We start from the raw sequence: 72089 nt of genomic DNA on the forward strand, positions 1-72089 counted from the left end.
ATGACTACCTGAAGATGGTCGTTCTTCCACAGGTACGTTATGATTGGACTCATCTAAGGCTACAAGATTTTAAATCTATCAGTGAGTATAATTCTGCTATGTTCAGAATTATTTTCCAATTAAAACTATGTGGTGATAATATTACTGATCATGATATGTTGGTGAAAACTTTTATCACTTTTCATGCCTCGAATATACTCCTGCAGCAGTAATATCGAGAGATGAGATTCAAAAAGTATTCTGAACTTATCTCACATCTTCTTGTAGCCGAGCAATATAATGGGCTATTAATGAAAAACCATGAAAGCCGACCTACTAGTTCTTGTCCATTTCCTGAAGTGAATGAGACGAACTTCCACCAAGCTAAGCGTGGAAAAGAACATGGCCCCAGTCATGGTCATGACCGTAGTCGGGGAGGAAACTCTAATTGTGGTAATAACAATGCACCAAAGAACCCTCTTCACCACCAGCAGTGAAAAAGGAAGGAACAAAAGTATAAAGCAGTGCAAACAGCAAAGCTAGAAAATGCATACTATAGATGTGGAGGAAAAGGACACTGGTCACGTACATGTCGTACGCCAAAGTACCTGGTAGAGCTGTATCAAGCCTCCCTGAAGAAGACAGAGAAAAATGCTGAAGCAAATTTTATTTTTGAAGATAATTTAGACTTCATGCAATTGGATGTAGCTGATTATTTTGCACTCCCAGAAGGAGAAACAAGTCATGTGATCGGTAGTGAATCTGTAGAAATATAAATATTTTAATTTTTATTGTTTGTAGTAGATAGCATGGTTATGTAATTATTGTACATAAATAAAAGTTATTCTTTGAAAATGATGTTTACTATCATATTTATTTTGTTTATGTCATTTTGAAGAATATGGATAATCCTCAAATTATGTTTGGATCAAAGACCAATCATGAAGATATTTGTGTAATTGATAGTGGAACAACTCATGCCATATTCAAAGATCATAAATACTTTTCTTATTTGAATAAGAAAAAAGCAAATGTTTCTACAATTTCAGGTAATATAAGTTTGATTGAAGGCTCCGGAAGAGCTACTGTATTTCTTTCTAAGGGAACAAAACTTATTATCGACAATGCATTGTTCTCCTCCAAGTCCCGAAGAAACTTGTTGAGTTTTATAGATATTCGCCGAAATGGATATCATGTTGAGACAATAGATAAAATGAACGTGGAATATCTTTGTATTACAAAGAATATTTCTGGCCAGAAATACATTGTAGAAAAGTTACCAACTTTATCTTTTGGCTTATACTATTCAAAGATTAGTACAGTTGAAGCACACTCTATCGTAAACAGGAAGTTTACTGATTCAAATACTTTTATGCTTTGGCATGGCCGTTTGGGCCATCCTGGATCAATAATGATGAGACGAATTACTGAAAATTCGAGTGGGCATCCATTAAAGAACCTGAAGATTCTTACAAATAATGAATTTTCTTGTGATGCTTGTTATCAAGGCAAAATGATCACTTGACCATCACCAATAAAGGTTAGCATTGAATCCCCTACCTTTTTAGAACGTATACATGGAGATATATATAGAACTATTCACCCACCAAGTGGGCTGTTTAGATATTTTATGGTCCTAATAGATGCTTCTTCAAGATGGTCTCATGTGTGCCTACTACCATCTCGCAACCTGGCGTTTGCAAAGTTATTAGCCCAAATAATTCAATTAAGGGCACAATTCCCAGATTATCATATAAAGGCTATTCGCCTTGATAATGTTGGAGAATTCTCATCTCAAGCTTTTGATAATTACTGTCTATCAGTTGAGATAAAAGTTGAATATCCTGTAGCTTATGTTCATACTCAAAATGGCCTTGCAGAGTCATTTATTAAATGACTGCAATTGATAGCAAGACCACTACTTATGAAAATAAAATTGCCCATTACTGTTTGGGGCCATGCTATCTTGCACGCAACATCGCTTATCCGTCTCAGACCGATACATTATAATAAATATTCTCCGTCACAATTACTTTTTGGTCATGAACCAAATATTGCCCATCTACGAATTTTTAGATGTGCTGTATATGTGCCAGTAGCACCACCACAGCGCAATAAGATGGGCCCCCAAAGAAGGTTAGGAATATATATTGGGTTTGAATCACCCTCTATTATTCGCTATCTTGAATCATTGACGGGAGATTTATTTACTGCTCGATTTGCAGATTGTCGATTTGATGAAACAAATTTCCCACAATAAGGGGAAGAGAAAAAGGAAATCAAAAGAGAAATTGTGTGAAAAGTTTCATCATTATCTTACTTTGATCCACATACCCCTATATGTAATCAGGAGGTCCAGAAGATCATCCATTTACAAAATATAGCAAATCAAATGCCAGACACATTTACTGATTTGAAAAGGATAACTAAGTCACATATCCCCACAGAGAATGTTCCTATCTGAATTGATGTCCCAGCAGGACCATCTACTAGCATGAGAGCTAGTGAACCTAAAGCACGCCTGAAGCGTGGTCGGCCTTTTGGTTCTAAGGATCGAAATCCTAGAAAAAAAAATCGACAAATGATCAAAATGATATTATGAAGGGATCTCCTAAAGAGACTCAAGATCTGATTAGTTTTGAGATTCCCGAAAAAATCAATGAACCTGAAACTCAAGTGAGTGAGGAACTTTTAATAAGTTCTACTGGTGATAGGATTAATTTAAATCGATCTGAAATAGTGGTGGATAATATTTTTGCATATAATGTTGCACTTAACATTATGCAAGATAGTGAGAATCTTGATCCCCGATCTGTCGAAGAATGTCGACAAAGATCTGATTGGCCAAAATGGCAAGAGTCAATTCAATCGGAATTGAAGTCACTTGCTAAAAGAGAGGTCTTTGGACCAGTAGTCCAAACACCTGTTGGTATAAAACTAGTTGGTCATAAATGAGTTTTTGTGCGAAAAAGGAATGATAAAAATGAAGTTGAAAGATACAAGGCTCGCTTTGTTGCACAAAGATTCTCACAACGACCTGGAGTCGATTATGAAGAAACATATTTACCTGTTATGGATGCCATAACATTTCTATATCTCATCAGTTTAGCCTTACATGAAAGGGTTGAAATACATCTAATGGATGTGGTTACAGCTTATCTGTACAGGTCACTTGATAATAAAATTTACATGAAAATCCCTGAAGGATTTAAAATGCCTGAAGCATATTTAAAATCTCGGAAAATGTACTCAATCAGATTACAAAGATCTTTGTACGGTTTAAAACAATCTGGGCGCATGTGGTATAATCGCCTCGGTGAATATTTGTTGAAAGAGGGTTACATAAATGATGTTATTTGTCCATATATTTTTATAAAGAAAATTGCTTCAGAATTTGTTATACTTGCTATTTATGTTGATGACATAAATCTTGTTGGAACTCGAGAAGAGCTCCAAAAGACAATTGAATATCTTAAAAAAGAATTTGAGATGAAAGATCTTGGAAAGACAAAGCTTTGTCTTGGTCTTCAAATTGAATATTTAGCAGACAAGGTCTTTATCCATCAATCTGCCTATACAGAAAGGGTATTAAAATGCTTTTACATGGACAAAGCGCACCCATTGAGTACACCAATCGTTGTTCGATCACTTGAAATGAATAAAAATTTGTTCTGACCTCCAGAAGAGGATGGGGAACTCCTTGGTCCCGCAGTACCCTATCTCAGTGCAATTGGTGCACTAATGTATCTTGCTAATACTACAATGCCTGGCATAGCATTTTCTGTTAATTTACTTGCAAGATATAGTTATTCTCCTACACGGAGATATTGGAACGAGATTAAGCATATATTGCGATATTTAAAGGGAACTCTTGATATGAGTTTATTTTATTCTAACAAAGATAGTGTAGATCTTGTTGGTTATGCAGATGCAGGTTATTTATCTGATCCCCATAAAGCTAGATCTCAAATCGGGTACGTGTTTACATGTGGATGAACTATCATATCATGGCGCTCCACAAAGCAATCTATTATTGCTACTTCTTCAAATTATGCTGAAATAATAGCTATTCATGAAGCAAGTAGGGAATGCGTATGGTTGAGATCAATAATTCATTTTATTTGAGAAAAATATGGTATGGAATGTGAGAAAAGACCCACAATTTTATACGAAGACAATACTGCATGCATAGCCCAATTGAAGGGAGGATTTATAAAAGGAGATAGAACGAAATACATTTCACCAAAATTATTCTACACACACGATCTTAAGAAAAATGGTGACATTGATGTGCAACAAATCCGTTCAAGTGACAATCCGGCAGATTTATTCATTAAATCTTTACCAACTTCAACTTTTGAGAAGATGGTATACAAGATTGGAATGCAGAGACTCAAATATTTGAAACAAAGTTTTCATCAGGGGGAGTAAAATATGCGATCTACTCTTTTTTCCTTTCTAAGATTTTTTTTCACAGGGTTTTCCTTATAAGGTTTTTAATAAGGCAGCTAGCAATGCGTATTACTAAATATGTGTATTTTTTTTCCTTTACTAGAATTTTTTCCCACAGAATTTTTTCCTAGTAAGGTTTTAACGAGGAACAATACCTTTTAATGAACATCCAAGGGGGAGTGTTATGAAAATAATTATATTGTGGATGTCCATTTATTACTCCGCTATAGATAATCTTCCTGAAGAAGATTATCCATTTAGTACTCTGCTGAAGTTTATCTACAAGCAGCTGATGCAGGGCAGGTTGCAAGCAGCTCAATGAAATGATTTGCAGCAGCTTCTTATTAAACAGGCAGGTTGCAAGCAGCTCATGCAGACAGCTTACAAGCAGCTTCCTGAAAAGCCTCGCAGCTGCTTCCTTTCTTCTATAAATAGAGGAGTTTTCAGTTCATTATGTACATAAGTTTGAAGTTTGAATAATATATCAGTTTCTCTCTATACTTGTCTTTACTTTACAGTCTTTATTTTATAACAAAATAGAAGTAGACCATCATATTAGAAGTAAATTCAGCACAATATTACATAAATCTCTGGTTAGCGTGTTACAAAATTACATTGTATTTTTAAAAAAATAATAATTAACCTTTCCATTCAAATTTTGATGTTCCATATTTAAAAGTGGAAGCCGCATTTAAAGAGGTTTACTCTAGCACGTTTTTTTTTTAAAGTTCACAGATATATGAAAAATAATAATAACAATGAAAATGAAAATGTATATGCTAAACATGTCTATATATTTATGGATTTTTATCTTCCTATATTTTATATGAAACTTTATTACCCTCCATAATCAAGTTTTAATTTAATTATATGAGCATATACAATTTACCAATTATATACAAATTAGTTTTAAATGAATACCCCTTTATATTAGGAATTGAATATGGAATCTACATCCCTGCTCTCTCTCTCTCTCTCTCTCTCTCTCTCTCTCTCTCTCTCTCTCTCTCTCTCTCTCTCTCTCTCTCTCTCTCCTTCTGTGTTCTTTCCCTAATTTTTTTCCTTCGTTTTTCTCTGCTTTTCATCCTCTCTTTTTCCCCCCCAAGAATTCATCAATGAATTTCAATTGTTATAATATAGAATTTTAACTTAGCAATCTCCTTTCATATTGCACAATTGGTGTTTGAATTGAAATTGTCAATCAATAAATTTTGAAGGTATTTGATTCTTCACCATTGACAACCATTAAAAAGCTCTGAAAAAGCTTTAAATTCGAATTTAGATTTTTAAAAATTATTGTTTGTTTAAATTTAGTGTTGTTGCAAAGAATTGAAAATATTCTTTGGAATTTATATATCTCAATTTTGAGGGTGTTTGGTGAGGATTGGATTTCATTTTGGCTGAATTTCAGATTGAAACTCGAACAAGAAGAAGAAGACATGACGTACAATATACTTACGAAATTGTATTAAAGTTATATGTAAATTATATTTTATTGTAGTTGTATATTTTTTATTTGAATATTGTATGAAAGTTGAAAAATAGTTGTATAATGTATGAATTATTGTATGAAATTTGTATTTAAGTTATAAATACTATCTTTTTACATAAAATTGTTGATATGTATTAAAATTGTGTTAAGAAAGGAACTTTTGATTGAAATTTCTGAGAGGAAGAAGAACATACCACATACAAGATATATACAAATCATATACACAAAAGACATATTATATAAAATTTGTATGAAAATTATATTTAAGTTGTATGATGTTGTAGTTGTATTTAACCGGGTAAAAATAATGTATGAAAATTATAGATAAGTTATAAAAAAGTTGTGTACTATATAATTAGTCGTATAAAATCTGTTTTTAGTTTATATATTGTTATAGATATATCAAATTTGTATCAAAATTAAATATTTCGGCATCCAATTTGTCTGGTTTAGGTTCCAAATAAATCCATCGGTAACTCACTCAAAATTCCTTGTATAGTTTCGAAGGCATATATACCCTCCAATTACAAATACATAGACGATAATCGCAATGATTAGTGTGAGTGAAAATCATTACGACCATGAGTTATGATCACACACTTGAATTAATTCGAGGGAATAGTTTAGAATACAATAATATATTTGAGCATATAAAATAAATTCTTTCGACTTTTCCTCTGTTTCAAAAAAGCAAAACCTTATTTGTGATTCGTTCCTTTCATTATCGTCCATATATAGAGGAAGTGATTCTTAAATAATACTTTCTTCATTTTTATTTTATATAAATACTACAGTTAAGGTCCTATGGGAAATAGGAGAGGAGAAAAAAAAAATGATGTAACTGAATCTCCAAATTTAAGGCACTAATAATGGATTATATATGGAGAGAGACGACAAAGAATAGGGAAAGAGGAGAGGAGAGAAAAAAGAAAAAAAGTGTAACTAAATTCCCTAATTAAGGAACTAATAATAGATTGTATATAATTTGTAAGTAATCTTTATTCAAGGCGAATAATATACAAAACTAAAATAATTTTGATAAATAAATTTCAAATATTATATAAGGAGGAAAACATCTCTAGTAGTATTTACTTCGAACTTAAAGTTATTCGAATGTAGTGGATTAGAACAGTTCATCTTGCTATCTAGCGGCCCATTTGAGTCCCTTGGATTAGAACATCAACTTTCGGACGCATGAAAAGGTTTGACAAAAAAAATCATTGAAAGTTTGAATGAAGGGAATAGAAGCACTTCTCTTTTAATATGTGTTGGGCGATGCAAATCTGAATTATAGTGAAACCTCTATATAACAATATCGTTTGTTTCGATATTTTTTTATTTTCATAATGAATGGTTGCTATACACTTATAATAATATTTGATATTTAAATATATTTTGACTGTTATAAAGAAAATTTATCCAAAATTTTGTTTTTTTTCCTTATTTTAATGTTACATATAAAAAATAAAAAATATCCAAATGTAAAATATCAAAAAAAGATGCATGTTTCACTAATTAAATATTAAAGAAAGCTAATATATTATTAATAAATCCATAACTAAACGTACAAAGATTAAACTCTAAGTCACACATTTTAAAGTTACTAGAAAAATAAATTCTTTCAAGATTGATCGAAAAACTTTGCAATTGTAGTTTCTTTCTTAGATTCCATTCTCTTACTAGCGATATAATGCTTGAATTAGCGAATATTTATGTCCAAACTTTCAACGTAAGTGCATCCGATAGCTTTCCCTTTAAGGCAATCTAAGTGCTTAACAATTGAATCTTCTATCTTGGCATTTGTCCAATAGAAAAGATATCATGTGCAAATCTTCAAATCTTATGTATTATGCAAGATGAAAACTTCTATATGGCTGTTATAGATGTGTCATATTACAAAGAGCGTTCTGCTATGAATATGGTCGTTGCTATTATAGGTAAAAAGCTGTTATAGAGTGGTAAAATATAACTTTGTTTAACCTAAAAACGAATAACAATTGAATTTATACGCGATTTTAAGAATACGTGATATAACTTGACACAAATTAAGAGAATATATTAATATTGAATTTGACGATAAAAGAAATAAATTCAAACCGGACTAATCGAATAGCCTTGGTCCTCGAGTTCGATCACCCTTTAACCAAAAGAAGTTTTTACTGATATAAGAACAGAGTAACAAGATAATGAAAGCTAAAAAAAGACAGTATATTGCTTTATGTTGCGTAAATGTGATGCCGCTTTATAAATGGTCAGACCCCCTTTATATATTAGGGGAGTCCTACTCTTGATACAGTTCTAAATGAAGTTAAGAAATCTCATGATTGGCTAATTAGTTGGCCTATCCTTTGTAAGGCACCGTAAAATTTCGCAAAGGAAAAATAATATTTTGTGGTGCCGAATTGGGCTTACGTGGCTCGGACTTTTTGGGTTGAACAATGCACTGAAAAGTAAAGGAAAAAATTTGGGCAGAAGAAATGCACTTCTGCGGCCCACTATGCGGTCGCAGAATCACTCTGCGGACCGCATAATGGTCAGAGATGAGACAGTCTTTTAGGCCATTTTTGATGTTATTTTCGCGGCCCTTATACGACCGCAAAACCATTTCGCGGTCCGTACTCTGATCGCATATCCAGCTTTGAGATTTTTTGGAGGGAGGTTCTGCGGCGCATTATGCGACCGCAGAACAGGTCTGCGGGCTACATAATGACCGCAAATCGAGCCAGATTTGCCCAGTTCTGGAGGGCAATTATGCGGCCTATTCTGCGGACCGCTTAAGCATTATGCGGTGCATATGCGACCGCATACCCTGTTCGGAACTTCATTTTTAGGTTTTTATAACCCGACCCTACTTCGTTAAATAGACGATTTGTACCACTTTTGAGCTAAAATTTGATATTTTTTAGGGTGAGGGAATGCCCTAGAGTGGGAGAGTGATCTTTAATAATTTGTTCTTCAATTCTTGCTCGAATCTTTGAAGATTAACAAGGAAAACTCACTAGTTCTTCATCCTAGAGGTAAGATTCTACACCCTAACGCTTAATTTCGAAATTTATCTATGAATGGGTAATCAGCAAGATAATTCTTGGGTATGAGAGTTGTTATCTTGCATGCATGTGTTATCAAAGAATGTGGGAAGGTTGCGAGCTAAAAATGGTAGAGAATGGGTTGGGGAATGATGGAATCTTTCACAAAAGGGCCTTAAAAACATTAATGCACACCTAGTATTTGATAATGTGCTCAAATGAGCTAGAATCATGACCATCTTCCTAATTTTAGTCCAACTTGTTATATTTCTAAAATAGATCGAAATTGCTAAGAATTCTGGAACGTTTTAGAGTTTAAAGGAAGCTCAATTGAGGCATGTTGGCTAAACCCCCTTCTTCTTAGAATCGAATTTCACGGTGTTCATGTAATTGATGTAAGTCCCAAATTGATCATAATAGAATTAGCTATTCTGAATGTGCTTGTGTTGAAGGATATATGCTCAATATGTGTTGTAAATGCTTCATTATATCACCTTATCATTGAGAATGTGTTCAAAACATGGAATATGTGTTAAAAATGTTAAGACTTCAAGTCAGGTTCGAAATAAAGGTTGTTATGCCAAATTGTATGAAAAACCTCCATGTGCCTAAGATTCCCAAATTTCTCATATGTGAATTTAATGTCTTGAATGGGAAGCCTTTTTGTTTTTGATAATGATAATGATGTTTGAATGTGGAAAGGAGAACTGGAATTATGAAATACGACCAAGTACCAAGAATGACTTTATAATTGTGGCCAGTAGTGCCAATGAATTGAAAGGATATGAAAAAAGCATGATGTGAGATGATTGACTGAAAAAGGTAATGTCTCGGGTAAGACGGCTTAGCCGATCGGGCCGTGATCGGACACCATGCTGCACACATGGTGGTGACTGTGCTGGAAATTATAATAAAATTATGGTTATAGTTTATGTCTCAAATGAGATGACCTAGACGATCGGGTCGTGATCGGACTCCGTGTAAGAATACAGTGGTATTGTGAATTATGGTATATCGGCACTAAAGATCGCCCAACCTAATAATATGAAAATTGACTTGAAAACTTATGTGATCCTTAACTTGATGTTTTAGTATTATTTGAAGCTCTTATTGAATTCTTGACTTTTTCCCTTGTATTATTATTCATTCTATTGAGATGGTGTTTAGTTTTACATACTATTACTATTCGACAATGCTAACGTCCCTTTTGCCGGGGGCGTTGCATCTTTAAATTGATGCAGGTAGTTCCATAGCAGACAGTGTTGATCAGCGATAGTGGTACATCCTCTTCCCAGCAGACTTGGTGAGCCCCACTTCATCCCGGGGTCACGTATTATATCTTTTGTTTATATTATTATCACGTCTCGAGGTATAGCCGGGGCCTTGTTGCCGGAACTATCATAACACTTTTTTGTATCTTTTAGAGGCTCCGTAGATACTATGTCGGTTGTACATGGGTGCTAGAAAAGTCAAACAAGTTATGTTGTATTTTGATCACTTGTTACACTCAAACTATAAGAATATGTGTATTTTGAGACTTAAATGTGAAGTAACTAATGAAATGATTTAGTATTGTGTACATGATCTCCCTACTTTCTAGTTAATGAAATTATGTCTTCTCTTGATCATGGGTGCGTTGGGTAGAAAACGTCTAACATGCTTGCTTGACCGGGTTCACTCGGTTGGGCGCCGGTCGCGCTTTTTGAGTTTGGGGCGTGACATCCTTGATACATGCCGATATATCCGCCGTGATCTACACTCGATCGCGGATATTTCGTCTTTCTGTTATCCAACTCAGTAAGTTTTCCCCGATCTCGCATGATCTCGATTTTGTTCGGTCCTTAGGTCTCGAGCTTGGCGATATAACTTCACACCTTGGTTCGATATGACTCAAGGTCGAACCTTAATCTATCATATTATAGTCTCGATTATTCAAGCAAGGGGCGAGCTCAATTTTATCCGTATACAGATAGTCCCCTTATTTCTCGGAGAGAGAATGACGTGAAACAATATGAATTTCTGAATCTCGTCTCGATGGGTCATGACATAAACGATGAACCCGACTATGACGTAAACGATAAATGGATATCGAAATGTCCCATCGGTCCAGTTATCAAGGCATTAAATTCCTGTCAGTCGCTGGTCGGCCACTACTGGTTTTGAACCGTCACCAGCAAGCTATAAGTATCCCAATGTTTCTTCACTCAAACTTTATGCTCAAAGCTCTTCCTATTCTTGTTTTTTCCTTCAAAAATCCCTTTGATTTGCAACTCTTGCACCCAAATTTCTTGAACTTTCATCAAACCGCATACCATATTAATTCTCCTATTTTTCAATGGCAAAAACTTCTAAAATCGTACCACAAAAGGAGGCTGCTTCTTCATCACGACCCACCGGCGGTGAGGCTACGGCGGAGCCGCACCCTGAGGAATTCGTTTCGGCAGGGTGCCCCACTATCACCGATTTTAAGGTTGAAAAGACCTCTTCGGTATCGGGCCGATGTGAGCTGGTCTTGAGATTCATATGCTCAATCACCGAGGATTTCCTCACCAAGGTTAAAGGGGACTGCAACTGGGTCAATAAGCACGTGGTGGTTCCTTCACCCGAGGAATCGATCACTACCCACGTGGAGGATTTTCTAAATATTTACACTTATCCCTTCACGTTGGGTCCCTTAGATCCTATCATCATTGCCTTTTGCAAGAGGTATGATGTGACTCTTGGCCAGATCCACCCCTCATTCTGGAGAATAGTGATTCTCCTCCATTTTTTTGTAAGCCAAATCGAGGGATGTCCCTTTATCCTCGACCACTTTATGTGCCTCTACAGTCCCCGACTCTATCGAGGGGGGCTGATTAAGCTTGCTCGTTGGGCTAGTAGGGCTCCGTTCTCGAGCATAGATGAAGCTCGGGATCGAGGTTGGATGGGCCGATTTGTTCGAGTAAAGACTTCGGACCTGATCCCTGCTGAAGACATGTCATTTCCCGAGAAATGGAATATGAAACGTAAGTAGTGTTTAGCTTCGAAGGTTCAATCCTATTGTTTTTCTTCTTATCTCTTTCTTCATTGATTTTTTTGGTGTCGCAGTTGTGGCCCAGATACCGGACGCAGTTCCATAACTTAAGGAATGGGTCGAGGGCCTTATGTCACAGAGGCCGTATTCTGAGCGGGCTTGGATGGAATTATCGAAAGGTCGATGGGAGGCCCGCAATCATGGTAAAAGATTTTCCCTGATACATCTGATATCATTTCTTTTTATCATCAGTCATTGATTTGTTATGTTTTTATTTCGCAGGTTTACCAAAGGACATCGAGATGAGGCCTTCATCAGCTGATGATGATATACACGCCAATCCCCCTGCTTTGAAACAGGTCAAAGAGAAGGGGAAAAGAAAATCCCCGATTCCCTCCGACTCCGAAAAGAAGAGACCGAGGAAGCGGCTGGCGCATAAGCTCAGAAAAGTTAGGGCCCGAGAATGCTCATCGGACTCTCTCTATCTGTTGAGGGACAAGTCTGAGGAAGAAAAAGATTCTGAGCTGGTGGCCCGAGTAAGATGCGGCTTCGAGATGCCTTGAACCATGGAGGTTGTAGTAGAGGCAATGGCTGAAGTCCCCGAGAGGGTCGAGACCGATTTGGCCTGAGCCAGTGAGGTCGAAAAAGAAAATATGACCGGTATGTCCCGGTCAGAAGATAGCTTACCCAAAGAGGTGCCTGGGGTGATTGTCATTTCTGGGTCGCCCTCATTTACGGATTATATGATTAATGAGGCTCAGGCATTGAAGGGTAAACTTGGTGAAGGGGCGCAAGGAGCAGCCGATCCTTTCAAAAACGTTTTTGATGGCCTCGACTCTACAGCTTCGAAAGGTGATATCGGTTTGGGCGACTTACCAATGCCAAATAAGATACCGTAATTGGGCGCTACTGGATCTTTATCGAGCCCAAAACTGGTGGATCAATTCCCTGCCCCAAGCCGACCGTAGGCGATCGATAACCTTTTCTGTCCTAGAGGATGCTCGAGTCTTCTCTCCCCCCGTGGGGGTTGCTAGCTACCTCAGATGCTTGGTGACCGAGGAAGACCAAGTCGTGATGAATGCGGTGGAGGCGCCTTGCCTATTTAACGAGGCCCAACATGCTTTGAATCGAGTAAGTTTGAGGGTCACTTCATTATTCATTTTAAACTTGAAGTTGTAAATAATTCTAACATCTTTCTTCGTAATTGCAGGCTTCATTGTTGCATCATGAGGCTTTCTTCAGAATCTGGGAGGAGCACGAGGCTGAGGTTCGGGAACTCACCGAGAAGGGGGATACTTACAGGCTTCTGAGTGAGAAGCTCCGGGCCAATTTGAAAGCGGCTCAGAGTGAGCATATCGAGATGGCCAAACAGGTATTTCGAGTGCTTCACGATAGTGAAGATAAATTGGAGATAGTAACTAATGATCCGATCTTGCAAGTCCGGCAAATGCTCGAACAGATAGATGTAATACAAGCCGAGGCTGAAGAATTCAAGAAGAATATGGACATCTTAGCCTCGAAAAAGGAAACCGTCCAGGCACAACTAGAATTGGCTGAGACCCAGCTCCAAGCTGTAAAAGAGAAAGCCTCGGTGCAGGTCAAGAAAATCGAGGAGCTTCAATATCAGCTGGACTTGGCTATTTCTTATAAGGCAAACTTGGCCAATGAATTTGAAGTGGCCAGATCTGAGATGGTCGTGGACAACGCTAAAGCCGATGCTAAAGTGGCGCAATTCAAGATCGATGCCGAGGCCATCCAGGCGAAGGCGAAGAGCATGGTGGATCATGCAAAATGGCAAGCTCGAAGGGAAGCCCTTGAGGGAGTTCATGCTCAAGGCTTCGATATTCTAGCCGAAATTGAGAATGACAAAACGGAGGAAGCCAGGGCCCGAAAGTTGGCCTTTCCCGAGGAAGATTCCGAGAGCTTAAGCGAGTCTGAAGACGGGGAAGATACTGAGGATGGAGATGCTACCTCCGATGAAGACCATGCCACTTAGGCCTTTATATTTTTGCTTTCTTTTGCATCTTTTTGAGGCCGTTTTGGCCATTGTATTTTTTTGTATTAGGCCATTCTGGCCTTTGTTTAAAAAGAATTATAATATATATATATATATGAGGCTTTCTTCCCCTTTCGACTCTCAAATCTTTCCCTTACTTTATTACTTGTATTCACAAAGGTCGGAATGCCTTAGCATCAAATAACTTAGGTTGTGTAAGTTAGGACAAACCCTTCCTTTATATCATTTTGTTTTGAGGCATCTCGGGGGGTTCATTGTTACTAGGAACTTTCTCCAGAAGTTAGTAACTCAAATTATAGTTTGCCGAGGGTAACCTTTAGAACCGGTTGTGAAAATTTTTCTTTTTCAAAGTCCTAGATTTTGTTACGAATTTCGGATGTCCGCGAGCCGTGTTAATTTGGTCGTAGACTTTTAGTTCGGGAGCTTCCCATTGGGCTTGTTCTTCCCGAGTTATCCCGGCTTGCCCGAGATAACAGTGCCCGAGTGGGGTGGCCGTGGCCTTTAGAAATCGGGGAGTTGCCTAATTGGTTTTTTGCCCCCAAGACCCAGTGACTTGGGCTGTTTGAGTCAGACGGCAGTCCCCGAGTGAGAGAGTGGTCGTTCACATTCCGGTTATGTATTGCCCTTGGGCTCGTTGTTTTTGGAAGTACGAAGATCTTTATGGGATGTAAAGAGGAAAATTTTTAAAACATAAGATGATTGAAAGGAAAGTACTTCTCTTTATTCTCGATCAAAACAGTCATTCATGCGTACATGTTTTATGCCAGGGCTCGAGCAATCTACGTGGGCACAGTTCATTTTGACCGTTTGGCTCTTACAATAAATCCTATCTATCGAGACCCTTTCTTTATGAAGTAGTTTCCTCGCTAGAGTTGATATTCGGAGATAATGCTTACCCGAGGGTAACTTCCTAGTATTCGAGGTTGATTGCAAAGGAACCTTGGATATTGTTGAATTAAACTTCGGTGCCAATTCGTAATCAGGCTTGATTCTAATTTAGTACGATTCATTGTTGTCTCATTAAAAAACTCGCCGAAAAACCCATTTGGGACAAAACTGGTCTAAGGGAAAAAGAGTACAACACGTGCTTTCAGACCTAAAGACTTCGTGCCGTTCGCCGAAAAATTCATTGTCGTTTCTCGTTGACCACCTGCAAGCGTTAGTTTGAAAAAAAAATGAAATGGGGTCGTACCTTAGCAGTAATACCATTTTAGGTGAGATATATTCCAATTGCTCGGTAGTTATTCTCCATTCATCGTTCCGAGCTTGTAGGACCCTTTTTTGGTGACTTCGAGAATCTGGTACGGTCCTTCCCAATTTGGACCCAATTTCCCTTTGTCCGAATTTCGGGTGTTGAGGGTGACTTTCCTTAGCACTAAGTCCCCGACATTAAAATATTGAAGATTGGCTCTTCGATTGTAGTATCTCTCAATCCGTTATTTTTGGGCGGCCAATCTGACGAGGGCAGCTTCATGCCTTTCATCCAATAGTTCCAGGCTCGTATTTATGACCTCGTCATTTGATTCCTTTATTGCATATCGGAACCTGATACTAGGCGCTCCGACTTCGACCGGTATTAGAGCTTCAGCGCCATAAACCAATGAGAATGGAGTAGACCGGTACTAGATTTCGAGGTTGTGCAGTATGCCCAAAGAACTTCGGACAGAATTTCCTTCCATTTTCCTTTGGTGTTGGTTAGCCTCTTCTTAATATTTTGGATGATGGTTTTGTTGGTCGATTCGGCTTGTTCGTTACCGCTAGGATGATAAGGAGTTGATAGGATTCTTTTGATCTTATGATCTTTGTGAAATTTGGTTACTTTACTGCAGATGAACTGTTTCCCATTGTCACACACAATTTCGGATGGCATCCTGAACCGACATATGATGTGGTCCCAAATGAAGTCGATGACTTCCTTCTCCCTAACCTTCTCGAAAGCCTATGATTCAACCCACTTAAAACAATAGTCAGTCATAAATAAAATAAATTGAGCTTTACCTGGTGCCCATGGAAGAGGGCCAACGATGTCCATTCCTCACTTCATGAATGGCCATGGTGACAAGACTTAATGGAGTAGTTCCCCAGGTTGGTGGATCATCGGTGCATGTCTTTGGCATTTGTCACATTTTCGAACAAACTCTTTCGCATCTTTTTCCATGTCAATCCAGTAATAGTCTACTCTGATTTCCTTTTGAACCAATGATTCGGCACCAGAATGATTTCCGCAAATGCCCTCATGAACTTCCCTCAGAACATACTCGGTATATCCCGGTCCCAGACATATCGCTAGTGGACCATCGAACGTTCTTCTGAACAAGGTTTCATCTTCGGATAAGGTGACTCATGTTGCCTTCGTGCGCAGGGCCCTCGATTCTTTTGGATCTGAGGGAAGTTTCCCAGTCTTCAAATACTCTATGTATTTATTTCTCCAATCCCAGGTCAAACTTATAGAGCTCGTTGAGCTCGTTGCACGACGGCCCCCGAATTGAGCTCGTTGTCCTCAACCGATAACCCTAAGTTTGCGAGGGCATCGACTTCACTATTTTTATCTCGAGGCACGTGTTGTAAAATCCATTCTTTAAATCGATGCAAAGTTACTTTTAACTTATCTAGGTATCTTTGCATTCGTTCTTCTCTCACTTCGAAGGTTCCATTAACCCGATTCACCACAAGGAGGGAGTCGTATTTGGCTTCGATCGCCTTCGCTCCCAAGCCTTTGGCTAGTTTGAGACCTGCAATCATGGCTTCATATTCGGCCTCGTTGTTAGTCAATTTCACAGTTCTAATAAATTGTTTAACCACGTTGCTTGTGGGCAGTTTTAGTACGATGTCGAGTCCGGACCCTTTTGCATTTGATGCACCGTCCGTAAAGAGGGTCCAGATTCGTGAGGACGTACCCGAGTTTACTAACAACTCTCTTTCGACCTCAAGAACTAGGGTCGGCGTGAAGTCAGCCAAAATTTGAGACTTAATGGTTGTTCGGGGTCGATATTCAATATCATACCCGCTGATTTCTACGGCCTATTTGTCCAACCGTCCTGAAAGCTCGGGTTTGTGCATAATATTTTGCAATGGATAAGTTGTTACAACACATATGGGGTGACATTGAAAGTACGGTTTTAGTTTCCTAGAGGCACTTATCAAAGCGAGCGCCAATATTTCTAGGTGGGGATATCTAGTTTCGGCCTCGCCCAAGGTCCGGCTAACATAATAAATTGGAAATTGCATACCTTGTTCTTCCCGGACTAGGACTCCACTTACCGCTATCTCCGATACTGCCAAATATAAGTACAGTTGTTCATCTGCTCTCGGCGTGTGAAGCAGCGGCGGGCTCGATAAGTATCGTTTAAGCTCTTCCAAGGCCCGCTGGCATTTCAGAGTCCATGTGAAGTTTTCTTTTTTCTTCAGAATCGAGAAATATCGATGGCTCTTATCTGAGGACCTCGAGATGAACCTCCCCAGGGTGGCTATGCGCCCGGTTAACCTCTGTACGACCTTTACGTTGTATAATACCGTGATGTCCTTGATATATTTGATCTTGTCGGGCTTGATCTCGATTCCTCGGTTGGATACCATGAATCCGAGAAATTTACCTGACCCGACCCCGAACGCGCATTTTTTCGGGTTCAACTTCATGTTGTATTTCCACAATATACTGAAGGTTTCCTGCAAATGCTTCAAATGGTCCTCTGCTCGCAGAGACTTAACCAAAATATCATCAATGTAAACTTTCATAGATTTCCCTATTTGTTCTTCGAACATCCGGTTTACTTGGCGTTGATAAGTGGCACCAACATTTTTTAATCCAGATGGCATTACGTTATAGAAGTAGATACCATATTTAGTGATTAACGAGGTCTTTTCCCAGTCATCCAGGTTTATTTGTATTTGGTTATACCCGGAATAGGCATCGAGAAAACTGAGGGTCTCGTGGCCGGCCATGACATCGATTATGCGATCGATATTAGGCAAAGAAAAAGAATCCTTGGGGCATGCTTTATTTGAATCTTTGTAATCTACACACATCCTAAGTTTGTTCCTTTTCTTAGGGACTATTACTACGTTTGCTAACAATGCGGGGTATTTTACTTCCCGGATAGACCCTATTTTAAGAAGCTTGGTTACCTCGTCCTTGATGAAGGCATGCTTGATCTCGGACTGGGTCTCCTTTTTTGCTTCACCGGATGGAACTTCGGGTCCAGGCTTAGTTTGTGAGTGGTGACCTCCGGTGGAATCCCTATCATATTGAGATGGGACCAAGAAAAACAATCCATATTAGCAATAAGAAATTGAATGAGTCTTTTCCTAAGCTCGAGAGTTAATCCCGTGCCCAGGTATACATTTCGGTTGGGCAGATGTTCGACCAGTATGACTTGCTCCAGCTCTTCGACCATCGATTTAGTAGAATCGGAATCATTAGGAGCTATAAAGGATCGAGGAACCCCGTAATCGTTGTCTTCGTCAATCCCTTGCTTGTCCGATTGGTTCGAGGCTGGCATTGATGATTACTATTTGGCTTCCTATTTCACTTTCGAACCTGAGTTCTTTGTCGATGAGAGTGTTGATATCGGAATTACTTCATCGACAGAAAATATCTCCTTTGCGGCGGGTTGCTCCTCGTAAACCGTCTTTATCCCTTCTGGTGTCGGAAATTTTAATACCTGGTGAAGGGTCGAGGGCACAACCCTCATATTGTGGATCCATGGCCTCCCGAATAGGGCATTGAACCTCATGTCCCCTTTGATCACATAAAACTTGGTCTCTTGTGTGGTACCGGCTATGTTTACTGGCAACGTTATTTCTCCCTTAGTAGTTTTGCAAGCCATGTTGAATCCGTTTAGCACTAGGGCCGTAGGCACGATTTGGTCCTGTAGGACGAGTTGTTCTACGACCCTCGATCGAATAATGTTGGCCAAACTACCCGGATCAATCAACACACGTTTAACTTGACTTTTATTCTTGAGTACAAAAATTACCAGTGCATCATTATGGGGCTGCATGATCCCTTCTATGTCCTCGTCGTTGAAAGATAAATTTCCTTCTGGTATGTAATCTCGAGTCCGTTTTTCACTTGTGATTGATACTTTGGTGCATTTTATCATCAGACTTTGAGGAACATCGACCCCTCCGATGATCATATGAATGACGTGTTGAGGCTCGTCTTGTTCATTCTATTTATTGGAATCCCTGTTTCTGAAATAATCTTAGCTCGGTCGCTTTGAAATTTTCGAAGATGCCCGTTGTTGAATAACCTGACTACTTCTTCTCTCAATTGTCGACAATCCTCCATTCTGTGGCCATGTGTTCCATGATATTTGCATATTTAGTTGGGATCCCTTTGTGTTGGATCAGTTTGTAGAGGTCGAGGCCATCTGGTATTCTTGATACGTGTGATAGCTGATATGATGGCGGCTGCGTCAACACTTAAGTTGTACTCTGATAACCGAGGTGCCTCTTTAGGTCTGATGGGCTTGTCGAAGCCGTTCTTACTCATGAGTCCTCGAGAGCTTTGACTTCGATCATTTCTCCTTTCATTTCGTACATGATTCTGCCCAGGTCTGCCACTCCTGCGATCTCCATTATATGGCTGATATCGTTCTCTGTTCGACCTCGGTTCTCGGTCGATATCCCTCTTAACTCCGTCGGCGGGTCTGATAGGATAAACAGACCCAGAAGGAGCCCCCATCTGGTCATCTTCGACTCTTATCTTCGATTGATATCGATTATGTACATCGGCCCAGGTAACAGCCGGGTATTTTATCAAGTTCTGCTTCAACTGCTGTGAAGCCACTAAGCTTCGTACATTGAGTCCTTGAGTAAAATCTTGAACGTCCCAATCATCGGCGACCGGTGGGAGGTCCATTCGTTACATTTGGAACCGAGATACAAACTCTCTGAGCATCTTGTTATCTTTCTGTCTTACCTTGAAAAGGTCCAACTTCCTAGTCTCGACTTTGATGGCTCCGGCGTGTTCCATTACAAAAGAATCTGCAAGCGTAGCAAAAGAATCAATAGAGTTAGGTGGTAAGTTGTGGTACCATATCATAGTTTCCTTTGACAGGGTCTTCCCGAATTTCTTTAGTAACACAAATTCGATATCGTCGTCCTCTAGGTCATTCCATTTAATTGCACATGTGTATGAGGTGATATGCTCGTTTGGGTCGGTCGTCCCATTATAAATAGGAATCTCAGGCATGCTAAATTTTTTGGGGATCGATTTCGGAGCCGCACTTGGAGGAAAGGGTTTTTGTACGAACTTCCTGGAATCCAGGCCCTTCAATATCGGAGCTGCTCCTGGGATTTATTCTACCCTGGAATTGTAAGTTTCCACCTTTTTGTCGTTAGCCTCGATCTTCTTCTCCCCTGATTCTATCCATTTTGTCAGCTCCTCAAGCATCTTTATAACTTCGGAGCAAGCCCCCGACTCATGTTCGTTTGACTTTTCTAAGATTGATTCATTCCTACGGGTGACTTCCAGGGAAGGATCAGGCTCAGCCCTGCTTGGTGCACGACTTTGGTTCTATAGCTGAGCTATCACCGCCTGTTGAGCATGCAACATTTCGAAGATCATTCTTAGGTTGATCCCGTCTCCTTCAACGTTTTGTGTGTTTCGAGTTGCCGATCGGGCTCCACCACGAATGCTATTTTTGGGGTCGGTAGGAAAATTTGCATCGATAGCCACATGAGAATTAGCGTCGATCGGATCTGCGATTGAAATTCTAGCGGGATCAGCAGGCGGTATCTCGTTACTGGGCGCGATGTTATTATTTTTACCTTGGTGATCCGACTCGTTGTCATCATACAGAGGTGTTGATCGAGAGTTTGACATTTTTGTATTTTAGCCTGGAATCAAAGACACTTAAAAGAACAAGTGAAAAATAGTGTGTGTTATGGGAATTTGTATCAAATAACCACTATTATCCTTATCCCCACGGTAAGCGCCAAACTGTTTACCCTAAAAAAGGATAACAATTGAATTTATACGCGGTTTTAAGGATACGTGATATAACTTGACACAAATTAAGAGAATATATTAATATTGAATTTGACGATAAAAAAAATAAATTCAAACCGGACGAATCGAATAGCCTTGGCCCTCGAGTTACATCGCTCTTGAACCAAGAGAAGTTTCTACTGATATAAGAATAGAGTAACAAGATAATGAAAGCCATAAAAAACAATATATTGCTTCATGTTGCGTAAATGTGAAGCCGCTTTACAAATGGTCAGCCTCCCTTTATATAGTAGGGGAGTCCTACTCTTCTTACAGTTCTAAATGAAGTAAGAAATCTCATGATTGGCTAATTAATTGGCCTATCCTTGATACATACCGAGATCTTCGCCGTGATCTACGCTTGATCGCAGATATTTCGTCTTTCTGTTATCTGACTCAGCAAGTTTCCCTCGATCTCGCCTGATCTCGATTTTGTTCGGTCCTGAGGTCTCGAGCTTGGCGATATAATTTCACACCTTGGTTCGATATGACTCGAGGTCGGACCTTAATCTATCATATTCCAGTCTCGATTAGTCAAGTAAGGGGCGAGCCCGGTTATATCCGTATACAAACTTAAAAAATCAGTTCTGTGAAAAATTTGACTTTTATAATGAATGAGTATTATAAAAGAATGCTATTATAGAGAAGTATAACCCGCGAGTCAACTATTTCACCTGTGCTGGCTTTATTCTTAGATCTTACGCAGCCGAATATGTAAAAAATAACAGCTAGAAGCTCGACAAGTTTTTATCTGAGGTATGTAATGGTTCTATTATTGAAAGGTCAGTAAATGATAAACATTTATTTAGTCTAACAAATGGAATTTGACAGGAAGCCGACCATTTATGTTTTTTAATAGTAAAATAAATAAATATGATCTCGTCAAGATTTTTACCTCTGTTCACTTTTACTTTTTTCACTGTACTAAAATTATAATTTAACATTACTTATTAAATTATGCAAATCAAGAGAAGACCTATTTTTCCTCTCTCTATTTTATCCTTATCATTAATTATTCATTTCATAAATCATTTTTCAAGACTTATCAAAATACTATCATTATTATGGGTACTAAGGTAAAATATGCACGTCATCTATTATTTCTTAAGGAGCGTGCAACGCCAATTATGAATATATAAAAATGAACGGAGGGGGTACATTCAAGAAGATAACGGGAGCCATCTTATTAATCACACATAAGATTGTTTACCCGTAAAATGGTATAGTTAAATTTATACGTGGTTTATACACAAGTAAATTAATTTGATCCTAAAATAATAGATGAATTAGACAAAAATATAATACTTAGCCTTGAGATGGAGATAAAATAGTAGAAATAGTAATTCCGAGAGCAGGGATTTCAGGGACAATAGCAATGATATCAATAAACAAGAAGATAAAATTATATTGAGCTTTGAATAGAAGATAGCATATGTTTGTCACGAAATTTATGTCCCTTACAATGATAATAGAGTTCACTATTTATAGTTGTACATAGGGAACAAGATCCTAGGATCAAGCCCCTCTTTAATGTCAATTATGAGGGCCATTAAAGAGTGTGTAACGGCAGGCAGTGAATGGCATATTCCTTGTAACGGGCCGTGTACTTAATGCTGTAGAATATTCATCATTAAATGCTACTAGGTGGGCTGACATTTACTTCATCTTTATGTGTATAATTCTCTCTGGTAACAGACAAGATCGTTGCCTTCGGACTCAATTATCTTCTGTCTTCGGCTCCACATATCACTTTCTCATGCGATCATTTAATATAAACATATTTTACCCCATACAGATAGTTCCCCTGCTTTTCGGTGGCATAACTTTGTGTCACTGGAAAGTTGGTAGAAATACCTTTTTTGGCGAAAAATTCACTGACCCCCTCTGAAAAGTTTCTGACGGTTGATTAGACGTACGTCTCTCCGCATTTAATGCCCTGAACACGTGTCATCCCACTACTAGAATAATGTAAATTTTCAACGGATATTTTTCACGAAAATATATCAATGGTAATTTCCACCAAAAATTTGACAAAATCAGTGGGAAAGTGGGGACACGAAAACTTTACCAAAATTTCAATAGTTCTCACAAACTCTCAGTGGGGACTGTTTAGCGCCTAAAATCGCCAAATATTTTCTCCACCTATGACAGTGGGAAAATAATTGGAAATTAATTACATAAAATTAAAAAGAATTTCTCAGGAAAAATAATGTCAAACTAAAGAAAGTATATGGAATATTTTTAATATTCCCACACATTCTCTGGGAAAGTAAATATTAGTATATTTTTTATTTTTTGGGAAGAAGGATTTCCCACCTTCTAATTAGGTCGTCCGCTTCTCCCATTCTTCCATTTTTCACAACTGTGTTGAAAATTGGACTTGACCTTTGTAGAAGATTTCATCAGCAGAAATAGGTGAAACTTCAAATTTTGTATTAACAAAAGCAAATTCAAAATCATCATCACCGTTATCATCCTTATCCAGTTCAGTTTTCTCATTCAAAATCTACGCACAACTGAATGTCTCATTATTGTCATTGAAGAAAAATTCGGAATCTGTTTCATCTTCAGTGTTGGATTCTTCGATAACTCTAGCAGCAATTTCGGTGAGATTGGTGTTGGAATTATAATTTGGAGACTTCAGGGACAACATTGGTAAGTCGATCTCTCTTTCTCTTTCTCCTTTCCCCTTTCCCCGATTTGGGGTTCCGCCACTGTCACCTGAAGCTTGAATCTGCTTCACTCCAATTCGTCTGCATGCAAGAAATTATTGGTCAAGAATTGGGTTTGTTAACTCCTTAGGTAACCTATCTGTATACTAGGTGTTCGATGAATTTATTGAAAGAAATTAATTTTTATTGAACTTCTAGATTTTGCTTTTTTTTAAAGTTTGAGTTTGGTTTGTATTTTCTTATGGTTAGACTATATCTGTCTATTCGAAATTTTTATTTTACAAAATGACATTGGATTTTAGAAGTGTTATATGCATCTGAAATGGTATATATAGGGTTTACGAGTTTTGAAGGTTTTGAAGATTTGGGTACTTGAGAAGCTATTTTTTGTTGAATCTTGATTGAGAAGATTGAATTTTTACAATGTGTGTGTGTGTCACTGTTAGTGTGGTATCTATTTTTCTTCTTCTTCTTTTTTTTTTAAAAAAAAACTTCTTTTATGTTAACTTGCTTTTACCTTCACATGACATGTATAAAAATTTGGCTTAGCAAATTTTTAACTGTTTTTACATATTTAATGTATACAAGGTGGTAGAATAAAAAGATAGGAGTATACGTAAGAAGTCATCAGTGTTGATATGAAGCAGATAGAGCTGACACATATTCATATTTATTTGCAATTTGTTCTATTTTTTTTTTGTGGAATACTTCTTTTTACCTTTTGGTGTTCCGTCTATTTGTCAGTGAATACATGCTAAATTTATCTCTGATTTTGTCAGCTATTTTAGCCTTAACTTCTATAGTTTTATACATTTTAGCAGCAGTTAACGTAACTAATAGTATTGATGAAAGGCAGAATTTTTTTTAATAAAATCCTTGCCAAGGATACAAATTTTGAAACAAGGATATTGCAGAAATCATAGATGATGTTATGCACTTATGTAGGTGTCTCGCCCAATTGAGTATATAGTTATCAGCCATAATTATTGCAGTCTCTTCCATACATGTATAATATGGAAGTTTTCATACAATGTGACAAACGAGATGTAGAATCCTAACAATAGATTCTTATAGAGTAAAAGTTGAAGCTTAACAGTTCGACTTATCTCAAATTTGATTATTGTGGAATGTTATTGCTTCTTTATTTTGCTTATTGTTGCTTCTTGTAACAATATTTTTAAAGAACTATTGGGCCCGGGCAACCCCCACTAGTGAATCTATATATGAGACCTTGGATACTATAATATTTGTTTAAGGCTTCCTTTTTATTGTACAAACATTTGGATGAGAAGCCAAGTTAGATTTAATTTTTTTTGTAAAACTTGTTTTGCTAGGTTATCATTTCTTTTCTATAAGGAGATATTGATAAAGTAGGCAGTTAAGCTTATACCCAATATATATACTTTGACCATTAAGAAACTGAAGTAAGTTTTCTATGTGATATTATATTCTAATCCATTTACATGTTATGTTAGTTACTGAGAGACATTGCAGTCTGTTAGAATTTTGTGAATGAGAATTACATCTTTACCAATTCCTTTAATTACTTATATATTTTTTAAGAACCATGATATTGATGCATGATAAGTCTGTTAGAGTCTTTATTTAATTATTATTCTTCCTCACATTGCTCGGTTGATCCGGATGAGTTTGAGGAATTGAATAGGAAGGTAGCGAAGATTACTGAGTTGTATCTTCAAGAAAGGGCTGCAAGGGAAGAAGGGGCAAAGCGAAGAGAGGAAGAAGATAGGTGAAGAGAGGAAGAAGAAAAGCGAAGGGAGGAAGAAATGAGGCAAAAGGACGATGCATTAAAACTTGTCACTAGTGATGTTAAAAGTATCAAATCTCAGATAAACTCCCTCTTAGCATCTGGTGCATTTTTTGTGCCCCATTCTTCAGCATCTGATGATAACTAAGGAGTAGTTTCTTTTATTAGCTTGTCTTGGATGGTACCTGGATGTTGAATATTGAATGTTGGATTTTTTGAGTTTTTGTTCTACTTTCTGATTAGTTGGATATTGATTATGAAATGGATTGATTAGTTGTTGTTTATGAAATAAATTGGATTGTATGTTGAACTTGGTATTTGAATGCGTAATTGTATTTAGTTTTGTATTGTTGGTTGTACTTTCTCTTTGGCATGTGGTGTAGTTCTAAAAACAGATTTGGCCATGAAAATATTTTTCAGATTTTCCACGGATTTCCCACCGACTCCGGGAGCTTTTTGTGCATATTTCTTTCAAGAATTTGAACATTTCCCACTAAATTTCGTGGGAATGTTCATATGTCTATTTCCAGATTGTGAATCTTTCCCACTGCTTTCATGGGTAAAATAAAAAAAAAATCTAAATTATTTTTAATAATTCCCACGGATTCGGAGGAAAACTTAAGAAACTTAAATAATTATATTTTCTTACTTTCCCACGACGTTCGTAGAAAATTACACTAGTGACCCCACCAGGTTCTCGTCAAACCCTCAGTGGGAAACGCCCTGGGAATTACCCACGAATGTCTTGGGAAACTATTTTTCCACCAGCCATTTTCCCACTGAGCGTCTCCCCTGGGAATGTCGTGAGAATATTGAAAGTTCACACAGATTTTCCACCGATTCTTCCGTGGGAAAAGTCTGTGTTTCTAGTAGTGTCCCACAATTTAGCATCACTTTTGTCGGTTATCGAGGTAATTATGGCCACGATTTTAGCCGCCTATACCTTTACTTATACGCATCAACCTCCTTCATTTACACTTCATAACACTCTAAAGTTTCTCAAACTTTCTTTCCTCAACTCATACTTCGTCTTTAACCTTTCTTTAACTTTCTTCTTTGAGAGAAAACCTTCCTTTTGATAAAAAATGGCCTCTTCCTCCAGAAACCCTAGAGCTTCAAAGAACAACGATAAAGCTGATGATGCTGCTCCTCCTACGATGAGCACCATCATCCCAAAGAGTCTAGTCACTACCAAAGATTTTGAAGAGAAGTATCCTTCTGCTCACCTTTGTATGTGGGTTGTTAGCGTATACCCTTCTTCAATCTGTCCTTCCAGTATCCCTAATGTGAAGGAAGACTGCCACTGTCAGAATTTGGACATTATTGCTCCCAATATGGCGGAGCGGATAACCTCACCCAAGAAGATTTTTTAGGTATTTTTATACGTATCCTTTCACTTTGGGAGAGTTCTCTTTGAGTGGAGAGCTTGATGTCGTCATCATGGAGTTCTGCCTCTGCTACCAAGTGTATTTGGCACAAGTAAGTCCTTCCGTGTGGAGGACAATCACTTGTCTTCAGCGCTTGTGCCAGGAGACGGGAGAAGAGGTAACCCTAGCTCGAGTGATGAACCTTTATTCCCCCAAGATCTTCCACGGGTGAATGATAAATTTCAGCAAGCATGGCCACCATGCTCTGCTATCCAGCATGGATGATGACAACTATTGTGGTGGATGGAATGGTTCATTTCAATCGCCACCAGTGATATCATCCCGGCCACGACTCCAGCCTTTACGGAATTATAGAACCGCACTCGTAAGTCTTTCACTTATTTTTTCTTCTGTTAAAGATCATTCCACATCGTTATTGACCATTCGTCTTTTACTTATTTCAGCGACTCGGTGGGTACCACCTAGGGTTAAAGGCTTGGACCAATGGGTCCAAACGTTTTGGGCGTTACTACGCCCAAAACCCGCACGTGGAAAGAATTGTCCCTTATATACGGGTGAGAGGCCAAAATCATAATAAGTCGAACTCATCTTATTCTTACCTTTTCATATAAGGAAGTTGTTTGACCCTTCTCTCCTGTTGAATTCAGGTCTACCCAAAATTTATGGTGGAACTTGCTAACTATCTGAAGCCTTTTGGCTTTAGAAAAAGATAGGGAAAAGATACAAAATCTCTCGGGAGAGTGTTTGTTGAACAATGCTATAGTAGTATTTTTTGTTTGCACTTTTTGTTTCCCAAGCCAATTTTCTTGCTTCCTAGGGCCTCCAAAGGTTGATTCGAGATAAGGAGGAACTTACCTCCGAGCGGGATCAACTTTTGGCCGAGCGGGACCAAACTACTAAACTGAAAGCTAAAGTTGTTGAGGCTGCTATGTTGGAGTCTCGGTTGCAGCAAACCGAGCAAGAAGTAGATACACTTATCCAAGAGATCGCCCCATTGAGGGTTCAATTAGAAGAGGCTAGGGCCAAATGGGCTGAAGTCCATAGTGTCGTTCTTGCTGCATCCGATCGCAAAGCTGCCTCTACTAAAAGATTAAATAATTTGGAGGCAGTCTTGAACTCCAAAACTGAAGAGCTCGCTGATGCGGGAGTGAAGTATGCCCAATTGGAGGGAAAGTATAAGAAGACCATTGAGCATAATAGACTTTTTAGCTCTACTGTCCATGATCTCGATGTCAGCCTCCGGTCTATTAGATCCGCGGGGGAAATTCTTTCTGCCGAGGTTGACCAACTTAAAGAAGAACTCAAGCGCCGAGCGGCTTCCCTCATTGTTGAAAAAATATATGATACGTACATCATGAGGAGAAAAACTTTGGAAGAGGCTAAAGCGGGTGTCATTGACTTTGATGCCAAAATCACTAAAGCCCGTGGGCTGGAGTCAACTGCTAAAGGGGGTCTTCCGGCCAGGCCTGATGCTACCGATTCTTTTAGTTCCAGTTCCGAATTCTCGGGAAATGAAGAGGAATTGGAAGGCAATGATATTGAAGGTCAAAATGATGAAGTCCATGACATCTAGTCGGCGTCGTATCTACCCACTTCTCCTGAGGGCGCGAATGCTTCTCTTTCTCTGGGTTCCGGAGATGTAGCATCTTAGTTTTTGATTTCTTTTTCCAACTTTTGTACTTGTGTATTTTGGCACATTCATTGTAAATAAAAACACTTTTTTACTCAAGTATTGTATTAGTTTTCCTTTCTTCGTAATTTTGTTTAAATATTTATGCAAGTTTGATCTTTGTGTCCTTTTTCATTTTAGTGTTTTGTGCAAGTTTTACTGTTAGCGTCTGATCATGCAAGACTTTGAGTGTATTTTCCCCCGAAAGCATTTGGATTTCGGCCACATGTTCTTCCGAAATCAACCCTTTATCGTGAGGATTTTTATAAGGGAGGGCCCTCTTATGTTTACGGTGCTCTTGAAGAGGACGTCTCTTGTTCATTACGGCACTAGCATTTGAAGTACTTGTTTAACTTTAGAATGACAAAATCAATTCATCGTTCAGACAGGAAATAAGATAGAAATAAAAGGACTTTATTTTATTCCTTCCATTTTCAAAAGTACATAAGCATTCGTTGTTCTAAAAAGAAATTGATATTTCTTGTGGCTAACTTGTACAAATTATTTCTACGGGGCTGGCCACGCAGTCTCGGGTCTCGATGATACAACTATGCTTCCGAATTTCGTATTCTGGTCAAAGCGACAGTCGTTGTTGCCGTATCCTCATATCATTTCCCCCAATGTTTGAATGCGAAGAATACATATTTGAACACCTGAAGTTTTACACCTTCGGGGATTCTACTAGTAAATTGCTAGATAATCTTTAGTTCGGTAAAAAACTTCATTTCCCCTTAGGAATTTATGCTATCGAGCCAAAGATTATCTAACAATCCCCAGTAGCTTGCACTTGTGAACGGTCGGGTAATCTTTGTTCGATAACAAACATAACTTCCCGATAGGAACTTTGCTATCGAGCAAAAGACTATCTAACCACCCCGGAGTGGTTCTTCGCTTGTGTGCCTTGTCACTAAAAGGTCTTATTGCTGCTGTTGAAACTTCCTTCATAGTATGCTTTCCATTGGTGCCTCGTTAAAAACCTTGCCAGAAAACCCAATTGGGACAAAAACTGGACGAAGGGAAAAAGAGTGCAGCACATACTTTCAGTACAGGTGATGTTCACTAGCAATAGTATCTCTTGAGGTGTGCCACGTTCTAGTTACTTGACAACTTTTCTCCATCTTGATTCTCCAACTCGTATGATCCTTACTCGGTGACAACTAAAACCAGATAAAGGCCTTCCTTTGATGGACCTAGCTTCCTTGCATTGAGTTCCCAGGTGTTTTAAGTCACTTTCCTTAAAACCAAGTCTCCCACTTTGAAATAACGGAGGTTGTCTCTTCGATTGTAATATCTTTCTATTCTCTGCTTTTGAGTTGCCATCTTTATATACACCAAGTCCATGCGTTCATCAAGCAGCTCCAAAATGACCAACATTGTTTCATTATTTGTTTCTTCATTTGCCCGGAAGTATCTCAAGGTAGGCTTCCCTACTTCCACCGGGATCAGGGCTTCTGCTCCGTATACAAGGGAGAAAGAAGTCTCTCCCGTGCTCAATTTGGCCGTTGTTCGGTACGCCCATAATTTACTTGGCAGTTCCTCAGGCCATTTGCCTTTAGCTTTTTCCAATCTCTTTTTGAGATTTTGTGTAATCATTTTGTTCGTTGATTCCGCTTGACCATTTGCGCTCGGATGGTATGGCAAAGATGTGATCCTTTTTATTTTCAAGTCCTCAAGGAACTTTGTGACCTTTGCACCTACAAATTGTGGCCCGTTGTCGCATGCTATCTCTTTTGGTATCCCAAGACTGCAATTTATGTTCTCCCATAAGAAATCCACTACTTCACGTTCACCGATCTTTTGATAAGGACCTGCTTCAACCCACTTAGAAAAATAGTCAGTTAAAATCAAAAGAAACCTTACCTTACCAGGGACCGGTGGCAGTGGTCCGATGATATCCGTTTCCTACTTCATGAATGGCCATGGAGACAAAATTGAATGCAATGGTTCTGCTGGTTGATGTACCAATGGTGCGTAGCGTTGACACTTATCGTATATTTGAACAAACGCTTTGCCGTCTTGTTCCATTCGGGGCTAATAGTATCCTGCCATTACCGCTTTTAGTACTAAGGAATCTGTGCCCGAATGATTTCCATAGATCCCTTCGTGGACTTCTCCTATAACATAATTAGCTTCGGAGGCTCCCAAACATTAGGCCAGCGTGCCTTGGAAAGATTTCCTGTACAATTGAACTTCTTTGAAACTATATCACGTTGCTTTAGTGCGTAGCGCCTGGGATGCCTTGGGATCTTTAGGCAACTTTACCTCGTAGTAGCTATCTGCGTCCAGAACCGAGTGCATAAGCTGTACGACCGTACCAAAGTTCGATCCCTTCATTTCAGTTAACGAGCCGAGGTTAGCTAATGCGTCCGATTCTGCATTTTCTTCCCTTGAGATATGCATAATTGACCACTCCCAGAATCGAGCAAGCAGAGCCTGAACCTTCATTACGTATTGCTGCATGTGTTCCTCTTTGGCTTCGAAGATCCCTTAGACCTGATTTACCACCAGTTGGGAGTCATATTTGATTTCTATGACCTCAGAATCTAGTACTCGGGCCAATTCGAACCCTGCAATCAAAGCTTCATACTCCGCATCATTGTTAGTCAGAGGAACCGTTCTTATGGTCTGCCTCAGGGTTTATCCTGAAGGTATGGTTAACACTATGCCACTGGACCTTTTTATGTTGATAGCTTCATCCGTAAATAGGGTCCAAACTCCTGATGTCGATTCTGACACCATCACTACTTCTTTGGTTGGCAAAGGTAACAATCCCGGAATAAAATCGGCCAAAACTTGTGACTTAATCACAGTTCTAGGTTTATATTCTATGTTAAATTCACTCATTTCGACAGCCCATTTAGCTAGCCTACCCCAAAGTTCGGGTTTATGAAGGATATTCTGCAGGGGATAGGTGGTCACCACAGCTATCGGGTGATAATGGAAATCAGGCCTTAGCTTCCGAGCAGCGACTACGAGGGCTAAGGCTAACTTCTCCAAATGTGAGTAGCGAGTTTTTACTCCCATTAAATTCTACTAACGTAATAAATGGAAGATTGCGTACCTTCATCCTCACGGACTAAAATGGCACTTACCACTACCTCCGAGACTGCTAGGTAGATTAACAGTTTTTCGCCTTCCTTCGGCTTCGATAAAAACGGAGGACTTGACAAGTACCTTTTCAGATCCCTCAAAGCCTGCTGACATTCCGGGGTCCATTCGAAGTTATTCTTCTTATTTTTGAGTAACGAGAAGAATTTATGGCATTTCTCTGAAGATCGGGAAATGAACCTGCTCAAAGCAGACAATCTCCCCGTGAGCCTTTGAACCTCTTTTATGCTTGATATCGGTCCAGTATATCTTCGATGGCTTTGATTTTATTGGGGTTAATCTCAATCCCCCTTTGTGACACCAAGAATCCAAGGAACTTGCCGGAGCTGACCCCGAACGCACACTTCTCCGGGTTAAGCTTCATGTTATGCTTCCTTAGGATGTCAAAAGTTTCTTGCAAGGTTTTAAGATGATCACTTGCGTTCAAAGACTTAACAAGCACATCGTCTATATAAACTTTCATGGTTTCCCTATTTATTTTTCAAATATTTTGTTTACGAGCCGCTGATAAGTGGCTCCGGCGATCTTTAGCCCGAAAGGTATCACATTATAGCAATATGTGCCGAAATTCATTATAAAAAAAGTTCTTTCATGATCCTCCAGGGTCATTTTAATTTTGTTGTACCTAAATTAAGCATCGAGGAAACTCATTAACTCATGCCCGACCGTTACATCAATCATTTGATCAATGTTTGGCAATGGGAACGAGTCCTTTGGGCACGCCTTGTTTAAGTCCTTATAGTCTACGCACATGCGAAATTTATTGTTCTTCTGTGAAACTACCACTACGTTAGCTAGCCAGTCTGGATACTTTACCTCTCGGATTGAACCGATATCAAGTAGACGAGTTACCTATTCTTTGATGAATTTGTTTCTGGCCTTGGCAATAGGACATTTTTTCTGTCTTACCGGAGGAATGCTGGGATCCAAGCTTAGCTTGTGTACGACTACTTCGGGTGGGATACCTGTCATATCCGCATGCGACCACGCAAAACAATCGACTTTAAATTTAAGAAATTCAATAAATCCATACCTTAGTTCGGGGTGCAGTCTTGTCCCCAAGTGGAATTTCCCCTCCAAGAACTTTTCGAATAATGCGAATTGCTCAAGCTCTTCCGCTATGGATTTTGTTACGCCCGCCTCTTCTGGTACATGGAAATACCTTGGCACCTAATAAGATTCTGATGCCTCTTCCCTTCGGTTGACTTCACTTGACTCAGGAGCAGGTGCCAATTCCTATAATTGCTATGTCGCATGCTCCTTCCCTTTACTACTGGAGACCGAAATTGCATTCATCTCCCATGCCGCCAGTTGGTCACCTCTTATTTGTTTAATTCTCTTGGGAGTTGGGAATTTCAGCAACTGGCAATATTTCGATGGCACAACCTTCATCTCGTGCAACCATGGTCTTCAAAGGATAATATTATAGCCCATATCACCATCCACCACCTCAAAAAGGGAAGTCTTCATCACCCCTTCGACATTCGTAGGCATCAAGATCTCTCCTTGGGTTTTCACGCTTGCTAGGTTAAACCCGACGAGGAGTTTTGTGGCCCGAATGATGCTTCCGGTGAGCTTGGCTTGCTCCAATACCCTCCATTGTATAATATTGGCCGAATCCCTTGGATCCACCAGAACATGTTTAATTTTAAAATCTAATACATTTCAAGAGATTACCAATGCGTCGTTGTATGGTAGCAACAATCCATCTGCGTCCTCCTCCGCGAAGGTGATGTCGTCTTCAACGACTTCCCGAAGCCTCTTGTTGTGGGTTACTGACACCTTCGTCTTTTTTTCAACCGAGAATTTAACCCCGTTAATCTCGTTTTCCCAAAAAATAATGTTAATCGTCAGGCACGGGGGATATTCTCCTGCTTTAGAGGGCTCCGTGTTGTCACGATTGCGACCATAAGTGTTTTTTAGCCCGGACTTAAAAATTCCCTGAGATGGCCATTTCTCAGCAGTGTCACCAGCTCTTCGCTCAGATGCCGGTAGTCCCCGTTCCGGTGACCGTTTGTCCCGTGGTATTCGCACCACAAATTAGGATCCCTCTCGCTGGGATCAGATCTTATTGGCTTTGGGAACCGTGCTTATTTAATGTTCCTCATAGCCGATACCAACTATACTACACTGACATTGAAGTAATATTATGGAAGTTTGGAGTAGGAAGAATCTCGAGAACCTGGCGTTTCCTTGTCTTGTAACGGCCTGTTATTCCGGCAGCGATCAACTCTTCTATCGGTAAAGAACCTATCTGCCGATCGAAAACCTCTGCCGTGTCCTTTGGCCCGTTCATAGGGCAAAAATCGGCTCCTCGAAGACCGTCGATCTGTGTCGAAATTGTCTTTTGATTTCTCTTTATTCTTCTCCCGGTCCCGACCCTTAACTGACGCAGGAAAACCGAGCTGATCATCCTCAATATTACGCCTCGCATTATTACGTCAATGTTACGCTCCACAATAATTTATTACGATGATGTTACGCTTCACAGTAATTTATTACGACGATGTTATGCTCTACAGTAATTAATTACGATGATGTTGCACTCCGCAGTATTTTGTTACGACGATGTTACACCCTGTAGTATTGTACGTTGAATCTGTCGTAAGATAATTGACATCAGTTCAAGGACAAGATTATTTGGAGATTATAAGTATTATGTAATTTCAAACAAATGATGAGTAAATTCATGAAGGTGAAAGGGTAAACGAATTAAAGAAAATGAGTTTCGTCGAAGTTTGTTATTTTGAGATAAAATACAATCCAAGCTATAATACCCCGTATTTATGGACTAGTGTCATACAAGTTACCACATGACCATGATAGTAAGGTGTATAAGGTATGTTAAGAGTGGGTAGTCTTTTAAGTAATTTGAGATAATTCTTAATCATGTAGGTAATTGGTTAATTATTGGATTAGTGGGAAATTACCAAGTTAATTAAGGAATTGGTAATTAATTAAGATGTTGTGGACAAGCCTAAAATGCTCTCCAACGTGGCAGCAAGATATGGGCCAAATTTGTGACTCTTAAGTTCATTTAGTAAGGTGGCAAAATATGGAGAAGTCTTTTGCCAACAAAGCCATAAAGTGGGGGCCCACAAACCTCCAAGATAATAGATTATTATACACAATTCAAGAGTGAAAAGCTTATAGATGAAGCTGCCGAGAAACCTTGCTCAAATGAATGACTCTTAATTAATATATGATAAAGTGTCATATTTATAGGCTAAGTCATCACCTAAGTGGGCCCCCCACCCACTAAGGTAAAGACTTTTCTAATTCACAAAGAGAGGTGAATTGGAATTAAGCAAAGTAACGGGTGAGGCTTCAACAGAGAATTCATTTTGAATCTCTACAATTCAAAGAAGGCTTCAGCAAAATTCATCCGAAAATTATACTACGAGACTTCTTAGAATAATAGCAACGGAAATTTACGATTCTAAGGGAGTACGGTGCAATCTTTCCCAAGAATATCATACGGATTTTCTCTACTTCAGGTATGTTAAGGCTATCCCTTCTTTCTTTTGGCATGGTCCAAATGATACAAATGAAACAAGCAAAATACACAACTTTCATAAATGACTCTATTCATAGAAATACTAGGGGTATCTATATTCTCGATTTCCCATATGAATTATTATTATATATTTTGTTCATGGGTCTCAGAAAAATACGTATTTGATAAAGTTTATCCGACAGACATTATTTTTATGATATTCCGAGAAATCTTATTAACGTATTTCTTATGCATTTCATGCATTTATACATATACATTGACCCATGACTAGATGGCGTTATATACACGTATATTATATGTATATGGGATATGAGAAAAGATTATGATGTTATATACGCACCACCACCTGATCAGCTGGTATACGTTGATGATTTGCCCACAGTGGCCGAGATGATATGATGGGATGCCCTCAGAGGCTTAATGATGTTATGAACGCATATACCTATGCATGGTATGATATTTATACACATATGCATGACATTATAATATTAAATGATTCACAGAGCTATTCAGATATACATGTTGAGTCTTTTACTCCATGTTTCCCTCATGTCTATTGTTTACTGATTTTCATTCCTTACATACTCGGTACATTATTTGTACTGACGTCCCTTTTGCTTGGGGACGCTGCGTTTCATGCCCGCAGGTCCCGATAGACAGGTTGAGAGTCCTCTAAGTAGGCCATCAGCTCATCGGAAGATGTTGGTGCGCTCAATTTGCTTCGGAGTTGCTTGTTTGGTCAGTATGATTTAGACATGTATTGTTTGGTATGGCGGGGCTCTGTCCCGACCTTTATGATAAGTATGTACTCTTAGAGGCTTGTAGACAGATGTCATATATAAGGATACTTGTATGGCTTTGTAGGCCTATGTTTTGAGTTTCTAAATGATCGTGTTGGCCTTATAGGCCTGTATGTCACGTGTATGGGTTTTTATATCAGATTGGGTAGTCTTATGTCGAGTGTTCTCTCATGTTTTATTTTTGTTACCTCATACGGACCTTCTGGCCCATTTACCCATGTTGATGTAATGAGAAAGATATGTTACGTTGGTACTCGGTTGCATAAGGGCACCGGGTGCCCGTCGCGGCCCATCAGTTTGGGTCGTGACACTCAATCCTTATTTTTGACTCGTACTGATTGTGAACATCCGCCCAAATTGTTGCTTGGAACTCGAGCAAGCTTTCTTTCAACTTCTGGGAAGCATCGGAACTTCTCGGATTCAAACCTCTGGTGAATGCTTCAGCCGCCCATACATCCGGAATGACCGGTAACAATATCCTTTCCTTCTGGAACCGGCTTACAAACTCCCTCAGCAACTCGGACTCTCCTTATGCAATCCTGAATATATCGGCCTTTCGGGCTTGTACCTTTCTGGCCACGGCATGGGCCTTAATGAAAGAATCCGCAAGCATCTCGAAGGAGTCTATGAAATGCTCAAGCAAAGGCGAATACCACGTCAAAGCTCCCTTCGTGAGAGTCTCTCTGAATTTTTTCAGCAAAACTGATTTGATCTTGTGGGTAGCTAAATCGTTCTCCTTCACCGCCATTGTATAGGTGATGATATGCTCTTGAGGATTTAAAGTCCCATCATATTTCGGCACGTCTGGCATTTTAAATAGTTTTGCGATCAATTCTGGTGCCGCACTTGGTTTGTACGATAATTGAGTGTACTTCTTCGAGTCCGACCCTCTCAGCACTGATGGTGCACCCGGAATTTGGTTAATGCGGGCGTTCACTTTCCTCATGAGCAATATGAGTTTGCTTTTGAAGGGATCGCTCTCGTTGTTGTGACCGGATCTGCTTCCCCCGATCCCATCGAAGCCGACCTCACTCCTCGGAATGCTGTTGTCGACCCTCTGCGTTGTTTGATTTGCGAGAGCACCGAGAGGAACTGGACCTCGTCCATTTGCATTATTGGAAGCACCCGATAATACGTGCTTCAACTCTATCATCACCTTATCATGCCATGTGAGATGGCCTAAAATAGCCTCTTGTTGCTCCTATAAGACCCTTACTGCCTCGACGACGTGCTCTTCTTCAGCATCTTCAGGAGTCGCCTCTCGAATGTGTCGCGGGTACCGCCTGCCGTGGATCGGTGTGGCCTTGTTCCCCTCACTGCGGGTATAGCTGATTGAATCCTCGTGCTGAGGCTGATTTCCATGGGCCTCAAGGTTGTGTGTGTTGTTAACACCATTATCTGGCATTTTCTATGATTTTTTGATAAGAACAAATAATCAAACGCGTTAGTAAAAGAGGCAAGGACCAACTTAATTACACAACTGTCTAAGCCCCACGGTGGGCGCCAAACCATTTATCCGTAAAATGGTACAGTTGAATTTATACGTGGTTTATAGACAAGTGAATTAATTTGATCCTAAAATAATAGATGAATTAGACAAAAAATATAATACTTAGCCTTGAGATAGAGATAAAATAACAGAAATAGTAATTTTGGGAGTATGGCTTCCGGGGACAATAGCAATGATATCAGTAAAAAAGAAGATAAAATTATATTGAGCTTTGAATAGAAGGTAGCTTATGTTTGTTAGAAAATTTGTGTCATTTACAATGATAATAGAGCTCACTATTTATAGCTGCACCTAGGGAACAATGTCCTAAGATCGAGCCCTTCTTTAATGTCCATTATGAGAGCCATTGAAGAATGTGTAACGGCAGACAATGAGTGTCATATTCCTTGTAACGGGCCGTGTACTTAATGCTGTAGAATATTCCTCATTAAATGGTACGTGGTGGCAGACATTTATTTCATCTTTATGGGTATCATTCTCTCTGGTAACAGACAAGATCGTTGCCTTCAGACTGAATTATCTTTTGTGTTCGGCTCCATATGTCACTTCCTCATGCGATCATTTAATATAAACATATTTTACCCTATACAAAGATTATTGTCATTTTCGACCTTTTTGTTGCAATATATCAGCACTCATGCAAATGTATCTTCTTTATTCTTGGTTGAATCTCTTTGTTCCCTGTGATTAATCTTATTGATATCAAATTTACGATCCTCCCAGAGATTTATCAAGCCTTGATAGAATTGTTTCATTAGCATACTGTTTCCTTTTAGGCTTGTTTGTTTGTGAGATTGATAAGAGCTTTAATTTTAGCATCTACTGCAGTTCTATAGGTACGTAGAAATGTCATGTCCTTTTTTTAGTAGTTACAGAATTTTATTACCAAAATACTATGTACAGCTCGGACATAAACAAAATCAGAATCCAAAGTTGGACAACAGTCCCAACTTTCCCTACTTCAGAAATCATCAACTAGTCAACTAAGTCTACTTTTTCGGAATTCACCTAAGTTCTAATGGATGTTTAAAAAGGATAAAAAATCAGCTGCTCTAATCTTTTTGCTAGTCTTGGCTTCAAACTCCCTCTGTACATCACCCCTATTTTTTTTGTTTAATCATTTGGTACCCAAAATTAAGTGGTCTGATATATCTAGATTTGTATAGTATGTTAGACTCATAAATAGGAGAAACACTCCCTAATAAGGATTTCGTCATTTTTTTGGACTTGAACTCGAAACCTTTAAAAATTCCTGTGTCTCTAATGCTTACAATTTTCATAAAACTTGAGATGAAGTCACTTATAATCTAAGTTACTCGGACTCTTCATTTTCAGTACCGTACCCGTGTCGACACGATGTGGGTGTGGGTATGGGTGTGGAATCCGTGTCGGATCTGGTCAACCGTTTTTGGGTACTTTGACCAAAATCAACGAAAAAATTTGGGACAGATACAATGAATTTTGAAAATAAATCAAATGCTAGGGTGATATAAAAGAAAATGGAATACCTTGTATATATAAATTTCTATGTCAGTCCTTTTCCTTTTATTTCCTTGTAAAATTTTACTCTTGTTCAATATTTTCTCCTTCTCGGAATACCTTGTAAGTTTTTCACATAATGTCTCATAATTTAGACATATTTTTATAACTCTATTTTTAAATAATTGAATTATTTTTAGCCGAATCCCCGCACCCGTATCCGTACCTGAATTTGTATCCCCGAATCTTCATATTTAGATCATGAAGAATCTGACCTCTAGATCCGCACTCATATCGAACACCCGCATCCGAGTCCGAGCAACTTAACTTATAATATCCAACCATCTACCATGTTTGACCAGTCTTCTTTGTATTGCAAGAATTCTACCTTTATTAATTAGGTAATCATTTTAGTAGATGGACTCTCGTCACGTATCTTGGTACTTGGCGGCGAAGTGCATCAATAATCATTTTTAAGCCCGCTATAAAATATATCTACAATTTATAATATATTTAAAGATTAGTCAATTCACCCAAATTTCAGGACTAAGTATTCTGAATTTGGAAATTTAGGACTTAGTATCCTGAATTTTTGAACTGTTAATTTGAAATCTGAATTTCTGAACCATTAATCTAAAATTTAGGACATAAGATTCGAACTTCAGGACACAAAATTTTTATACTTTAGGACACAATGTCCTGAATTTCTGAACTACTAATTTAAAGTTCAGTACATAAGATTCGAAATTCTGGACACAATTTTCGAACTTTAGGACACAATGTCCTGAAGTTTGAGGTTTAAACTCTAGAACGTTGTGTCCTGAAATTTAAACGAAATTGACTAATCTTTAAATACATTACAAACTATGAATATATTTTAAATAGCATGCTTAAAAGTAGCTACCTGACGTCATTTCCACATACTTGGTCTTGTATGATCCGTTGTAACTTGATCAATACACAGAACAGAGGACGGCCCAAACAGGCTCTAAAAGTGTTCTCTGAGATTATGTAAAATTAATAATACCCCTATTTTTGAAAAGTTAGTAAATATTAAAAATCAGTGTAGAAGATTAAAAAGTGACAACTTGATTGGCTTTTGTTGCTTTGTTTGCACAAGTGATATTTTAAAGAATAAGATCAACTTTAGGAAATGATAACACCATTTCTTTAATCAACAGTAAGATAATCTGATCTAAGATTTCTTGGAAATATTTTGGGGAAACTGTTGGTATTTGACAGAGAGCTGACCATCTTTTCTTTAATTAAAGTAAAACAGGCAATCATTATCTTGTGAAGACTTTCACATTCTAGAAGATAATAAGAGCTATCTTATAACACATGGAATTAATTTGTTGTCGGTTTATAAAAAGAAGGTTTTATATTAATCTGTGATCACTTTTTACTACTACGTACACTGATGCTGTTTAATTACTCCCCAAAAGTTTTCAAAGATTGTCAAGTACTGGTAGCTTGTTGAAATTAAAGGCAAAATGAGGTAGAAACCTTTAACTTTTTCCCTCAATATATAGCATATAAACTTTTCCATCAAATTTTGATTTAATCCACTCCAACTTTTGAAACAAGTCTCTTATATACAATTTGCTAGAGCTTTTGTTTTAATGACTGTTAAACTTTTTTGAGAAGCCAAATGAGATTTCTTAAACAGGGACTTTCTTATCACTATTGTCTAATAGCACTATGTTAGACTCTAGCTTTAACAATAACGGGAAGCAAAGTAGTAGTAGTAGTTTTATTTTTTGGGTAACTAATCTGATAGTATTCCTTTTTAAACACCAAAAACAAAAAAAGAAAATCGAAGAACGTCGTCTATTATTCAGCTCATGATTCTTCATATAATCATATGCAAATTTTGACATTGTTAATTTGAAGGTGATATATTCGTTCTATTGTGAGTATCAAATTTAAATTTAATTTCTAACCAAGAAATAATTGCAAGATTGATGCTTAGAAAAGCAACCCCTTCCATGGCCATGACCACCTCCCCCCCCCCCACCCCCCATTGGGCTGAGTTTAAAATTATACTAGTCTAAAAAAGTTCCAATTAGTCTCATAATTCATGGAACTCTTGTCCTAATTACTAAGATTATCGTATTGTTGTTTAAGATTAATGTAATTGTTCGAGTCGTGAAAGCAATTATTAATGCTTGCATTAGGGTAAACTGTCTATATCACATCTGTTAGGTGCAACCTCTCCCATGTGTAAACGCGAAATACTTTGTGCACCGAATTGCCCCATTATCGTAATTGTTCATTTTTTTGGGCACATATAAAAAATTGTGATCCTCGAGTATAAGAGTATTATAAAGTAGGCAAGCTGACCTTTTATTTTCTCCAAAAGATAATTAAGACACGTGTGCTTAGTATTTAGGAGAAAAAGACGAACAACAAATGCACTATAGTATAACCAATCTCTAATTTCAGATGCACAAAATAAGAAACGAGGGTCGTCGAAAAACAAGTACTGGAATTTCTTTAAAAAGTATAACAATAACAACAACCCACTATAATCTCACTAGTGGGGTCTGGGGAGGGTAGTGTATACGCAGACCTTATCCCTACCCTGGGGTAGAGAGGCTGTTTCCAATAGACCCTCGGCATCCTTCTCCCCAAGAACTCCCACCTTGCTCTTGGGGTGACTCGAACTTACAACTTCTTGGTTGGAAGTGGAGGACGCTTACTATCAGACTTTAAAAAGTATGAATAAATTAAAAGTTTGATTAGTGGTAAAGAAATTTTAAATAAGTATTTAATTAGGTTAAGCTTTTAGTGCGTGCAAAGGTCGCGACGCATATGGACAACCAAGGGATGACTGGACGTGGAGGATGACGATAAGAGGCTGGTGATTAAGATTAAGATGTTGATGATTATTGAGTAGTGACGAGTTTTAATATTGACAAGCCATTACTAGAAAACTGTCTAAATTCGTTCAAAGCATATCGATCGAAATTGGTCGGAATAAAAAACCGACCGATATCAGTCGAAAACAAAGGAAATTGATCGAAAAATTCAATTAACAAATTGTACATAAATATACCACAGTCGGTCGGAAAACGTGGTCAACAACAAAGAAAGTTTACTTTATCTAACACAGTTAAAAATTTCGACCAACGACGGTCAGAAAATGATCAATCTTTGACCAAAGCCTGGTCACACTTGCATACTATCTACCAAAGAAAAGATTAATTAAAATATTTATAGAATACCGACCGATGTCGGTCGAAAATTCCAATTTATTCTTTCCCACCCAGGATCAATTATTTTTTTCGATAATAAAAAATTATTTTTAATATAATTATAAAAATTTAATTAAAATATTTATAGAATACCAAACGATATCGGTCGAAAATTCTAATTTATTATTTCCTGCCCAAGATCAATGTCGGTCGGACTTGCACCCACGGTTATAACTATGTCTAAGAATTTTGTGAATGGTTATAAATTTCACACCGAGGAATGCTCCAAGTATAAAAACAAAAAAAGCAATAACAATGGGGTGTGTGTTAAAAGTGGTGAAGGCAATCGGGATGGGAAAAATGGTTATTATGATGTGATCAAAGAGATTCTAGAATTATCATATTCAGGTTAGCCAAATAAGATCACATTTTTTCGATGCAAGTGGTTTGACCCAATACCTACAAGAGGTACAAATGTACACTCGCAGTACAACATAATTGAGGTTAATAAAAAGAGGGAGTATGACCGCTATGATCCTTTTATAATTACAAAAAATGTTAGGCAAGTGTATTATGCTCCATATCCATTGCGGAGGGATAAGGTTGATTAGTTGGTTGTAATCAAAACTAAGCCTCTTGGTAGGGTGAAAGTTGAGAATGTGTTAGATGTTGCTTACCAAAACGATACCTCAAGTGTTAACCAAATGGTGGATGATCAATTAGAAAATGACTTGGAGCATCCTCAACATATATTAGAAGAAGTTGATATGGAGAAAATAACAATCATAGAAAATGAGGACGAAGAATTACCTGATGAAAATGAAATAAGTGAAGAGAAAGAATTTTCGGACGAGGAAGGATATTTCGAAGACGACTAGCATGTTAGTTTTTTCAAGTGCTCTCAACTTATATAGATTTATATTCTCAATTCTAACATTTTCTTTAATTTATGCAGATGATTGGTAGGGGAAGAGGTAGGTCTAGGAAGGATAAGAGGCCTATTGATCATGAGGATAGTGCTACACCATCGCTTCCTTCCACTTCACACTTGCATCCCTCCGCTGCTGATGGCCGACAGCAAACTTCTAGGCACACATCTTGTCCACCACATCCATCTACTCATCAGACTACTTATCATTCGCCCTCCCAGCAGTATTCTTACCATTCTCCACCATAGGGCTATACCACGCTTCCTCCACATAATTCTACATATAGTTACATGGGTACACCGAGTCAGCAGTCACAGAGCCATGTGATTATACGCCCGTCATCTGCTCCATTTGCTTCACCACCAGCTGGATAGTATCCATCTAGATTACAGCCACCGGATCGCAGCAGGGGTCTGGATCTCAGTAGTTGTCTGGATCGCAACAGGGATCTAGATCGCATCAGGGGTCTAGATTGCATCCATCTTCATCAGCGACCTCGTCTCCCTCTCCATGGAGTTCGTCTCCTAGTATTTCTAGATTTCGCCTTCAGGATAGTAGGGCTGAGCTAGATGCCTCCCCTTCTAGGCACGCTTCAGATTCACCGGAGGATGATAATCCAGAGAAAGTGTGGTATGATCGTTATCATAGGATGATCATCAGGCTTGAGGGCAATTGGTATGATTTATTTATTACTTCTTTGTTTTTGCTGAATTATAATAGCTAGTCTTGTTTATTTAATGTAATTGCTATGTTGCAGGTTCATACCTAGTCATCAGACTACAAAGATAGTCACAGAAACTCTTGGCCGGTTGTATGATGCACCCTATACGACTTGGAGTGAATTTCTACCGAAGCTCGTGGAGCAAATTTTTAACCCATTTAAGGTTTTAATATAATTTTTATCTACTTAAGCATTATATAAATAATATTTTTATCTAACATTACACATTTTATTTTCAGACTAAGTGCGCCTTGGAGAACCGGCATAACAGTGTCATTCTTGTAAATTTTGAGTTTCAATGCAGTAAGAGACTACCTAATTTCTTCTGTGTTGCTCCGAAGAAGAGCAAGAAGCCTTCATGGGTTCTACCGCATTTATGGGAGGATTTGCTAAGGCAGTGGGCCACTGAAAAATTTAAGAAGAAGAGTGAACAGAGAAATAATGCCCGAGCATCTGAGAAGGGTGGCTCCTTGAACTGTGTGGGTGTAAGGAGCATGGGGATTGCGAGGAGACTACTCGTAATTCCTTAAAATATTTAAATCTATTTTTATCGAATTATATTTGTATATTTTAATTTAGTTAACATATTTTATTATATTTATAGGAAAATAAATATGTGAGGAATATGACTCATGATGAGTTCTTCATGGAGACTCATATCCTGAAGAAGAAGGCACCGACAGATCCAACTAGATGGGTCGAGGACCGGGCGAAGACTACATATGTAAGTTTCATAACTACTATAATAAATTAATGTTTATAATATTATATAGTTAATAATTTTCTACCTTCTAAATAAAGGGTCGTTACAAGACTACTGTGGAGAAGTACACTCAAAGCTTGCCACCGAATGAGCAAGGCGAGAGACCTTCCATTTCAGACGAAGAAGCGCAGAAGATATGGTTGGATGCTATCGGTGGTGCTAAAGAGGGGATAGCATACGGCCTTCCATAGAGATCCTTTCGGCGTTGCAAGGTATAGGGACTTCCGCCTAGGGCTAGGTACTTGATAGGTCGACTCTCTCGACTATGGAGAAGATCGCTGATGGTAGGCTAGAAACATGTGTTTTAGTCGTAGTATTGTACTCTAATTACTGTATTTTATATGTGTTTGGGCTTAAATGATAGTGAATTATACTTATTATGTATTTTATGCCTGATAGGAAATGATTCTGAGTTATTTAGGTAGTTTGGAGCAAAATCGAACAAGTTGGAGCTTTGAAATCTGAGTAGAAGCCCAAGAAATTAAGCCGGGATCACGTTCGGAGGTCGAGGGCCAAGTCTGAATAGTAAAAAGTGAACACATGAATTTGCTCTAAGAAAAAGCCACTACCGCATCGCATGGGGCACGGTGCGGCTCGACAATGCAAAAGTGGTATGACAAGCAAAGTTCAAGCTCTCTGGATTTCCTCACTAGCGCTCCATATAGGGCGGCGCGGTGTGCGACACGGCTGTGTAAAATCGTCAGAGTGATTTTCAAGTTCGGTTGGGAAAGGATAGTTTCATCCGGACTTGTTTCTACACGGTATAAATACACCAAAAATACGATTTTAAAGACACTTTTGACCTACGAGAGATTGTAGAACCAACAAAGGCAACTCAAGAATTCATCAATACTATAACCTGTAATCTGTGCAATACATGAGTTTGTATCGAATCATTAGAATTGATGCTTTCTTTGTTCTTAAACTTATTTGAGATGTATTACTCCATTGTTATGGAGTAATATTCATTAGGGTGTTGACAGATATGGTGTTTCGATAACTTGATTAGGTATTTAATTCTTGATAATTGTTAGAATTAATTGTTGGAGCTTTAATTTATATTGTGAGTTATTTATTGTTTTGCTTAATCGAAAGAGGAGTTTGAATTTGAATTTCTTCATATCTTATGCTCTAGTTTAAATTCGTGATTCAAATAGGTAACCGAAAGAGCCTTTTGAATTGTTAATCGAACTAGAAAATAGGAAAATATTCGTGAGAAGTTACCCTTTTGATCATAACCATCATTTGATTGTTGCAATTGTTTACCGTGCTTCAATTGGATTAATTACTGAATTAACGTTTAATCAAAAGAGGAACATTAACTTTAAGTGCAATCTGACTATCGGTTGAATTTGTGAGAATCAACCGTATTATAGAGTGAATTAACTCAAGAATTAGATCCCGAGTCAGTTATCTTTCACCTATCTAGTCAAATACCCTTATCCCGCTCATTGATATTTCTTTGTTGCTCATCTACTGTCTTTTGTGATCAATTGTTATTTGCTTAATTTTTAGTAGTTCACCGTAGTAACAGTTATCAAATCAAGTATTAATTTTCCTCGGTAGTAATCAACTGGAGATTATTCGAACACTGTTTAAATCTAATCCATGTGAAGACAATAATAAATCTATATTATCTTTGACCAGCGAGCAATAATTTTGTGCTGTGTTTTGCGCTCGTCAATCGCAAAGCTGTCAGCAGAGCTTGGAGAGGCAAAGGCTAGAGAAGAAAAGAGAGAGAAACAATTTGACACCCTTCAAGGCCATCTAGAAAAGAGGGACGAACAATTTAGTGTCCATCAAGGTCAGCTGGCCAATCTTCTTGCTAGTGGTGCTTTTCTGATTCTCCGGTCTCGTAAGTCTTCCCCAGATACTAATCCTTCTCGTCGTGATCCTTCAAGCCATACCGACGATGAAGCTTCTAGTAGTAAGATGGAGATAATGTAGTACAAAATACTCATTGAATGATGTTTGAACTTTTAACTTGTGAAACGTTTTGTTGTTGGATATTTTGAAACTCTATAAATATTGTTAATATAGTTTTTATAGTTGTTATTGTTGTTATTGTTATTATTATTGGTTGAATGACAACAATGTAATGCTGCCATTATAGGTGATTGGTTGTTCGCAGGTGGTGCAACTATAAAACAACTGTATTCTGCCAAATATTTACCTAGAAAACTGACCGCATACCGACCAAAGTCCGTCAGAAATGTTAAAATAAAATTTCTAGAAATTTAAAATTACCGACCGACTTCGGTCGAAATTTTTTATTTTAAATATTTTAATAATACCGACCGATTTCAGTCGGAAATGAACAATTTTTTAAAAATAAATAATTAAGATTCCGACCGATTTCGGTCGGAAATGAACAATTTTAAAAATAATAATAATTAAGATTCCGACTGATATCGGTCGCTAATTTAAAAATATTTTTAGGAATTACGACCGAATTCGGTCAGTAAATTTGGAATGTGTCAGATTATTTGGTTAAAGTGCGTTGAAAATTACCGACCGACTTCGGTCGAAAATATCGATTGTCTGCGGTCGCCTCATGTTAGCGACCATTGTTGTTTCGATGAATTAAAGTCGGTCGAAAATCGGTCGATTTTTATTCGATTCTGACCGATTTCGGTCGGTTTATCTGGACGCCTTTTGACAGTTTTCTAGTAGTGAGCTATCCATGAATGTCCCTAGAACAACTTATAGTATTTTCACTAATATATAAACAATAGTAATATATAACACAATAATTCTCAGCGTGAACAAACTCCATCAGTGTGAGTTTGCTTACATTATTGTCGGTCCCAAATCCGGCTAAAGTAGGAGACTTATGGTAGGCCGACAACCTACGTAAAATTGTCAAATCTCACGTCATTATAAATCTTCATAATATAGTTATCCCAACTTATTTACGATTGAAGCATGATTATGTACTTGTCTTGTTAATCCTTACCATGAACATAAGAGGCAAAGCTCAAATCGTAAAAGAATTCCTCAAAATTTAGGTTTAGTTGCAAATTTCTTAATAGTTTATGTGTCAATAGAAGTCCCAAGTAAGTAATGAGCTTGATGTCCTAATTAAGAACCTATGATTTACATGGTCTCTTGCGGGTGCTCAAGTACCCTTTATCTTTGATCAAATTTAGTAAATTTGTATAGATAATTATAAAAAAAATTAGATAAATATTGAGTAAGCACCCACGACTAAACTCCTTTTTCCTATTCTTTCAGATGATTTTAAAATCTTAGATCCGACGCTGTATCAGTCGATACTCATTGGTAACAGATAGCTTATTAGTTTTACCTGTTGTAAACTTTAATTCCTTTGTTAATCAAAGCAGTAATATATCAATAAGTCTATAAATTTTTTATGAAGTACTTGTATTTTGATTGGATTGCTGGCTTTACATTTCTTTCATTGCATCAGCTAGCAGAATTGTTAAACAAATAGAAATATTTTTCACATTTCTGGACCAGGATAGCTTATATATAGATCAACATGGGGCAATACGAAATATTTATCATACCTGACTTCTACACATTTTCCTTTTACCTATTAATCACTTTTCACTAATTATACTAATCAATCTTCAACATAACAACATTCCCTAATGTTGAAAATGTAATTAAGAATATAAAAATATGATCTCTCTAACAATTACTTGAACGAATGATCAGATATATCAACACCAATTAATCAAATTTGAAACACTATTTATTATTTGGCTGAAATTAGCAATTAATTGAGCATCTCATTTAGCATATACATGCCAAAATTAATTGAGCATCTCATTTAGCAATCAAATTTCTGTTTGTTTCAGCTTAGTCCTGTTGTCGCATCGATCAAAAAAAGAAAACAAAATGAAGTTTTCTTGACATCATGATACACGCAATTATTATTATTATTTAACTTTTTTTGGATAAATGGGAGCTGAGTTTCAACAATTTCTATAAGAAAAGTTAGAATATCAAGAAAAGCTAAAAAAGTATTTGAATAGTCCAGTGGTGGAGCAAACTTATGCTAAGTGTCAATTAGCATCCCTTTGCCGGAACTTACGGTTCAAAAATTTATTTTTACGTATATATATTATATTTTTACTCCCTTTTTTTCTGTATTTATTTTTTAATATTTTGACATCCTAATAAAATTCTGATTCCGGACACTGGCGAAGAAACCTTGGCATAAGAGTGTCATCTGACACCGTTTTACTAGAAAAAATTCACTAAATATGTGCATGAATAACAATTTTTGTAAAAATAATGTGTATATACTACAATAAACAGACACATCTTGAAAATAATAAAATGAAAAATCAATTTGAAACTTGAAAAAAAGTTTTATAATCCCAAAATCAAAGATCCATATTCACATACTAGCCGAATTGTAATAAAGCTAGCGGGGTTAATTATAATGGTAACTACCTGGCCCTTCGATTCTGAAACCATACTTCCACTTGTCGAGGACGTAAACTTAATCGTGTCGCTAGATTTCGCTTTTGCTTCTGAAAATTTGAATTTAAAATTAAAAAGGGTCAAATTTAGAATATTTCAAACATTTATGAACAAGAGAAAAAAAAAAAAGAGAGGTTAAAGATGACTTACAGAATTAAGAGTACTGTGCTCTTTGAAGCTATCTTCTAAAACGGCAGATTGCTCCTTAGTAAGTCTAAGTTTCTTCCTCGTACCAAACTCATGATCTTCATCTTGTTCCTGATCAACATCGTCTAACTTTGGAGAAATAATTACTTTGTTCGTATCCAATTCTACTTCTTCTTCAAAACTAGCATCTCTTTCCCTTTTGATACTTGAGTTAGAAAATGAAGAAACTGCAGCACTTATTACCGACGAATTAACTGCTGAAGATGATAAGCAAAGAGTTAAAGAAGGGAAAGGATTAATATCTAATTCTTGATCTTGGTTTGATTTTCTCTTAGGAGTAGTAGATTCTCCTGATGATCCTAATAAGCTTAGACTTAGCCTTGTGTTGCAGATCATTTTTTAGGATTTGAGTGAAATGAATTACTAATATTTTACACGGTGGTATTGTTAATATATAAGGAAGGTTTTGAGGTTTATGTGTCTAGTTGAGAGGAGAAAAAGCATCGGATTTCTTTTGGAAAGGAGTGCTTGGAAAAAGATGATTAATTATTAATTATTATTAATTTCTAATTAAAGAGCAAGAAATTAACAAGGGACAGCAATTTAGAGTGAGCATATTATCTTTTTTCTTTTTGTTTAAGTAAAATAAAACCATTGTCTGTCTCTTTATAATCTTTCTCTCTTCTTAGGTTGACCAAGACAAAACACTCTATTCATAACCCCCCCCCCCCCCCACAGAGTAGTAAATATTTTATGTATATAATCAATAAAGCATATATATAAATTGTACTACATTTTACAATAGCTGACATACGTAAATTCTACGTGGAATAATCTTGGAAGTGGATGAAGCAAAGTACACGAGGGAAAGGAATGGTGTGCCACTTTTTATATAGTATATTATATTCTTCTCTCTTCTTCTTTTTTTTTTTTTTGTAGTGAGCAACCTCCACTTTCAACCAAGAGCTTGTGAGTTCAAGTCACCCCAAGAGCAAGGTGAAGAGTTCTTGGAGGGAAGGAGCCAAGGGTCTATCGGAAACAGCCTCTCTATCCCAGGATAGAGGTAAAGTTTGCGTACACAATACCCTTTTCAGATCCTACTAATGAGATTATATTGGGTTGTTGTTGTTGTTGTGGGTGGTGAGTTCGATTCGAAAGCAAAACATAGTTATCTTGTTTATGGGTTACGCGTTGCAAACTTTATTACACATTCTAATTCTAATAAAAGTATGTATATGCTGGTAGAGTCTTCTCTGTACGATTTGTATATATTTCCACTATGCAAGTGGGAGGACAAGCTTTTTGTGTTCAATCCAATATTATTCTTAAAGTAACTTGGGAAAAAAGAAAAAAATAGCATTTAGAGACGGAGTCAGAATTTAAAGTTTACGGGTTCTGAGTTTGCCATCAATACGTAATCTAAGTATTCAATGTGTATTCCCGAATAATCTCATTTTTCAATTACTCAACCACTTCATTTACCAAGTTTAATGTTAGCTAAATTAGTCAATATTTATCTCTTTCGATACAACAATAAGATCTTATGTAACAAGTGATTTTGTTGGTTGGTTAATTGTCACATTTTATTCATGAATTGACTTGGTATTATTCTCGATACAACAAAATCATTCTATTTGATCTAAGAAGTACATTCTTACTAAGAAATACCTTGTGTTAGAATTGAGAAATTATATAACTCGAATTTTTACTATTCTTTTATTTATTATATGTGTCTACTAGTTAGTGAATTCACAATTAAATATTTTACTAATTTTTCTAATACAAGTACAAATCTAAAAAAAAATTATTAAATTCATCCGAACCCCTGATATTGCAGCTCCGCCACTGGGCAACAGTGATTCTAGAACGCGTGAGTTAATCATTCAGCATGAAGCCAAACAATGTGTTGCTTTTAATTGCAAAAGTATTAATTAGTTATTTGACCATTCAACCTAACCACTCTATTATTATTACAGTTATATAGCAGTACTGGTTTTGGATGTTAAGAGGTTGCTATCGTTAGTCTTTTTGAAGTCTCATTCCTAGAACTAGACCATCCTCTGGTCCCTCACTCTCCGTGCATTTAGCCCTTAGGTTTGTAGAAAGCAATGAACATAGAGTATACTGAAGAAATAAATTAATGATATGGTCTACAACTAGGCTTTGTTATACAAAGATTATTGCATTAAATCTTTGATTGGGCTTGTCTAAAGTGGTCCGTAAAGATTTATTTTAATCGGAAAGGAAAAAGGAAAAAAAATGCATGTTGAAAGAAACTACATATTGATAAATAAAAGAGATAATTAGTGGATAAATGTTTTGTCGGCATCATTTGTGGCTGGTCTTAGCTAATGTAGTTATTTTATAAACTAAATATTCAATATTTTTCAATTGCACAAGTTTTCTTTTAAAAGGTTTTTATTTCGACGAAGATATATTAGTATATCATATGTGAGTATGTTTAACTGACATGAGCATGGATTCATTCTCCAATAAGAATATTCATGCAGTATTTTAAACTAATTGGTTGCTTTAGTTTTTTCTATATTCATCAATAGTATTTTTGTCATAATATTGATAAACTCATTTAATTCTCAACACCAAACTGATATGAAATTAATTGAGATATGAGTACAGTGAGATCTTTTTTTTTAATTTGCTTTCTAGAAAGAAATAAAGAGATAGGATGTTATACTCCATAGGGGTGCGGCTAATCCGCCGACAATTTAATTATGTCCAATCGATAAACCTAATGATAATGACATTAAGATGTGGTTCTAACCATTTAATAATTTAATACACTTTGGTCTTGAAAGTTACTATAATCTTCCAAGAATATGATTGTAAAGATACAAAAAATTGATGGGATGTTAGGGCATTATGCTACAAAAAGTTTGATTAGATGAATAATTAAAGGACAATATTATTATCAAATTTTAAACAAGCCTTCATTGACAAGTTTCCTTGCGTGGATAGATATATGGACAATGACTTTGACGCATTGGAGAAATCAATATTCTAATTACACCTTAGTTTCTCTGATCACTTCCCCAACATGATGACTAGGAATGATTGCGATTATATTAACTAATCTTTCCAGAATCCACACTTGCCCAATCGATATAGTTGAGATAAAAAATATAACAACTAAACGTAAACTAACTAGCATTAGCAAAGCTTCCACAATCTTCATCTATTACTTTGCTTTTTTTTAGGACTACCATAAATTTTAATTTGAGAAGAACAATTGAGCAAGTGATATTCCCTCATACCACTTCCAAAAGTTGTGTCAATTTCAATTATTTTTCTTGAAAAGGTTTGTGCATAGATTATAATTTGAGGTACTTAATATATAAAATATTCTCGTTATCACATGCACAAGTTTGGTAGTCAATTATAATTTGAGACATTTGAAATAATTCACATGAGCTATTACATAATACATATATACATACTATGACACGGTTGAGGCTTATCTTACCTGGTTAATTTTTGTATCACAATTAAGGTGGAGGGTTCAAATCTCGTCACTAGCATAGTATCCTTTTCCTCTCTCCCATTCACCTCTCCTGATGTAATGAACGAGATTGATATAAAAGAAATTTAAATAACTTAATACTGTCAACCCAATTCTACTACATAGATTGAACGTACAGATTAAACATATTCTAGTATAGCATACACCTAATTAATTATTTTAAACACCTTTTAATCGTTCGTATTCTGTTGAAGTAGGTTTCAAGAAAGATCAAGCGACACGTGTCAAGCAAGTGAGAGGAGACACGAGTAAGAAAGTAGGACCCATCAATGATTTGGCATGATGGGTGGTTTGATTCTAAGGATAAAGGATGATTAATATTGAACGTTGATGTTGGCAATGATGGGGTTTTTGTTTTAATTTGGGGGAATTTCTCCCTTTGAGGGTTTGGAGATGATGCTGGAGATAAGGTTTCAGATGTGCTTCCGGACTTTAAGGCCGACCCGACCAATCTTAGTGCCATTTTGTGCTCTTTGTTTAGCTTTTTCCCATATCTAACGTAAATGTTTTTGTCCATTCTACTTAGATAAGAACTTAATCAATACTTAAAAACAGCAACTCGATACACAAAATATTATGTATTCATGCGGGGTCAGAAAAAGATCGCACCCTAAGAGATTTGATGTATACAGTCCACTATAATATAAATATTAGTGGGCTTTCACAACTCAACTTGTAATCTATATATGAATTTAACTGAACTCATACTCTATATACATATACAGAAAGTACATAAATGGTATACATATGGTAAATATTACGCTGTTTTGAACTAACTGGCTCTAAGGTTGTGTTTGGTAAAAACGAAATATTTTTCAAAATTATTTTTTCAATTTTTCCATGTTTGGTTGGTTTAAATATTTTGAAAAATATTTTTCATGCGGAAAATGTTTTCCCTATCCAGAGAAGGGAAAATATTTTCTAAAACTCTTTTCCAACCTTTCCCATTCCTCATCCCTTATGATTGGAGACAACATGGGCTGTTCGAGACCTTAAGTCACCGAATGAGGCGTAAATTCTTAAAACGACAAGTCAGGTCGTTACAGTTACACCCCCCACCCTAAATAGAAATATTATTAATAGTACTTTATTTTCATGTTATAAATAGAGTATTTTTTTTTCAACAAATGAGTATTTTATTTTCATAATATAAAAAAAAGATTTTTTTCATTTTAACAAAAAAGTACTTTCTTTTCATGATTTAGATTTTTTTTTAATTTTAACAAAATGATATAGTAAAAAATATTTTCTTTCATTTCAACAAAATGATCTAGTAAAAAGTATTTTCTTTTATTTCAACATAAAGAGTATTTTCTTTTCATGATATAGAAAAAGTATTTTCTTTCATTTCAACAAAATGCGTATTTTCTTTTCATGATGTAGAAAAAGTATTTTCTTTCATTTCAACAAAATGAGTACTTAATTTTCATGTTGTAGAAATAATACTTTCTTTTTCAACAAAAAAAAGAGTATTTTTTTTAGTTATAAAGTATAAATTCAATGTTATTTTTGTGTAAAAAAGTAAAGCAACACATTAATTCCTTTGAATTTGTGTGATTTTTGGAAGAATAATTAAATTCTTGAAAAAAATAGAGTCATGAAAATATTGGGTATTTGGGGGGGAGGGGGGGAGGAGAGCACCAGAAACATAGGGACTTGGGAAAAAAGGGGTGAAGAGTGTATCATAAAAATTATTTTCCTAAAAATATTTTCTACTCTCTAACCAAACACTAAAAAATATTTTTCGCAAAAAGGTTTTCACTTACCAACCAAACAAGAGAAAAAGAGTGATAAAACCACTCTAAGAAAATATTTTCCATAGAAAACATTTTCCTTCATACCAAACACAACTTGAATCCTGAATTTGTCTACATTTCAACTTCAATTAATCTACCTTTTATAACTCTGGAACCCCGTTGTTTATTTAGTTCATTTCCCCGGTTATTAGTGCTTGCACGTTTTATAATATGGGTAATATAATTAGGAACACAAATGGTTATCCATGGCTTCGTCTCTGTAGTCATAAAGAAGTGGATTGTATAGAAGGGTATACTTAAGTTTTTGGATAACGCGTACTACTTTCATATCGTAATATTTGTTACTTTATGCTCTCTGTTCCAGTTAATTAACACAATGTGGAGCAATGTTAGACGTTGAAACTAATATATAAAGATGCATAAATTGCACGAAGAATATTGCAATAATTAAAAGCTATGGTTCAATTATTTTGAATGTTGAAGAAATCTTGATCAAGAATATTAATATCCAAAATTGACTACCAAAAAGTAAATGATAAGTGTTCCAATATAATAGAGTATACTCTTTAAAAGTGCTCGTAAGCAACAAGTGTTTTAAGCTGCATTTATAATTAAGTCCTTGTAAGCATGTTGATAATTGACTTCATTAAAAAATTTAATTGACAAATATTTTGAAACAGAGAAGAGTATGTTCTTTTATAGTGTTTGTGAGCAAAAGTTGTATTTTAAGGTATTTAAACACGTTGACAGGTTGGGATTCTTTGAAATAACTAGTTTATCTCTAGATTTCCAACAAGTTATGTTCTATGCGTTTCTACATGTTTTCACTACTTTTTTTGTAGCTTGCATCGTATTTAAAATTCCACGAGAATATAATTTTTAAGTTTACGTGGAATGAAAGAATATCAAGAATAGACAACTACTTTCCCATTTAGTTACAAAATGGCCATCAGCAGTGAGGCATTTATGCCCCTAGAAAATGATATGAAAAGTTGAGTGGTGCTATTCTTCTGATCAAATTATCGACATATTGAATGTCAACACCGAAAAAACAATAAGAAAGGATGGGAATAAGTTCCCTTTGGACAAAGAAAAAGGTCTAGTCTCTTTGCAACATGAATCTGATTTTACTCTTCTTTCATTTCATTATTTGAAGCATCAGCAGCTCACCGACTTTCAGAAAAGCAAAAATACCTAATACCCCACTTGGATTGTTTTCCTCACTTCTCCTGTTGAGTCAACTCAGCCAAGTTGTCAAATATTGGAGTCTGATATGCCAATTTTAAGATCTAACGGTGTGGTTTAATGCTCAATAAATTAGGACTAAAACCTAAAATATCATACTCTATCTCAGCTGCGAAAGAAAACGTTATATAATATTTTTCTCATCTATCTAAGCCTCGATAAACATAAAAAGAAAAATACCAATATTGTAAAAGTCCACTAATAATTAGCTAGGATTGACCCCATAACTACATATTCGAGAAGTGTGGGGTGAAACATCGACCCCATATGTGGTGTTGGTGACACAACATAACTTTCTTTTACTAAATGTACTAGAAACGAAGAGAAGTGAAAGAATTAAAAGCATTCCTAGCTATAACTTTCAGATTCGCCACATGCATTAAGTATGGCTCTTTAAATTGATATGTCTCCTTACTCCATACTATGCATGAAGGGAAAAAAAGAAGAGAGAAAGTAATAATTAATTGCTCAAACCAGTGATGATAATCAAAATTTAAAGAAAAAGATGGAAGACGATGAAGAAGAATGGTCTTATACCTCATTTTGACCATTTTGTTTCTTCATTTAAATAGGATTTAACCTATATACATATATTGATAGTGTTGAATTTTATTAAATCAGTGCATTTTAAATTGTTATCTTTTAGGCGACCAGTGTAAATATTTTTTTAAATAATAATAATAATTGGCTCGTCCGCTAAATTGATAAACTCTTATTGATCTTCATAAGATAAATGAGTAGATGTTATAAGTGGACTTCCTAGTCACGAATATTTTTGTTTTGTTAATTTTGGAATCAGAACTTATGCTTTTGTGCGTGGGAGTCAACGTGTTTAGGTTTTAGATACATGCATCTTTTCAATCATGCAGCATAAGTAACAATACTGCGAATTTCTCAAGGTATATAATATATATTGGAATTAACTTATACATATTGACTATAAAATATTTTCACTACTGTGTTTATTGACATGTTGTATCATGTCAACTGCTTTATTTTTAATTAACTAATCAATTTATTACGAAGAGCTACATGTAGTTCTTTTATATATCAAGTAATAATATATTTCATCACTTTGAGAAGCTCCTTTGGTCTTTTGGTAATAACTTAAATATTTATCACGTTTACAGAAATGAATTAATTTATTTTTCACGTATAATACATGAATTAACAAAGCTTCTAAATCAACATACTGCCAGCTTCAGATTTTCCAGTGGTTTAATTCTTTTCCAACAAAGCTATTACTGTAGGCAACTATCTGTACGTAAACTCGTAAAGTATAAAAGATAAACATTGATGCGACATTCAAGTTAAATGGCAAACAGCTAATTAATAAAGATTAAAGAATGTTGCTTCCTTCAAATATAACAGTGGCAAGAATATTCATTTTAGTATAAGCATATATAGAGAACCATTTTGACGGATAAAACGTAACTACTTATCTTTCGTTCTAGAAGGGAATCTATTGATCTTGTCTATAAGTTGAAGAATAAATAATATATGTAAATATAACCCATACTTCACTTTAGATTTTTTGAAAACCAAATATTTGGGATGTAATAAGCTAATAATATTCTTTGGTACAGAGTATTTTTGCCAAGTCTTGTCCACATCTTAGCTAATTGCTTTAGCAATGTTCTTATTCGGTTCACATCTGCCCCCGAATTGTACGTCATGGTATCCATTATTCATATCGAATATATTAAAAAAGAAAATAAAAAGGCGGAAACGGTGATCAAATGAAAAACGTGCAATTTTTCCATGTTAATTTACGAGAATAATAGGATGACTGGAAGTGAAAATTTCTCTACGTAAGTGATAAAAATGAAACAAGAATTATTACATTATTTTGTAAAAGGAAGACAAAGATAATCCCTGCATTTTACACCGTTATCTCAAAAGATCTACTTTAAATAAGGGGAGAGAGAGAGAGAGAGAGAGAGAGATTGAGTAATTAAAAAACAATTTATTTTTTAAATAACTCATTAGAGAGAAAGAAGTCATTTATAGAAAATTATTTTCAAATGGAGAATACGTTTTTATCGTAGTTTTAGCCCAAGTGGCGGCTCGGGTCAAGGTCCAATCAACTCCTTTTATCGGATACGGCCCAAAATGAGCCTATTCGGCTCTAATACAAGAGGGCCACGCTCCTATATATGTATCTGCATACCTCTTCCAAAATGTGAAACATGTGCTCCCTTTTTTCCCTACAGTTACTTAAATTTTTTGTACACATATTAAAAAAAACAATTATAGGCTATATACTAACACAAACAAAACACACACACACACACACACACACACACACACACTATATATATATATATATATATATATATATATATATATATATATATATATATATATATATACACACACAATTATAGGCTATATACTAACACAAACAAACACACACACACACACATACACACACACACACACACACACACACACACACACACATATATATATACATATATATATATATATATATATATGTATATATGTTTAAGATATTAATAAGTGGCTATTTATGTTAATTCTTCCAAAATTTTGTATCCATGAAACTTGTTCATACTCTGAATGCTCAACAGTCCGAAATTATTTACCAAAGTCATCTTTCTTTCGTTTGTAACAACAAAGTCACTTAACTATGCTTATAGTACTCAAAAACTCACTTAACTAGATTTCTCAAACTTTTGATCGCCAAATACCTATTTTACCCTCTAAATTATCAATTTTTATCTTCTTCTTTTTTTTTTTAGATTTTTAATATTATAATTTTTTTTTTCTCTTTTTAATTTATTTATGGACTTACCTTAGAATAAATAAATTTTATTTAAAAATTAGAACAATAAAAATAGTATTTAAGCATATTTAATGTTGGAACAATAAAATATTGATAGTAGAAAGTTAATTAAAATAATTTGTTCTTAATAATAATTTTGATATTAACAACAAATCTCAAAAATTTATTTACACAACTGAGAATGAAAGAAAATAAAAGTTTTAAAATATATATTCCATGCACGTACAATAAAAAATAATTATTTAAAATAAAGATATTTTTATAATATATATTATATATTCTTGAAAATTATTCTCAATTATATTATTATTCCGACATTATATATGCTAGAAAAGTAATTTTTATTTTTAAATAAAATTTATTTGTTATATATGTAAGTCCATAATGTTGATTAATAAGAGAAAAAATCATAATATTAAAAAGGTAAAATAAAAAAAAAAAGAAAAAGAAGAAGATAAAAGTTGATAATTTAGAGGGCAAAGATGACTTTACAAGATAATTTTGAATAGTTGAGTGACCATTTAATTAATGGACTCTTATAAAAATTATCATTTACCGGTCAATCATCATGATTTTCATTAACATTCAACTCCAGTTGTTTGCACAATAGAATTTGTTTACTCTTCTATTTTCTTTTTTAAACTAAGCACAAAGTGTAGCAGTAACTATTTAACTATGTGCGTGGACTGTACTTATGTGTAGTTCTCTCTCCCGTTGGGCTTAACTAATTTAGAGTAGCTGATAAGCATTAGGTGCTGAAAAGTACTTTTAAGTGCTGAAACTGATTTAATAAATAAGCAGTTACGATTTGGATAAAAGTGCTGAAATTAATAATAAGCAGCTGAAATTGTTTGATTAAAAAGTGTTGATAAGCTCTTTTTATGTTAAAATGACTTAAATGACCTTATACAATTTACACTACTAAAAACGTCATTTTCTTCAAAATTTTAGATTCTACATAGATTCAAATACAAAATAATTATTTATCATGTTATTTTAATTATAAAAATGATTAGATAATATCATTTTCTATAAATATAATTTATGTTATGATAAGTATACATACATAAATTAGAATGGAGGGAGTATAAATTAACAAAAGTTAAGAAAAAAAACTTAAATAATGCACATAGTATTTGTAGAGAAGAAACAAACACTTAATATGTATTGTTTGTGGTAAATAAAACTAAAACATTCAACTATCATAAATATCTTGAGCAATCAAATCATGAATTGCCATCCAAATATTATTATCTCCTTGGTTTTCAACATTTTCTTCATTTGCAACGTTGACTCTTGCGGATCTTCCAACATCAGGATCAACACGTGGTACATATCTTTCATTCTCAGCTTCTTGGAATGCATTGTCCACCTTACATTTCTTTCTAATGTAATTGTGAATCGCCATTGTAGCCAATACGATATCTTTTTGAGTGTCAATATGATAAAAATGCATATCTTGCAAAATAGATCACCTTACTTTCCATACCCCAAATGTTCGCTCTACAATGTTTATGCAAGAAGAATGCAAATAATTGAACATTTATTTATGTCCATTTGGTGCTCGCAACTGTCGTGTCGCACCTCGACCAAATTCTGCAAGGTGGTATCTCACATTATCTCCTTTATATGGAGCCATATATCCCTTCATGCGTGAATATTCTGCATCAACAAGATAATATTTGTCCCTAGATGGATGTGAAAAGTTCAATTCGAGTCTACGAAGTGCCTCACCAAATATATGATTATCATGACCTGCTCCTTCCCACCCAGCCCATGCAAATGTAAAACACATATTAAAGTCGACAACAACAAGAATATTTTGAGTAGGATAACCTTTATGCCCAATATATGGTATCTCTTGACCTTGAGGCAATCTTACTTTCACATATGTGTCATCAAGTGCTCTAATACAATCCTAAAAATATATACATGTATAAACTAAATATAAGTTTACACTAGATAATGTTTTTGAGTTAAAATGTAAAAAAATAATAATGTAATTAGTAAGAAATGTCACTTACTTTAAAGAAAGGGAGATACTGTTGGCTTGTGATCTCCTGCACCATCATTATAACTTGAATGTGGTTGAATTATGTCTCTTGCAAGCTTACCAATGGCCTTTAGAACACTATGAAAATGCCTATGAATTATTTTTCCTTAATGTTGAAAAATTTCCTGTACTAATCGATTTCTGGCACCATGTGGACAAATCATCAAGAATATCCCTAACTCCTCATAGACAGACATCCCACGCGTGGGTTTAAGATCATATTTATCAGTTGGATCTTTTCTTAAATCAAGAAACACTGACTTCCTCAATCGAAAATTTTCATAACACTGAATCTCATTTACATGTAATATCTCTTGGATAAATATATTCCAGTGTATTTAGATGTACGACATGGTTCCTTGCAAATGTATTTCTCATAATATATCAATATCCTCTTACATGCTATTTGATATAGTGCTATCCATTCCTTATTTTCTTGACTTTCCTCTTCTTCATTTTCATCATTTAACACGTAATTGTTCCAACATTCCATTAAACTGAAATGAAACAGACACACAAACTGTTATGAATTAAAAATTACAGATGCTAGCTTCAAAGTTGATACTATAGTCATCTATTAAAATAAAATACATAATGTCTAAATAAAAAATAATTAAACCACCAATATGTCTAAACAGGAAACAAAACATTAAGAAAATATAACCTTCTGCACATACTTTAAAAGGCAAGTTAAAATATCTAATGCTAATGTAATATGGGTAAGGTATCATCAACAACTTCTTAGATTGGATTAGATGGATTGTTCCACACGAATAATCGTCGGTGGTTGTACTCCAACCAAGATTTCCTAGCTTCATCAGTAGACAACTTGAAAAATACACGTCGCACCTCTTTTTGTGTCAACAAGTTTACAACACAATTAAAATATCATTCCTTCCAAGAATACCAGGAATATTTTCTAAAATGTCCATGCACTTCTCAATGGTGGGCTCTGAAGATTTAGATGTGCTTTTCTTAGACATGAACTCAATTAGGGAGTGTATATCTCTTTTTAGCGATAATAAATTATTTTTTGTCTTGCGCTTTTTCACTTGACTGCTACTGCCACTGCCATCTATTGACTTTCGCTTTCTAAGTGATGGCTCAGGAAACGTAATTGAATCCATATTCTGCAAGTCATGACTTTCATCGCTTCTTTCATTATTCCATTGTTCTATGTCATTATCATAAATATCATTTGTTCCATCATCATCTTGATATAACCCAACTTCAGACTCTTGTACTTGATTTGCTGCACGTGCTCTCTCTCCGGTGGCAATAATATCAGTAAATATAATATCGTAACGAAACCATATCAATAAAAGGTCTTTGTTCCTAAATTTTTTGTATTTAGAATTCTCCTGTAAAAAAGAAATTAAAATTACTCTAAGCAAACAAATAAAACTAATAATTGAAAGAGTTATGAAATAATTATAGAAAAGGGCAAGCAATGTACCTTAATTTTTTTCTCCCATCAATCATCATCTGCAATAATTATTTTTCTTGTGGGATTCCATCCTAAACTTGTTTCACCTCTCATCAACTGCTTAAAAAGAGTCAACTCCGCTTTCATGTGATCCCAATCATTTTTTATTTGTTTTTAGTATATTTTAATCCCGTCTTCTTATTGAACTCATTTACCATATTCTTTCATCCATCTTTAAATAAGTAAGTGTTGTTGATAAATTAATTTATTTAAAAAAATATTTTGGAATAGTATGTGGCTTCTTGCATGAAGTCATATGTCCATGTGGTAATATCTTCAATGAAACTTATCCAATTGTCATGCTAAATAGCAAGTGGCATATGTGTGAACAAGTGTATAAGTGTCCAATACACTTGTCTTATTGCTAGCCCTCTTTAAAGCCTATATATAGGCTCACATTATACTTGAAAAGATCATCAGAAACATTCCCTTTCTTTCCTTTCCTTCTTACACGTTTTGGTCAGTATGCTTTCCAACCAAAGCTTTAGTAATCTCCATTAATCATTAGCTATTATTCTTTAATAGCTAGCCACTGAAAAAGAGAAAACCTTTATTTTTTCTTTAAGAAATTCCTATTCTAATTATTCCTTAAGATTTGCTGGTGCATTATTTAATTTTGCTGATTTCTATATCCTCTAAGTAAATAGAGATGAGCTTGTTTAATCCTGGAAAAATATTTCACATTGCTGAAATAGCTTCTTAGGACAGTGCCTAGCACGACTCAAGCTAATCTGTGTGTTTCTGCTTACAAATAATATCATTGCATTATTATTATCGTTATTTTTTGGTGTCATTTTCCTAAAATCTAAGAAACTATGGCAAGTAATACTACTACGGAAATTTTTGATGGTGCTACCAATTTTGTTATTGTCTCCGTTGCTACTGTTTCAGCTGTCCTGCCAGATATCCACGGTGTTGCAAATACATTATTGCATCCACAACTTGAGCAGACACTGATATCAAAATACAGGTATGTAAATAGACATGGTTATATATCCAATGCTAATATTAAAACCTTCAAGAAAAATGCACCTCAATGGAAGAGAAGAGTTGAGATAAATGACAATCTCGCTAAGTCAAAATTAAATTTGACTAAAGCGGATAATATAATTGTTGCGGTCATTTTTCAAATAAATAATGTGGCTAATGTGAGAAATTGGGTGATAGACTCTGGTGCTACTAGGCACATTTGTGCAGACAAAAATAAATTTTTGTCTTACACCCAAGTTGAGGAAGGAGAAGAAACTATTTATCTTGGTGACTCAAGAACAACTCACGTTCTTGGGAAAGGAAAAATTCTTCTCAAACTCACATCTGGTAAAACTCTCGCATTGAGTGATGTATTGCATGTACCTAATATCCAAACCAATTTGGTTTCTGTGGGATTATTAAAAAAAGTTGGAGTGAAGGTTTCTTTCGAGAATAATGAGATCGTATTGACCAAAAATGATATTTTTGTGGGCAATGGATATTGTAACCATGATTTATTTATGCTAAATATTTCTGATACTAGCAATAAAAATGCATCTTCTTCGGATTATATGGTTGAGTCAATTTCGTTGTGGCATGCTAGACTAGGACATGTTAATATCGCGTATATAAAGAAAATGCAATCACTAGGATTAATATCTGGTTTAGATACAAATAATATTGACAAATGTGAAATATGTATTGAAGCTAAAAGTACTAAAAATATTTGTTTTTCTGTAAATAGAGAAACTGAATTGTTATCTTTAATTCACACCGATTTAGGTGATTTGAAGCAGACTATGACTAGAAGTGGTAAAATATATTATGCGACTTTTATTGATGATTTTTCTAGATATACTAAGTTGTATTTGCTTAGAAATAAAGATGATGCCTTTAATGCTTTTATTTCTTATAAAACTGAGGTTGAAAATCAACTTAATAGAAGAATCAAGAGAATTAGATCTGATAGAGGTGGAGAATATTTTTCTTTAAATGATTTTTGTGAAACGAATGGAATTATTCATGAAGTAACTCCGCCTTATTCACCCGAGTCAAATGGAATAGCTGAAAGAAAAAATAGAACATTAAAAGAGATGATGAACTCTATGTTAGTTAGTTCTAATGCTCCTGATAATTTGTAGGGTGAAGCTATATTATCTGCTTGTCACTTACAAAATAGAATACCACATAGAAGAACTGGCAAAACACCTTATGAATTGTGGAGGGGTTATAAACCTAACTTGAAATATTTAAAAGTGTGGGGGTGCCTTGCTAAAGTTCTTTTGCTTGAACCTAAAAAGAGAAAAATATGTTCCAAAACTGTTGATTGCATGCTTATTGGATATGCTGAACATAGTGCTGCATATAGATTTCTTATATTAAAAAGTGATGTGCTTGATTGCAATACTATAATTGAGATAAAGAATGCAGAGTTCTTTGAACATATTTTTCCACTGTCTGATAAAATTTCTCATACACATGTTGAAACAAATAATCAAATTACCTCTAATGAGGAACTGAGAAGGAGAAAAAGGCCTAGGAAAGAATATTTTTCTTATGGAGATGATTTTCAATCTTTTCTTGTCGATAATGAACCATCAAATTATTTAAAGCTATATCTTCTTCAGATGCTAAATATTGAAAAAAGGCAATAAAAGTTGAAATCGATTCTATTTTGAAAAATAACACTTGGATTTTAACTGATTTACCTCCTGGTGCAAAGCCTATTGGTTGTAAATGTATTTTCAAAAAGAAATTTAAGCCTGATGGATCTTTAGATAAATATAAAGCTCGGTTAGTAGCAAAAAAATTTTCTCAAAAATAAAATATAGATTATTTTGATACATTTGCACTAGTGACTAGAATTTCTTCTATTCGAGTTTTAATTGCCTTAGATTTAATCCGTAAGTTTTTTATCCACCAAATGGATGTCAAAACTGCTTTTCTAAATGGTGATTTAGAGGAAGAAATTTATATGGTTCAACCTGAAGGTTGTGTCTTTCCTGGACAAGAAAATAAAGTTTGTAAATTAATTAAATCTCTTTATGGCCTTAAACAAGCTCTTAAGCAGTGGTATGAGAAATTAGAACAAGTCTTACTGAGAGACTATTTTTCATCAGTTGAGGTGGATAAATGTGTTTATCCTAAAGTGGTAAACAATGATTATGTGATAATATGTTTATATGTTGATGACATGCTTATATTTGGTACAAGTTTAAATATTGTGCAAAGTACTAAATTATTTTTGTCTGCTAATTTTGATATGAAAAATTTGGGTGAAGTAAATACAATATTGGGAGTTAAAGTTATAAGGAGTGAAGATGGAATAATGTTGTCACAACAACATTATGTTGAGAGACTTCTTAAGAAGTTTGAATATTTTAATGTCACATCTGTGAGCACTTCTTTTGATGCTAACTCTCAGTTGAAAAAGAATAATGGTGACCGAGTTGCTCAGTCTAAATATGCGCAGATTATTGGGAGTCTGATGCATTTAATGAATTTTACAAGGCCTGATATAGCCTATGCTGTGTGTAGACTGAGTAGATATACTCATAATCCCAACATAGATCATTGGTCTACATTTGATAGACTAATGAAATATTTGAGAGGAACCATGAATTATGGTATCCTATATAGTGGATTTCCTTCTACCTTACAAGGGTACAGTGATGCAAACTGGATCTCTGATGCACATGAGACAAAATTCACAAATGGTTATGTATTCACCTGTCACGACCCAACTCCATGTCAGGCCGTGATGGCGTCCATCACCGTTGCTGGACAAGCCAACAGTGAACAACTTAGTGATTTCCCATCCCTTTTCTTTTGTTTATTAAGAAATTCCAACATTTAGCTTTACTTACATTTAAAAGATTTAATGAATAACGGAATTTTTTAAGGCAAACAAACGGAAACATCTAAAAGCAGTTATAACTATTAAATTACAACCCAAAAATCAAAGTCTACTAATATGTGTCAAGATCTGGCGTCACAAGTATGTGGGTAACTAGTAGAATATACAAAAGATGACTATCCTACTATCTGAAACAGAATAAACAGATAAAAACAAAAGAGAAACTCCGACATGCTTCTGAACGGCACAGAAGGGCAGCTCACCATGAAGTCTCGGTCCAAAATCAGGTATGCGCGTCGGGCGGGTAACTAGATGCACCAGCCTCAGATCCTGTACAATTAAGTACAAAAGCATAGTATGAGTACATAAACAATATGTACCCAGTAAGTATCCCGCCTAATCTCGAAGGAGTAGTGACGAGGGGTCGACTTGACACTTACTAGGCCAATAATAATAATGTAATTTAAAGTATTATACTAAGCATGAATATCATGAATGATACTGTCAATTCAACAACAGGAAGAGATAAGTCCTTCTTTCATAATTATAACTTAAATTTCAGTAATACCATTTATCAATTTACATTTCAAGGCATTTAAGCAGAATAAACAATGAAAAATTTCCAAATAATTAGCATGCGCAGATATGCCGAGGTCGTACGGCTCGATCCAATAAAATATTTAAACTGTGCACTGTTGAGGGTCGAATGGAATGAACCATAGATGCATCTATTTTTTCCCACTCACGAATCATACATGCGACGCGGTCAAACATAAATTTAAGAAATTACCCCGCTCGCGAATCATACATGCGACGCGGTTACACAAAGATCTCATAAATTTTTATAGCACTCTCCCGTTCTTTTCAAAATACGATATTCAAATGAAAACCTTTAAGATCCCATTATTTTTCCTCAAATTTCAAATTCCTTTTTGAAACATTTAATAAGCACCCTCCATTCCGCCCTTCTCAAGGTAAACAATATACATAAAGCAATAATCATATCAACAAGGCATGGTGTAAGCCTAAGACTACCCGGATATAACAGGAATAGTAGCTACGTACGGACTCTCATCACTCCGTGCTACGTGTCCCCCCACAAACAACAACACATATTCATTTAGTTTACCTATGGGGAAATTTCCCTTTTACAAGGTTAGAAAGGAGACTTACCTCATCTCAAAGCCTACTTCCCAATTCAAGAACGCGCTCAAACCTCCAAACTTGACGCCAAACGGCTCGAAGCTAGTCAAACATTACATAAACTAATCAATCTATGCTCAAAAATTCATAATTCCACCATTTAAGTGATTATCCAACCTAAATTGCAAGATTCTAAAAATTCACCCCCGGGCCCACGTGCCTGAATTTCGAAATTTTTTAAAGAAAGTTGTTACCGATAATCTCAGGAACATAAATATATGATTTTTACTAAATTCCATAACGAATTTCGTGGTTAAATCCCATTTTTATCAAAAACCTAGGTTTTCATCTAAACCCGTAATTTTTACTAATTTACATATTATAACCTACCCATAAACCATGTATTTAACTCATATTTAATAGGAATTACTTACCTCAACTAGCTGATGGAAATCCCCCCTCTAACTAGCTCCAAAATCGCCCCCAAGAAGAGTAAGAAGTGAGCAAAAGTGCTTAAAGTCCGATTTAAAACACACTGCCCTTCAGCGACTTCCGCACATGCGGTTAAATTGGTGCACATGCGGCTCCACTTCTGCGGATAACTCACGCAGGTGCGGATCAAAACCATGATGCCTCATATCACTTCTGCGCCCAGGTGATCACACCTGCGGCCACGCATCAGCGACAAACGACACGTATCTGCGACACAGCCCGCTCTTGCGATGCCTGCCTTCGCACCTGCGCTTTCGCAGGTGCAGTCCTTCTTCCGCTGCTGTGATGGCTGGGCTGCCTAAGTTGGGACGCATCTGCGATCATAGGCTCGCACCTACGGCTGACCAAGCGCATGTGCGATTATGACAGCAATTGGAGATTCAGCTTTGGCTTCCAAATTCCAACTTGGTCCGAGCCTCGTCCGATTGACACTCGGGGCCCCCGGGGCCCCATCTGAACATACCAAAAAGTTTAAAATCAGAAAATGGACTCGCTCGAACTCTCGTAACGCCCAAAACAACATTAAAACTAAGAATCACACCCTAAAACCAATTGAATCAAACTTAAGAACTTCAAGTTCTTTAATTTACTTCCAATGCGCCGAAACGTGCTTACACTACTCGGAATGACACCAAACTTTGCGTGCAAGTACTAAATGACATTACGGAACTATTCCCGGTCTTGGATTTCCGTTTGGACCTCGATAACACCAAAACCCGCTCCAAACCAAATTTAAAGAACTTCAAAAACTTTCAAGAACTAACTTTCACTATTAGGCGCCGAAACGCTCTCAGGTCATCCAAAACCCGATCCGAACATACGCCCAAGTCCGAAATTATCATACGAACCTATTGGAATCGTCAAATCCCGATTCCAAGGTCGTTTACTAAAAATATTGACCAAAGTCAAACTTGGCCTTTCAAGCCAACCTTAAGGAACTACGTGTTCCGATTTCAACCCAAACTCTTCTAAATCCCGATCCAACCATCACCGCAAGTCATAAATCAGTAAAATCAAGTACGAAAAGTCTTATTTAGGGAAACAGAGTTCTAGAAAGCAAAATGACCGGTCGGGTCGTTACATTCTCCACCTCTTAAACAAACGTTTGTCTTCGAACGAGTTTAGATTCATACCTGATGTGCTGAATAAGTGTGGATATCTACTTCGCATGTCCTCCTCGGACTCCTAGGTCGCCTCCTCGACTGGTTGGCCCCTCCACCGAACCTTTACAGCAGAAATCTTCTTGGATCTCAACTGGCGATCCTGTCTAGCAACAATGGCAACTGGCTCCTCCTCATAACCCAAGCTTTCATCAAGCCAAATAGTGCTGAAGTCTAACACATGTGACAGATCGGCATGATACCTCCGGAACATAGACACGTGAAAAACTGGATGAACCCCTGAAAGGCTGGGAGGTAAAGCAAGCTCATAAGTAACATCCCCAACTCGCCTCAACACCTCAAATGGGCCTATAAATCTTGGGCTCAACTTGCCCTTCTTTCCGAATCTCATAATACCCTTCATCGGCGAGACTTTCAAGAGAACCTTCTCGTCGATCATAAATGATACATCGCGTGCCTTCTGATCCGCGTAGCTCTTCTGTCTGGACTGTGCTGTGTGAAGTCGCTCCTAGATCAACTTTACCTTTTCCAAGGCATCCTTTACCAAATCAGTACCATATAGCTTAGCCTCGCCGGGCTCAAACCACTCGATGGGAGAACGACATCACCGACCATATAAAGTCTCAAATGGATCCATCTCGATGCTGGACTGATAACTGTTGTTGTAAGAAAACTCTGCCAAAGGCAAGAACTGGTCCCACTGTCCTCCAATACTATAAATTGCACGATAGGAGATGAATAATGAGTGGTTTCCTAATACCCCATAGCCTCTCGAAGATAAGTGCGGATGTCTCCGCACTGATCCGCAAGACTCTACTAGGCCTGCCCATAACTTGTGAGACCTACGTGAACCTAGTGCTCTGATACCATGTTGTCACGACCCAACTCCATGTCAGGCCGTGATGGCGTCCAACACCGTTGCTGGACAAGCCAACAGTGAACAACTTAGTGATTTCCCATCCTTTTTCTTTTGTTTATTAAGAAATTCCAACATTTAGTTTTACTTACATTTAAAAGATTTAATGAATAACGGAATTTTTTAAGGCAAATAAACGGAAACATCTAGAAGCAGTTATAACTATTAAATTACAACCCAAAAATTAAAGTATACTAATACGTACCAAGATTTGGTGTCACAAGTATGTGGGCAACTAGTAGAATATACAAAAGATGACTATCCTACTATATGAAACAGAATAGACAGACAAAAACAAAAGAGAAACTCCGGCATGCTGCTGAACGGCTCAGAAGGGTAGCTCACCGTGTTCTCGGTCCAAAATCAGGTATGCGCGCCGGGCGGGTAACTAGATGCACCAGCCTCAGATCCTGTACAATTAAGTACAGAAGCATAGTATGAGTACATAAACAATATGTACCCAGTAAGTATCCCGCCTAACCTCGAAGGAGTAGTGACGAGGGGTCGACTTGACACTTACTAGGCCAATAATAATAATGTAATTTAAAGCATTATACTAAGCATGAATATCATGAATGATACTATCAGTTCAACAACAGGAAGAGATAAGTCCTTCTTTCATAATTATAACTTAAATTTCAGTAATACCATTTAGCAATTTACATTTCAAGGCATTTAAGCAGAATAAACAATGGAAAATTTCCAAATAATTAGCATGCGCAGATATGCCGAGGTCGTACGGCCCGATCCAATAAAATATTTAAACTGTGCACTATCGAGGATCGAATGGAATGAACCATAGATGCATCTATTTATTCCCCACTCGTGAATCATACATGCGACGCGGTCAAACATAAATTTAAGAAATTACCCCGCTCGCGAATCATACATGCGACGCAGTTACACAAAGATCTCATAAAATTTTATAGTACTCTCCTGTTCTTTTCAAAATAGGACATTCAAATAAAAACTTTTAAGATCCCATTATTTTTCCTCAAATTCCAAATTCCTTTTTGAAACATTTAAAAGCACACTCCATTCCGCCCTTCTCAAGGCAAACAATGTACATAAAACAATAATCATATCAACAAGGCATGGTGTAAACCTAAGACTACCCGGATATAACAGTAATAGTAGCTACGTACGGACTATCGTCACTCCGTGCGTACGTGGCCCCCCACAAACAACAACACATATTCATTTAGTTTACCTATGGGGCAATTTCCCTCTTACAAGGTTAGAAAGGAGACTTACCTCATCTCAAAGCCTACTTCCCAATTCAAGAACGCGCTCAAACCTCCAAAATTGATGCCCAACGACTCGAAGCTAGTCAAACATTACATAAACTAATCAATCTATGCTCAAAAGTTCATAATTCCACCATTTAAGTGATTACCTAACCTAAATTGTAAGATTCTAAAAATTCACCCAAGGCCCACGTGCCCGGATTCCGGAAACTTTTAAAGAAAGTTATTATTCATAACCTTAGGAACATAAATATATGATTTTTACTAAATTCCATAACGAATTTCGTGGTTAAATCTCATTTTTATCAAAAACTTAGGTTTTCATCTAAACCCGTAATTTTCACTAATTTACATATTATAACCTACCCATAAATCATGTATTTAACTCACATTTGATAGGAATTACTTACCTAAACTAGTTGATGGAAATCCCCCCTCTAACAAGCTCCAAAATCGCCCCCAAGACGAGTAAGAAGTGAGCAAAGTGCTCAAAGTCCAATTTAAAACACACTGCCCTTCACCGACTTCCGCACTTGTGGTTAAATTGGCGCACCTGCGGCTCCGCTTCTGCAGACAACTCGCGCAGGTGCGGACCAAAGCCAGGATACCTCATCTCGCTTTTGCACTCAGGTGATCGCACCTGCGGCCACGCATCAGCGACAAACGACGCGCATCTGCGACACAGCCCGCTCCTGCGATACCTGCCTTCGCACATGCGCTTTCGCAGGTGCGGTCCTTCTTCCGCTGCTGCGATGGCTGGGCAGCCTAAGCTGGAATGCATCTGCGATCATGGGCTCGCACCTGCAAGCTCGCACCTGCGGCTGACCAAGCGCAGGTGCGATTATGACAGCAACTGGAGCTTCAGCTTTGGCTTCCAATTTCCAACTTGGTCTGAGCCTCGTCCGATTGACACTCGGGGCCCCCGGGGCCCCGTCCGAACATACCAATAAGTTTAAAATTAGAAAACGGACTCGCTCGAACTCTAGGAACGCCCAAAACAATATTAAAACTAAGAATCACACCCTAAAACCAATTAAATCAAACTTAAGAACTTCAAGTTCTTCAATTTACTTCTAATGCGCCGAAACGTGCTTACACTACTCGGAATGACACCAAACTTTGCGTGCAAGTCTTAAATAATATTATGGAACTATGCCCGATCTCGGATTTCTATTTGGACCTCGATAATATCAAAACCTGCTCCAAACCAAATTTAAAGAAGTTCAAAAACTTTCAAGAACTAACGTTCACTATTAGGCGCCAAAACGCTCCCGGGTCACCCAAAATCGGATCTGAACATACGCTCAAGTCCAAAATTATTATACGAACCTTTTGAACCATTAAATCCCGATTACGAGGT

General features: G+C 36.6%; 2 protein-coding genes and 1 long non-coding RNA gene across 6 annotated transcripts; 2 read left to right on the forward strand and 1 right to left on the reverse strand.

Annotated features, from left to right (window-relative positions):
• The first annotated feature begins 7793 nt into the window (after positions 1–7793).
• LOC138910356 (uncharacterized) lies at positions 7794–13958 on the forward strand. The gene is made up of 3 exons (XM_070201589.1): positions 7794–7860; positions 12245–12498; positions 13173–13958. Exons 1-3 carry the CDS (start codon positions 7794–7796, stop codon positions 13956–13958), a joined length of 1107 nt encoding a protein of 368 aa, XP_070057690.1.
• A 9277-nt stretch (positions 13959–23235) lies between these two features.
• LOC104094158 (homeobox-leucine zipper protein HAT22-like) lies at positions 23236–49652 on the reverse strand. Of its 3 annotated transcripts, none has more exons than XM_009600031.4 (3): positions 49100–49652; positions 48920–48999; positions 23236–23726 (listed from the first exon to the last, which is right to left on the reverse strand). In XM_009600031.4, the coding sequence occupies exons 1-3, from the start codon at positions 49490–49492 to the stop codon at positions 23480–23482; spliced, it is 720 nt and encodes a 239-aa protein (XP_009598326.1). In that variant the 5' UTR covers positions 49493–49652; the 3' UTR covers positions 23236–23479. The 3 variants fall into 3 exon arrangements, with proteins under 3 accessions (XP_009598326.1, XP_033511555.1, XP_070056261.1); XM_033655664.2 differs by lacking the exon at positions 23236–23726 and adding an exon at positions 46106–46388 and having other exon boundaries at positions 49100–49643; XM_070200160.1 differs by lacking the exon at positions 23236–23726 and adding an exon at positions 48202–48325 and having other exon boundaries at positions 49100–49634.
• Positions 23491–25644, forward strand: LOC138909077 (uncharacterized). 2 transcript variants are annotated; one of them, XR_011415590.1, is made up of 3 exons: positions 23491–23628; positions 24980–25069; positions 25295–25644. It is a non-coding gene; the product is annotated as an uncharacterized lncRNA (long non-coding RNA). The 2 variants fall into 2 exon arrangements; XR_011415591.1 differs by having other exon boundaries at positions 25312–25644.
• Positions 49653–72089: the final 22437 nt, after the last annotated feature.

The sequence above is a fragment of the Nicotiana tomentosiformis genome, chromosome 4, assembly GCF_000390325.3.
Source record: "Nicotiana tomentosiformis chromosome 4, ASM39032v3, whole genome shotgun sequence".
NCBI lineage: Eukaryota > Viridiplantae > Streptophyta > Magnoliopsida > Solanales > Solanaceae > Nicotiana > Nicotiana tomentosiformis.

Coding starts and splice junctions, on each gene's coding strand:
- LOC138910356 (XM_070201589.1), top strand. CDS start 7,794: ATGGCTGTTATAGATGTGTCATATTACAAAGAGCGTTCTGCTATGAAT. Junction 7,861..12,244: donor TATGGTCGTTGCTATTATAG/GTAAAAAGCTGT, acceptor TTTATTTCGCAG/GTTTACCAAAGGACATCGAG. Junction 12,499..13,172: donor ATTCTGAGCTGGTGGCCCGA/GTAAGATGCGGC, acceptor TCGTAATTGCAG/GCTTCATTGTTGCATCATGA.
- LOC104094158 (XM_009600031.4), bottom strand. CDS start 49,492: ATGATCTGCAACACAAGGCTAAGTCTAAGCTTATTAGGATCATCAGGA. Junction 49,000..49,099: donor AGCACAGTACTCTTAATTCT/GTAAGTCATCTT, acceptor TCAAATTTTCAG/AAGCAAAAGCGAAATCTAGC. Junction 23,727..48,919: donor TTTCAGAATCGAAGGGCCAG/GTAGTTACCATT, acceptor TCTTGCATGCAG/ACGAATTGGAGTGAAGCAGA.